General features: G+C 35.3%; 2 protein-coding genes across 3 annotated transcripts; one reads left to right on the forward strand and one right to left on the reverse strand.

Annotated features, from left to right (window-relative positions):
* Positions 1-1,416: 1,416 nt before the first annotated feature.
* LOC137925981 (pyridoxal phosphate homeostasis protein) lies at positions 1,417-8,539 on the reverse strand. Of its 2 annotated transcripts, XM_068769491.1 has the most exons (5): positions 8,400-8,539; positions 4,967-5,324; positions 4,046-4,287; positions 2,563-2,634; positions 1,417-1,710 (listed from the first exon to the last, which is right to left on the reverse strand). In XM_068769491.1, exons 1-4 carry the CDS (start codon positions 8,490-8,492, stop codon positions 2,566-2,568), a joined length of 762 nt encoding a protein of 253 aa, XP_068625592.1. In that variant the 5' UTR covers positions 8,493-8,539; the 3' UTR covers positions 1,417-1,710; positions 2,563-2,565. The 2 variants fall into 2 exon arrangements, with proteins under 2 accessions (XP_068625592.1, XP_068625591.1); XM_068769490.1 differs by having other exon boundaries at positions 1,417-2,634.
* A 714-nt stretch (positions 8,540-9,253) lies between these two features.
* htt (huntingtin) lies at positions 9,254-59,933 on the forward strand. Its single transcript, XM_068769368.1, has 43 exons — positions 9,254-9,403; positions 9,479-9,620; positions 11,154-11,275; positions 12,672-12,889; positions 13,525-13,656; positions 14,615-14,748; positions 15,532-15,724; positions 16,529-16,677; positions 17,528-17,674; positions 18,289-18,398; positions 19,167-19,291; positions 20,026-20,828; positions 22,031-22,227; positions 23,053-23,172; positions 23,791-24,046; positions 24,709-24,883; positions 25,344-25,595; positions 26,595-26,773; positions 28,117-28,644; positions 29,203-29,363; positions 29,637-29,730; positions 30,706-30,805; positions 31,392-31,486; positions 32,298-32,543; positions 32,923-33,310; positions 35,564-35,750; positions 37,151-37,283; positions 38,528-38,710; positions 39,860-39,978; positions 41,145-41,276; positions 42,588-42,740; positions 43,802-44,840; positions 45,684-45,880; positions 46,662-46,808; positions 47,471-47,662; positions 48,888-49,036; positions 50,232-50,359; positions 50,869-51,075; positions 52,387-52,571; positions 53,575-53,713; positions 54,432-54,567; positions 56,546-56,862; positions 58,151-59,933. The coding sequence occupies exons 1-43, from the start codon at positions 9,339-9,341 to the stop codon at positions 58,547-58,549; spliced, it is 9,273 nt and encodes a 3,090-aa protein (XP_068625469.1). The 5' UTR covers positions 9,254-9,338; the 3' UTR covers positions 58,550-59,933.
* Positions 59,934-63,718: the final 3,785 nt, after the last annotated feature.

Raw genomic sequence — 63,718 nt, forward strand, 5'->3', positions numbered from 1 at the left:
GTATGTTTTAGGTATTCAGTAAAAATCAAAGGTGTGGCTGAGAGGTAATAATGCATCCACCATACAGCCCTGACCTTGCTTCTTTAAATTTCCAAGTTTTTGCTTAGGTATCTTATGAATTCTTTAAGTAGTGTCAGGTTAATAAATGGATAACTGACATCCCGGGATGGGCTATCGAAAATAGCACGGCGCGAGGGAAGACCGCGTGGCGATCCCTGACCGGGAGATACCGCAGTTCCCCGTATAGCGCAGAGGGCGACCACCGGGGAGGGTAGGAATCCCACATACCCCTGTCCTCCCCCTAGAGGTGGGGCATCTTGAACATCCGGAAGATTTCCCCTCCAAAAGCAAAAGAATGTCTGTCAAAAATATTTCTCACATTTTTTTATAAAGGAGCCCCAAAATTTCTACAGCAAAAGCATCATGTCACTATCTAGAAGATGGCAAAGTCATTGATCAAAATAACACTTATATACTATAGTTAAATGTAAATAAACTTTAAGCAAATCTTGAATTTTCAAATAAATTACAAAAGAACTTTATTACATATTATTATAAACCTATCAATGATTAATAGGGAGAAATAACTTGAAATTTCTTTTTATTTCTGTATTTAGATATAAAACTATGCTTAAATCTATATAAAAACTATTAAAGAATTATGCAACTGTTTTGAATTTGGAACAATTTTAGTCTGTGCAATATTCTGTATTCAATACTTGGTAGGCGATATACCTGTAGCAAACAGATAAAAATGGATTTTAAAAATATTTTAAACCTGTTTTTTTTTATTTTTTCATGAAGTGACTTTTTGTTTTCGTTACTGTGGCAAATACTTTCACTTGTCTATTTTGGAAGTATTGGTATTTACCAATCAGATAATGCATACTCTAGCTTTGTTTTGGTTTGTTACATCCCAAAACCCTGATCTAATTTACATTTATTTTAATAAATTCTATTACAGGGATGGGAAAGAAATGTTACTTTATTATTATCAACAAACTTTTGCCATCTATTATACAAATTTTCATTTCCGCAGCAGTATATATATATATATATATATATATATGTATATATATAAAATAGTGTGCATTTTGTTATGTCATTCAATTTTACTTTCAAATAGTTCCTTAGACCCTTCATACACTCAAATTTTTTTTTCAATGTATCTCTAATTATCCTCTAGTACTTAATGCTTTGTGGGCATAGGGCATTTTTAATACCCATGATATGTTCAGTTACAGTGGGCAGAAACTCTTTTATGCTAATTATAAATAATACAAATTTCAAATCATTAACAATTTTATTGGTAATAACAAATTATAGAAACTAACATTATGAGACCTATAGTTAAGTTTTAACAACTTAATGTAATATATATATATACACAAATACATATATATATTTATATATATGTACATAACATAGCATATCATTAAAGATACCCCAATGATAAATTTTCCATTATTCTCTTTTAAAAATACTCTTCATTATGATTTTATATATTATTTATTCGAACAATTGATGTGCTTGTGGGTGATGTGATGCGATGACATCTATTCACAGGTGTGAGTTTTAAACTTAAAACATGCTTCTGTCATTAAGATTGAATCTATTCGTACTTCACACCGGAACATACATACTCTGTCAACTACCGGCGCTCCCCACTTCGACCTGCTGGCTGACCACCACCACCAGGGGAGTACCGACCTGCGGTGTAAAATCAGCCAAGGTTTTTTGTCCACTGTTAAATAAATATAACAAAATAATATTTATTTACCACTAGCGTCATCTAGTGTCTTAGTTGTGGACTAACGATGTATGTATAATCTGTAATAAAAGTACTTAGATCATAGCAAACCGTCTATAGCGTTTTAATTATTTACTCTTTTTAATTAAATATATGTCGGAGTTGAAGAGCGCCAAACGTATAGAAATCTCGGATGGTCAGCGAGGTCGTCTACGTTCGGGTGTAATCGGCGTGCGCGCAAGCGATTGCGAGGTAGTCGTGCTTGGGCAGCCATAGTGCGCGCACGTCGCGCCGGAAACATCGCATTCACTCAACTCTATTCTTTTGTCTTAATCATTCTTTGTTAAGTCGATTATTTGTAATAACAATTTATGTTATTATTTTCTTTTAATGATAATAAGTGATTCGCGACAAATTGTGCTTAATTTGAGAATCTACCCTCAAGTGGAATTTTGGATACGGAAAGGAATGACCAGGAGGATGTTCCTCACCCTCTTCCATCAGATGTTCGTCATCACCCTCCGTGATATTTATTATTGTTCCCCACAATTGTAACAATACATATTTTTTATGGCCCGATTTATTGGGACAATAAAATGGGTTATGAGAATACCCACTATTATATTGAGGGCTAATACTATTATATGTTTATATAAGTTTTTTCAGTGTATGTTTTTTTATCACTGTATGACATTGAAATTAACGGAATATTGTAACGACTTCTCTGGTCAATAATCTGTTAACCTTATTATAGCTATCATAACAATAAGTTCAAGCATTTTGGAAGACATTTTCTAATACAAATAATATACCTATTAATTTTTCTGAGGTCTAGCCCCAAAAATAACTGACCCAACCCGAACTGTTGTAGCACCCAACTCAATCTGAAATATTGGAAAAGAAAGAAACAAATAGATAAATATATAGGAACAATATTAGCTTCAATAGTAATGGAGATCATAGATGCAATGCCAGTCTAATATCTATTAGTGCAGCACTAATTCTAAACATATATTCTCCAGGAGTTTCTGGAGCTTCAGCTGAAGTTCATGCAACATGAGAGATTCGTTATCCAGGGTAGAGTAAATAGCTCCAAATCCTTAGTTTCCTATAAAAATGAAAAATACGAAATTTCATATCTTCATCTCAGCCAGAGGATATCTAATGTTGGACATAGAACTATTCCATAGCTTGCATCCAGTGTCTTCCTTAACAAGGCTATCGGTTCACATTTTATTTTAAAACACACTATGTTAATTATCAATAAATAAATTGTTGACTTCGATTTTTCATAGAAACACATTGGAAATGGGTAGAGTGATGGGTAATGACTAAGATAGGGACTAATACATAGCTACTTCTGCTATGCAGCAGTAGTCGTGCAATGAACCAGTGCTAAATACCGAGTGAGCACCTTGTGACACTGGTCGGTATAACATCTCCTGAGGATGCCCCGTGGAGGGGTGAAACACGTGTGAAGTGATTTAACGGTGGTAGTTGTGTTTCGCATTGTTTGCCGCACGCGCATGTATATATTAGTCCCAATCTTAGTTAGAATGGACTTCCGCAAGGTAACGCCTGAATCTATTAGATATGATGGGTAATGGTATGGTCTTACAACTTTCGAAAATCAGTATGTTCCAAAAAATATGTCAATGAATTCCTCTAGGTATATGTATTATATCATTTACAAGTCATTTGGACCATACTGTACCATAATTACAGAGTTTAGAGATCTTAGAGAGGCCTGTACCAAGTGGCACCTATAAGTAATAGAGTTAATGGAACTGAAAAACATTTAGTTTAAATTATAGTCAATTAGGAATATTATATACATATTATGTGTTCTTGTATTTTAATATATTAGGGGGACCAGAAAGTAATGTCGCTTTCTTGAGTTAAATTCACGCGACTACATTTTTAAGTTTTTATTACTAATCAACTATATGTTCACCATCGTTATCGACAACCTTTTGACATCTAGTATACAAATGCAGGAACGGTAAAAATCAATCGGTTTTTCACATTACTTTCTGGCCCACCTAATAGAATTCCAGAAAGTATTTATGAGATAATCACTATATTTGTAATTATTTATGCAGTTCATCAAGGTAACTCCTGTAATATATAACTGTTCAAAACAGTTTAAAATACATGCCGCCATTTTTAATGTTATTACCATTGAACACATACATTTAAAACTATATTTTACTTATATTCTGTTAGTATGTTTATAAATTAATTTTTATTTTTACGAAAATATATCATAAGTTCATGTAAAAAGACAATACTTACGGCATGTGTATAATCTGTGGACATTCCCATAGACAACTCGACATTGTTTATGTCCAAATTTAATTTCTGACAAGCCTCTTCTCGACATTTTGCCAATGTAATAAAGTCTGGATTTGGACCCTTTGACATATCATAGTCATATTGGCCAATTGTCATAAGACCAACAAATTCAAGATTTGGGCAATTCTTCAATATATGTTCTACAAGTTTGCTTGTTTCCGATGGTTCTATACCATTTTTTGCTGTAAAATATAGTTAATCAAATATAATCACAGTTTGCTTTGAAATGTTATTGCAATATATTTAATTATTATTTCAGATACACATTCTATCTATGTATAAAAAAAATATGTCTATTTCTTTTAGTCATTCCATAACTTGAGAATGACTACATTTATGTTTTTAAATATTTCTTAATAATTAAAAAAACTAGTACAACAGTTAATAAATATAGAATGATATAAAAGGTTGTAATAAAAAAATTAAAACAGCAAATAAATTGAGATCAGAAATTTTTCGCATTTAATTCCTGGCATTTGATATTTGTAGAGATAATATAATTAGTTATATATGTTCTTATCTCATATATATACAGTGAGATTGGTTGTAGATTTAAAAGCATTAATATATGGTACACCTTATGAGACAATAAATAGATTCAGAAATAATAAACAATGTAATGATAATATAGTTTTAAAAACTTAGATTATTACACATAAAAATTAATTATTGTTAACTATTTATAAATTCAAATTTTGCACTGCAACAAATTATTGGCCTGTTGCATTCTAATTATAAAAAATTAAAGAACATATTTAGTAGTGATCACTATATATGAGTGACTGGAAATAGGTGTAAATGCTGTAAAGATCTTTATTGACACCTATAACCAATCATCCTGTGTAAAAAAAAATACATTACCTTCTTCTCCACTAGTGTTAATCTGCACCATAACTTTAAGTTTCTCATCGTCTTTTCTATACTTAACCCACTGTTTGTTCAAATTATCAGCAAGTTTCTCTGAATCAACAGTCTGGACCATAAACAAACCGGGAGAGCCGAGGAGTTTGTTGATTTTGTTTGTTTGCAAGTGGCCTATAAAATGCCATTTTATTTCCTTACACTTATCTAGTATCAGTGGATCACTGGCTTTATCTGCAAGCTCATTCACATAGTTCTCCCCGAAATGCTTTTGTCCCGCTTCATATGCCTGAACCACTAAAGAGGCTGGTTTTATTTTCGATACTGCAACTAATCTTGGTATAACTTGTGGTAGATCCTGTAATTTCATAAATGGTTTATCAGGAAAGCTGTTTCAACATCACAGTTGCAGCCGTAAGACATCCACTGCTATGCATAGGCTTCCCTCATAGATTTACTACAGGAATGCATCCAGGATCTCCTCAAGACCCTAACTAGGTCATCTGTCTACCTTATTAGCGGACGTCTTACACTGCATGCTATTAATATTATTAGCCACTAAGATAATTTATAGCGACACCATTGTACGCTTTGACAATCAAGTCATAAAAGCCCCTTCAACTTTAATCAACTAATTTGCAAAGTAGCTACCTTCTTGAGGCGCCTATTCAAGTCTAAAGAAAAGGCATTGCTTGCAATATTTAGTTTCACCTGATCGGCAAAATTTCTCTGAAGTGAGTACCAGATAGTTGGACCAAATTATATTTACTGAGTTATTTCTCACTTATAGGCTTAAAAAAATATATGCATGTTATACAACACTTGTTTTTAGGAGCTCGCTCACTAACCAAAAACTCCATGGGCGAGATTGAATCAAGATTCATCCTTAGCTCGCCTGTGGTCCATGCTCATAACTCTAGTCTGGCAGACCAGTTTACTACACGAACAACATCATACAACCGAAATGCGTCCAGCTTCTGTTTTATTTTAGAACTGAGTTCACAGATCCTTCAGCTCCATGAACTTGGTTCCGATGAAGCTGTAAAAGCCCTCGGGCTAACAATATCAGCATGCATAGATGTTTTAAAAAACAGAATTCATTAAAACTGATTTATTGAGTTTTATAGTATTTATAATACGTAACATCATAAATTTTTATTTTCCGTAATTTTTCAGTGTGATATTTTGCAAAACAATGACCGATGTGAAATTTTGGCTTCCGAGTACAAGTATCACAGTATTTATGTGTTTCTTCTCTTTTCCCTGGAGTATTCCTGTCGGAACATACTGCAGTCTTTTTTGGTTCCTGAACGAATTATGTGAAGCTGATTATTTAGTCAAATGTCTACGCTTGATGTTGAAGGTTGTTCAGTAGATGGCATTTGATGCTAGAAATTTGCTACTAATATGTGTAAATAGTGTTTCGTTTCTCTGTTGCCTTGTTACTTTAAGCATTGATAATACACCTCTCCATGCCCCAAAAAAATACTCTTTTTTCTCCACCGTTTAAGGGATTTTCTTATACTATATGATGCTGAATATTGGTCAGCATGATGAACTGGTCTCATGTTTTTACTATAATGTATAGCCACAATTGGTGTCAATAAGTTTATTGTGGCACCACTGTGTGTTCTCCTTGTAACTGATATAAGTGATGCTGCATCACTGGTGCTCTGGAAAGTTATGATTCATTTTCTTTTCCAATAAAGAACTAATGTATCTTCTTTCTTATTAGCCACAGTTGAATTTGCAGAAAATTTTGGTTTCTTTATAGTAACTGGCAAGTATTTACGAGTTTGCATTACTGTACCAGTTAAATGAACCTTTACTTTTAAAAGTTAATTTGTTAGTGGGATATAAAAGTATCTATCAGTATACTGGTGACGGCCTTTGGCATTTGGAATGTTGTCTAGAAGTTTTTTAACTAAGGTAAATGGAATTCCAGAGCTAACAGGATGTTCTAGTTTCTCCAAAGCCAGTTGTTAAACTTCCTTAGTGTAGAGTATACATATCCGGTTTCTGAATCCACCAATACATAAATTCTTATGCCCCATTTGGTCGGCTTTTTGGGGTTATATTATTAAAATCCTATTTTCCCCTTGATCTTGTTGATTGATTCTCCCACACAAATATCCTTACCAGGCATAAAATGCTCTGCAATCTTTGAATCAATAAATTGCAAAAATTTGTTTGCCTTTCCAACTCGGGTTCTCAAAGATTTATTAGAGGATGCATTGCCTTGTAGATGTAACATCCAGAAAAATTGACAGAATTGGTCTCTTGTGAATACCTCTGAATAGAAAGGAATTCTGCTGTTGATCCTAGTTGTCCAATATTCCAATATGTTTACAAGTGGCATTGTTCCCATATTTAGAATTACACCAATGAAGGTATGGCCTTCATGTGTAATGTTCACCCATGAAAGCCAAACTTTTACTCACTCAACCTCATATGTGCAAAATTATTAGTGGTTTTCACTATTTGATCTATTCATATACCCATGAAATATAATTTGATATGTCCAATGGTCTTGTTATATAGATATTTGTGGTCTTGCAGTTCGCCCAGCAGCTTTGAATGTAAAACTAAAAAGGAAATTGTCTTTTTCTGTTACATCCTTCCATTTATCATTTTTATTTGCGCCTTCTATGTGTTCTAAATGATATTCGTCACCATCTTCACTATTCTTCATGTCACTGTCAGTTCTTAGTACATGCTGTCTCTTAGGAGGAACTATGTAATTGTCACTATTATCACTTTCACTGTTCATAGTTTCATTATGTGCTTCAAATTCTATCTCACCATCACTACTCTCATTATCTTCACAATCACTGCTAAATTCCATTTTTTGAAATAACACTACTTAAATTCAAAATAAATTCAAATTTTGCACACTAATTTGGTGATATATTTTGTTCTTTTTATTTTAAAATAACACTTGCGATATATAGAGTGCCTAACTTTATATTGATCTCAACTCTACTGATCCAGTAATCTTTCATGCCCTCTTAATGATATGTTTCCGCTAAAACAGCGCCGACTTGTGTATGCCGCCACTGTGGCGGCATGGACCTTTAAGGGTTAAAGAAACAATATTTCCCAATAAATGTTACGCCCGTTCACTCGCTTTTGTTCAGCATTCACATATTTTGCCATTTAGATAGCCACAGTACACTAACGGTAATAAACTATATCGTATTTTTACTACATTATTCATCCTATACGGTTTCAAATAGTGTAAGATATAAATGTATAAAAAGAGTAAAGGAGATAAGTCCCTAATGATATCACTTCTTTAGAAAAAAAAGAGATACCGGCTTGAAACACTAATGTTAAAACTGTTTTAATTTAATATGATATCTGATCTTTTTAAAGTTTAACCTTAAATTACTATAACGCTATTATAGATCGGCAAAACCATAACAAAACTTACTTTACTACGTCTAGATACAGCGGACTCAATTTGAGCTAGTACAGTTTTTAATCCAAGCATAACGTTAATGTCTTGATCGCCCTGTTCTGACATATTTATAGGCTATTTCCAAAAACTTCTCTTGACCTTTATAAACTTTGTTATCGGTATGTCACTTGTGTTATCATTTTTTGTCTATGGAAATTCATAGGACTGGGGAACAATCGCCTATGTTCGATTTAAAATATTTTAATACTAATGAAAGGGCGCTTTACATAAAAGTAAAATATCAGTTCTTTTGTGTTTTGTAAGTTTTTAAGCTGATTTATATTTAACCACCTTATGGACCTTCACTAAGCTTGCAGATCCGTAGTGGAATGAATGAACCTAAGAGAAATGCTATTATATAAATAATGTATACAGTTTTAATTACTAATGTGAAAAACCAGAAATTGAAACTAAATCTGAAAACGTTTGGATAAAGGTGTCCACGACAATCTCTTATATATATATATATATATATGGTAATTGCCGTAAATTTATTATATTTATTAAAGGATTATTATACACATTTTATTGTTTATTATATAAAATCCATTATAATTGATAAACTTTAAATTATATTATAATTATTGTTTTTTCTTTCCGCTCTAATTATAGTGTTTACATTTCGTACATATATATAACTTACCGTGTATACATCATTTGATTTTATATAATTTACATGAAATTATACTTTAAACTATACTATGTGATAATTTTGAATTCGAATGTCACTTTGTTAGTGTACAAAACTTGAAATGCATCACTAAATTTTTGAACGTATTCCCAAACGTCATATAAATTGATTTTCTTTTCGTTTGTTTGTAAGAATTTCGCGATGGATATTTGTTTTCAATTTACAAAATCATTAACATTATAGTTATGGTGCATTTCAGCTGTTTGAACAAATGAGCAGTCATGAATATATTAGAAAAGGCAGAGAAATCGTTGGAGTTTCTAAAAAGCGGCGAAGCAAATTCAAAGTCAGTTGTGTGTAATTGTGATTGATGTAATTCATGATATTTTTGAGTTTATATTTTACGATGGTATAATTTCAGGGGACATGAAATACAAGCGGCGGCTGGGACGCTCGGTCGTTGCCTAGGTGCATTGGGCAGTCGCCCTAACTGCGCTCGACATTATGCAAATCTCCTTCATTCTGCCGTGCCAACATTGTTATCTTTGGCAAGCAATGATAGTGTGAGTAATAACATGTTTCTAGATGTTTGTTGCACTATATGTACCTGACAGAATTAATATACGACACTTAAATTCAATATTGTAAACAAGAGACATAAAATTCGGAATGCGATTCGTAGAACGGATGTAAGCATCCAACATCAACCAGCAAATTGGCTAGTTAACGTGGGAATCGATAGGTGACATTGCGCCCAGATCTGCTACTAGAGCCTTAAAGTTTTGGAATGAAGACCATAGACTGTCGATCACAATTTAGAATGTCCTCATTCAAGGTGATAAATTTGTTAAGATTGTTGGAAGCCATTGGACATAAAATGCAACTAACAGTTCCTATTGGATATTTAAGGGGTTGGCCTATTACAACAGGGGACTGTTTAAGCTAAAATGATGATATAAAATAAGTGAAAAGAATAAATTGTAGTAGAAGGTGTAAATTCTAAAGAAAGAAGACACATTTTTGTGTTTTATATTATGCACTAGTAATAATGACTCACTTTGGTAAGTTAACAACTATTAAAATATCTTCTATTACAATGTGTCAAGCGATTTCACAACCTCCATTCAACCCTTTCTAAGTAAATGAAATGAAAATAATTGATTCTCTAGGTATAAATCATCATTCAATCACTTTCCTGTACATATTGCTGTTTGGTTTTATCAACTGGCAACACTTAAAGGAATCATATAAATAGTTGACTGTTTCCTGAAAAGAAGTTACATCACATGAATGTTAGTTACAGGTTGCTCCTAACTGCTCTTATTGAGAATGGAGAGGTTTTATAAAATACATGCACTTCTGCACTACTGCAAAGTGGCATTAGTAGATTCAATGGTTGTGAGGGAGATGCTTAGGGTGCCTAGCCCAAAACCTGTTAAAAGTTAGCAAAGTTTGAGCTCCCCGAGACATCCTGTAGCTAAAATGATGATTATGATAATCTGCAAAATGAGCAATCATAGCCAAGCGGACTAGAGACTAGCAATCATAGGTCTCTGGTTTGATTCACAGGATATCTTATTATATGAAATTTACATTTGTGTATTAGTTATATAGCATCCTATTCTTGTCACTGTTTAACAAACAAGATTCTAAATGATGAGCGGCAGTGTCCTCTTCATACCACAATACCACACTGCAATCGCTAACCTGTCTGCAAAGAGTGGCAATTATGGTATCAGATCAACACTTTGCAGTGGGTGTCTATGGGCTGAAACAACAACAATGATGTGCAAAGAGCCTTTATCAATACAAAAACATGTTGATTCACAGATCAAATAGAAATATGTCCCAATAGAAGGCTAGTTGTAAGCCTATTAGAACCTTCCAATGTAAGAGTAAATGTACATATTCACATCATGTCCAGGTGTAGATATATATTTAACACGTTTAAAATCTACCAATTTCAGAGCAAAAGTACATAATGACATCTTGTCCAGATGTAGCCTTATATTTAACACTTGTATAAATTCTTGGCAAGTACAGACCATTTATATTAATTACATTGTCCATTTGCTTAATTGTAATTCTCATTACAGGCTGAAGTACGTCTAGTTGGAGATGAGGCATTGAATCGAGCAGTGGCAGGTGGCTTTGCCTTCCACTCTTACAAAACCAATATAATTCTTCAAAATCAAATAGACTATAACAAAAGCGCAAGGTAAAGTGCTAATAATAATTTTAGACATATTAATAGAAACATATAAATAAATATTTATTTAACACATTCCATGCCATGTGGGGTGTATATGACCCCCGCTGAACTTCCCGTTCAGGCCATTTGCAGTTCTCATTGAAAAACAAAGGATTCTTAAATGAATTGTAGGCTTCAATACAGATAACTTCACTACTAATACATATTAAAGTTTATAACTTTTTTCTGTTAATTATAGAAGTAGATTATAGAAGTATTGAAAAGAGTAAAGCGTACATTCTAAATTTCTTTTTTAATTTTTAAAGTGTAGGTCATATACAGCCCAGGGGGTTTGAATGGAAAATCTTCAAAAACTGCCGTGACATAGATTATTTTAAACCTTTGGCTTATAATTACAAGTCAGACTTGTAGCTTTTGTCTATGGCACCAATTTTTCACCACCACTCAGACTCATAGCTTTCATATCTAAAAGATTCAGGCGTTACCTCGTGGAAGTCCTTCCTAACTAAGAAAGGGACTAATATTAGCTACTCTCGCTATGCAGCAGTAGTCGTGCAATAAGCCGAACTGACCAAATCAGTCTAACATCTCCTGAGGATGCCCTGTGGAGGGGTGAAACACGTCTAGAGTAGATTAACAGTGGAAGTTGTTCACCGCACGGGCATTTATTAGCGGGCTGGCAGGCGGTGCACTTCATTGTACAACTACTGCTGCATAGCGGAAGTAGCTATATATTAGTCCCTTACATAGCTTTCATTTATAGCAAAAATTAAACTGAAATGTATATTTTTATGAGATTAAATAATGAGATATATATTGGCAATTTCTAGTATAGTTTGCTTTAGTACTCGCAAGAACAGCAAACAATGTCCAGCCATAATAGCTGTTCTACAGGTGAAATGATGATGATTAACTGAATAGTTTATTATGATCACCATAGTTTACTGTTCCAATTTTGAAAATGCCTTTCTTACTATTTGCTATTATTATCATTGTTATTTATTATTTTTGAACCTTTTGTTTTGGTTTACCTATTAATACATTTGATAGTAAATGAGCTATGAACGGATTATCAGAAGAACCAAGAGCACCCATGTAGCTCGAAAAATTGTTTGTTCGTCAATATGGCTGTTGAGGACGAAAGGTTCTCAAACGGTGACCACAGGCTGGCAGGGATGCGGTGTGTGTACCTCTCACTAGCTGGAGCAATGACATAGTTAAGGTTGCGGGAAGCGGACCAGCGGGATATAGATAGGGCAGTATCGGTTATCGTGGAGACCTTGGGGAGAAGCCAGAAGTGTGCGTCTGCTGAAAAAAAAATTTACACATCTTTAATATTGGTTGCTTTTAATCACCTGTGCATTTAGTATGGTGATCAAAAAAAGTTTGTATTATTTTCTAGATGGATCAGGGCAGCTCTATCCAGAATATGCCTAGGAGACTGCTGGCTGCGTCCCGGCGTTGGCAAGATAAGAACTCAAGCACAAACACTGTTCCCAAAATTAAGTCAAATAGTACATCATACAAACGAAATCCAACTAATTGTGGAGGCGTTAGAGTTGAATTTGCCTCGTATATTGAATGCGCTTGCTGAATACACAACAGATGAGGAGATTTCTGGTAAGTACTTTAAATGACTTGATCATTTTCATCAAAAGGATATTAGACAGTCTCGCAATCCATTTGACAAGCATAACAAGTACGTTATATCACTATATATATATGTCTTTGGGAGAATCCTATGCCTTGTAGTCTTCTTAGGATAGAAACAATAAAGATGTTCTTAATTATTATGAGTTATTATAGATATATATATTGAGAATAACATATGTTGACACATTTATTACTTGCAAATTCGTAGTTGGATTTTTTACAACATTGTTTTATACTACTATTTACTTTAAAGACTGCGGTAATCAACAATGACCTGTCTTCCTCTGCTCTCTTCAAGCCCACAACTTAAACTATGTCGCTGGTCCACCCGGTGGAAGACCAACTGATCTCGTACTATCTCGTGATCGGTATTCGTGAACTTTTCGGCCCCAATGATTGCACTGGCCATATGCTCCGTCCACGTGAGACCAGAGCAATTCTTCGATCTACGTCAGTGACCTTGGTTTCTCTTGGACCTTCATTTTTTAGCGAAACTCCGAGAAGGGTCCGAGAGGTCTACTCTCCATTGATTTCCGGGTGACCTTGAGCCTTCATATGAACCCCATTAAATGTTAGTATTAATTAAATTGATATATTTTCAGAGCTATCAAAATCACTGCTCTCGCACGTGGATTGCCCTGAGGCTTCAGTAAGAAGAGGAATAGCGGCATGCGTTGCCCATCTGACTTCGCACAGGGAGCCCCTGCTCACTAACATACTCGGACGGGTGTTTGGTTAGTTTATTATTTAAGTATTTATTTATTTAATATTTATTTAATATTTATTTAATATTCGTTATTGTACACGATAAGACACACAATATACAGATACAATAATATGCAGAAAAGTACAAGGGGCGGTCTTATCACACAAGGCAATCTCTTACAGACAACCACAGTAAGGAAAAGATAAAAGTACTTATAAAGGGTAGTTCACGTGTACAAAAAAAACACACATTCACAAACAAATGAACATAAATATACATAAACATACATAGACATACATACTTAAACATACATACATACGTATATAACATATATACTTATAATAAAACAAATTAAAATAAGTATTATACATGTTAAGTAACTAGTTTTTTTATTGCTTATTTAATGTCGGTAAAACAGTGGCTGTTTAACCTTGACACTACATAGATGGCGCTGTTAATAATGGTTATGATCCAGGTCCATTGCGGTCTCCGGTCGGTAAAGCAGTTGGTATTTGAGACATTAAAGTGATAATATAAAATATAGCAGAATAAACTTTAAAGGAATCGACAATTCAAATAATAAACTTTGAATATTGTTTCTCTGTTTTCATAACAATGCATTATTGTTTGTTTGAAGCATGTATATACACAGTCGAGAAATATTGTCTCATATGTATATTAATATATAATATATTAAATCATCATAAATCATCATTTTAGCCATAGTACATTTTCTGCGAAACCATAGGTGTCCCGAATAGTATTTCATATACATATATATGTATATATATATAAATATATATGTATATGAAAATAGATATGTATATGTATATGAAAATAGTTTATTCATTTTTGTACTTTGTAATTTGTTTGGTACAAGAGGCGGTGTTATGGCTTGAGGTATGATCCGATCTACCAGACAACCTTTTATAATGTTATGAATTAGTTGAACACATATTATTAAAGTTATAAAATTTTGTTTCTAGAACACCTGTGGCCAATAGCAGCCAGTGACACGGCCGTAATTGGATGGTTTTGCATTATCAAAGCCATGTTCCAGATTAACGACATGGAGAGATTCACTAATAATGATTTATTCAGTGTACAGGATTATTTAGAGGTTTGTTTTGGTTTTAATTATCTATTTGATTACATGGGTCATCATAATCTGTGGTAAGATTAAATGTTTAATGAATTGGGTTATAATTAAAGCACTGTGTACTGTCAGAAGTTATTCTCCAGTAATATTCTAATAAAAAAAAATTACATAACTTATTTACCTACAACTTTATTTATTGACTAAATGTGAAATAAATAAATTGATTTCGTAATCAATAATTCATACAGCCATTAAACGACAATATATATTTGCAACGAATGAAATGTCAAACGTGCGAAGTTCAGTGCGAACTGTCAAACGCACGTAGTTCACAGCGAACTGTCAAACGCACGAAGTTCACAGCGAACTGTCAAATGCCGGAAGCTTAAAGCGAACTGTCAAACGCACGAAATTGAAAGCGAACTTTTAAAAAATGCGAAGACCATATGCGTGTATGTGAGAAGTTACAAGGGTCATTATATTTTATGAAACATAAGAAGAATCTTTCCAAATTTCTATTTCATTTCCATGAGAACTTTTGACAGAGCATGAACAAGAGAAACGGGGATTAATTTACATATAGATATATAACACATCCTTAATATATGTATTATAATATGTAAACTACAATACCACTCTAACTAGACGAATTTATGACTAAAGAGACATACCACTTTCTGTCATATCTTTATGTTGAAAACTCAAACTAGTTTTACAAAATTTAGTAATTCAAAATCTTAGATATCAAGGTTTTAATACTAATTTTACAATATCTGACCATAATGCCTTGTGTCATCTTTCCAGCTATATCAATTGTGTATTCACTATTTGGAACTGACGACAACGGAACACAACGTGCAGAACGCAGTAATGGAATGTTTGTCCGTCCTGTTATCTCAAGCTAATGGTCAGCAAAAGAAGGCTTTGTTGGAGAAACAACCTAGGCTAGTCTGTCTAGATGACAGACAGAACGAGAAAGGACATAGAAGGAATATTAGTAAGTGTTCTTACAACTAAATCATGTGTACTCAGTACAGTGAATATACAGGGAGATTGTTTGTAGATATAAAAGCCTTAAAGCCTTTACACATATTTCTCATCATATTGTTACGTACTGTAGGTTCTGACACGAAATGAAACACCACTGGTTCACAAGGAGTCCTTTATTCACAATTCACATGGTCACCCTACTTTAACACAAAGTATACTTTCGCTTAGTCCAAACTACGCTTCCAAATCGCTCAAGAAATCATTGTCCAAATAACTTACCAAATAGTTACTTTGTATCACTGATCGTAGATCTTAATCTTATAACTTGAACAACAATACTGAACTGTCGACATGGGCATGTGCACCTATTTATACTACGGATAAAGTTCTAGTAAGTTCAAGATAGTACTCGGTTAGTATTTCCGAGAAAAGTACACAAAAATTTATAAATAATTTTTAGATCACGCGTGTTCACGACACTTCTTGATCCAAGGGTTCCGTGTTTATTGTTTAGAGGGTTCTGTAACTCATGCTTTGTAACAATATTGCATAAAGTGATCACTGTGAATAAAGTTAAATAAATTTATTCTTATGTTTTTATAACTAGGTAGATATAATGTGAGTGTAAATAATAAACTACTGTACTGATTTAGAAGACTTTTGAACATAATCAAAATGTGTAGTATATATATATATATATCAGATACCTAGGCATACCCATGTTCTAATATGATAGTCAACATAGCATAACATTAATAATAGACCATTAATACAAAATTTTCATTATTATATATCATCATTTGTATTTCAGGTTCAGTAAGTGTGATATCAACTCGCACTGCCCCCAGTCCGCTAACGGAGCCCCGTGAGCCGGAACTAATGTTCAGTGGAGCCCTACAGTTGGGCAGCTTACTGCAATTAACAACTCCGAGTCTGAGTGTAGAAGATCTTACTATACAGGTACGGGTTGAGACAGGTATATAGTGCTATTGAAACCATTGTTCAGACAATAGGGTACAATACAATTATACTCCGTTTTATTTGCGGTTTATTTTTGGTGCAAGTTTTTTTTTAATTCAAATTGGAACGTAGTTGACTAATTTTTTAATAAAATAGGTTTGAATGGATTTTTTTGATTTTTGATGGTCGCTGCGAAGGTTTAAACGAACCGTCTAACACGCAAAGTTTGAAGCGGACGGTCAAACTCTAAGTTTAAAGTGAACTGTCTTAATTTAAAGTTAACTCTCAAATATGCGAAGTTCAAAGTGAACTGTCAAACACGTCAAGTTCAAAACGAACTGTCAAACATGCAAAGTTCAAAACGAATCGTCAAACGTGCGAAGTTAAAAGCAGACTTAATGTCAATGCATTTTTAGTAGTCCTTAATACATAAAAACATTTTACAAAGTTATATATTTAAATCAAATAGGAGCCTAATTTACGAAGTTAAAAATAAAAAAAGGAATAGCACGTTTGATCGGCCACATGCATATTTCATCACGTTATATACATGCATATTTATTGGCCGTTGAAAAGGTCGACCACGAGCTAGGCGCAGTGTGAGTAGGTCCTTACAGGAAGGAAGTTACCATTGGCTCGGAAGGTAGTTCTGCAGAAAGAGCTAGCGAGAAACTCAACAGTTGCTCTTTACAAATAAGTTTATATATATATACTAAATGAGCATATCATTTAATTCCACACATTGAAATTGGTGTCTATAGCACTATATATTACTGGAATAACGAGATATCATCACGTGTTTATTGGTGATAAGAGTAAGTGAGGTAAAAATAAACATTTCATTCAACAGACTCCGGACACGCCGGTGAGTGATACGGAAATAAGGATACCAGATGCGGAACAACTGTCAAAGGACTTGACGGAGAAGCTGGAGGAGATAGAGGAGACGGATCACTTTGATGATGAACATAACTTATCGCATGAGAGTGGTTTCAAGGTACGTAATCTTTACCTATTTAATAGTTGTTCGCTTGAAATTAAAAAAAAAAAAGTTTTTTTTTCTTAAATAAAGTTAGTCTGAGTTACTCCCTATTACATTAGCTACCTGCCAGTATAAGTCCCATTAAAATCTGTCTAGCCATTTTAGAGATTAGCTGTAACAAACAGATAGAGACAAAAATGTAATTTTTGTATATGTACCGTATATATACATATGCATGTAGTAAATGTAGTGGTCATTTTAATAATACAGGCTTCAATAAGCATTGGAATCTTGACATTTAATTTGAAGAATCTTAGTGATGGTTTAAGAATGGCAAATGTGGCTTCGCTATTTATGAACATTGATCCGTCTATGGAACGAATTCTTATCAGTAATAAGTTTGAATTGAAGGATCTTTTAAAAACTGCCAAGCAAGCCTTAAGATAATTAATCAAAATGTTCAAAAACTTCAATTAAATTGATTTTTTATTTTGTCACCTAGGAACATATCCTCTATAATCCCATATAAATTACCACTCCTTATTCACATTTTCCAGTATTCGGGGCATGTTTATGGAAGATATGTCCCGATATTACAGAATTATAATTCAATATATTATTTGTTCTAGATCAACATTGGATCGTCCGTAGAAGATGATGTTGTGTTGAAGTACTGCGCTCGACTCTTGGCTTCAAAGTTTCTGTTAACTGGCAACAAGGGTGGAATTATCCCTGATCGGTATGTTTTTTTTAATTACTCCATTTTCGGGGCCTCGTGTACCTTCCTTAAAATGGATGGAAGGGTACAATATCCTGTTAATCATTTATTTACATAATAATTTTTATCTTAATTTATCCGTCTCAATGTCTTTTACTAGTTCTTCTTTTATCCATCATTTTCTCTTTCGTTCCTTTCTATACCTTGCTACCATATATTGCCTCTCATCTCTTCTTGCAGTAAAAACTCAGCAGGTAGGATAGTTATAAAATCAGTAGATGGCTTATTAAAAATTATGCGCAAGAAGTTATATCTATTTCCTAGACTTAACTTTGCCAAAATAGCTCTTTGGAAGACTTTGTAAATATCCGACATCCTTTCCAAGAACTCTAGAACGTTAAGGATATCGGATGGACAAAGCGTCAGTTCGTCAGTCATATATATATATATATTTATATATATGTATATATATGTATATAAATATATATATACATATATATATATATCTGTGTATGTTTGTATATATATATATACACAAAAATTATATGCTTTAGAAATTTCCGTGTCTTTTATCTTTGTTTCGGGTAATCTCTGAAATAGTTGAACTGATTTAGATGGGACTTGTATAAGCCACGTATGTGGTTAGCAAGATGTAACTTAGGCCACTTTTATTTTTAAAAAAAATTTTAACCCAAAAAAAAAATATTTTTTTTTAATTTCACGCGGACAAAGTCGCGGGCACAGCTAGTATCTTAATATAATAATTCATCCAAATATTTAACATTACAGGTCGGTAAGGGTGTCTGTTAAGGCGTCAGCTCTGAACTGTCTTTCAGAGATCCTCCGCATTTATCCACAAGCGATCACCATGTATATAGATAAAGATGCCGATTTGAAAATGCACAATTATTCAGGCGAGTTACTTATGTTACTTCCTGTCTAGAAAGTCTTCTTACTGTTACATTATTGTATTTAAATTGACATAGCGAAGGTAAATTTAATTTATTTTAATTGTTTTGACATATGTCAAAAGTTTGACAGCTAACATCAGGTGTTACGTTTTAATCTATAATTTGTATGGAAATATAGGCGGTACATTACGTCATCGGCATCGATCAGGGGAATCCCACGCCAGAGCGCTTTACATTTACGTCGTGCGAAAGAGACAGCGCTCTACAATAATTCCCGCCTTGTGATTAGACGACGATATCTATTGGTTGACAATTGTTTTCATAGGCTAAGTTTGATCAATATACTTCTACCTTGGACTTTAAATTGTAATTACCTCCAAAACCTACCAGCCTACGGAAGAATTTCACAATGATGTGGGATTTCCGTGTTCGATGTGCCATTGACGATGAAGTAATGTGGTTCCTACGACCATTACGTTATTTATTATTTCTGAAACCATTTATTTTTAGACGTGTTGTACCGTGAATTAATTGCAAGCCATTTATTTATATATTCACCTATTTAAATCTTTTATACCTATAACAAATCACTCTGTATATTGCCATAGTTTAGATACTCATATAAATAAACTGATGTATCCTTAGGCCAAAAATCTTCCAGATATGTGGTATTCATCCAAAATACTGATCGTAACTTTGAAAAGATGTAGCATAAAAGTAATGTTTTTAATCTGCAGGCTCCACAGAAGGTGTAGATTTCTGCCCGGACAACATAAGTGATTTCATACTTGAAAGGAATGTATGTTACCAGGACTCCATAACGGAGTCCACGAGCCAAGAGTTATCGAACAAAAGCACAGACACACAAACGAACACGCAGTCACATTTACAGACGTCTAAGAAGTCAGCCGACAGAACCGACAGTCCGGAACGAAAGAGTTCAAAAGACACACAATCGAATGTTCTAGATTGCAAGATGTTAGCGAAAATAGACCTTGTTGCAAGCGGAATAAGCGCTGATAGCACAAACGCTAATATGACAAACAGTAATTTCACATCAAACTCCAACATGTCCGGCAGCAACGACCCTATATCATCAGGTTATCCTATGTCAAGCAGCGGTGATGTTTTATCATCTAGCATCGATTTAGACATGAAATTCGATCACTTTGGGGAGTCGGCAACTAATCTAGACAACCTAGATGCATTGAAAGATCTAAATAAGAACGAGAGGAAGAAACCTCTCAAACGCACCGACTTACCTCCCAATGAAAGTGAAGTCAAATGTCAAAAGATAGAGATAGAAGATAGAAGTGAAAGGGATTTTGAGTTTCAACATATGTGCGATGTATTCGGATTACTCGAAGGTCACAGTGACCCTCAGATCAGGGGTATGGTTAGGGTCTGTATAGCTAGCTATTTGAACTCTGCGTTAGACCTATCGCACGGTGACTATAATAGATGGAGAAGCTATGCTATGACAGCGAGAGATATAGCTGACTCTCTCGGCATCGATAAATTAATGGATATTATTTTAAAGGTAAGTTATAATTATATAATTATTAAATTACCATTTTTATACAGAAAGTACCACGTCATGTATGTAAGTGACAGGGGAAGACTTAATTGACAAAACGCACACGAGATACTTAAGAACAGACTGCTTGTCGTCTGCCTAAAGTTCCCGCGGAAGTGCTCGTTAACGTCTGAAGTATGTGAGCGATAAGACGGCTCTCGGTGTTATTGACAAGACCCACATGAGATATTAAGAAAGGAAAGAAGGCTTTACGTTGGTCAAGTTCCCCATATCTGTCACTCAAATACCTCTTATCATACCACCGCCAGAGGTATGTGAGCGGGGACGCACACAAAATATTTAAGATCAAATTTCTTGGCTTTAGTTTAACTCTCACGACATTGTTACTCAAATTCCTCAGCAGATGACAAGCGTTAGTGCGCACACTATTGTCTTCTGGGGTATGTGAGCGATAAGATGGAGCAGGGCGTGATTGACATGACGCACACGAGGGTATTTAAGACCAGATGGCTTGACGATAGTCTAAATACATCGTCCTTGTTACTCAAATATCTCTGCAGATATTTAACACTTGTGCGCATAGTACTGTTTGAGCTGTATAAGTGGTGAGTAGAGGAAGTTCGCGATTAATGGAACGCACACGAGATATTTAAGAACAGATTTCTTAACTTTTTCTATCTCCTCCGTCCTTATTAATTAAGTACCTCTGCATGAGACTAGCACTGGCGCGCATAGTATATTCACCTTTTGAGCTGTGTAAGCGGTAAGTTGAAGAAAGGACATGATTAACAAGACTCACACGAGATATTTAAGAACAGATTCCTTAACCTTCTCTCTCCTCCGTCCTTGTTACTCAAATACCTCAGCAGTTGACTAGCCCTTCCCGCACACCAAAGCCACTGCCTAAGGTAGTAGAGTTGAGCAGTGAGACGAAGAAGGGACGTGATTGACAAGACTCACACGAGATATTTAAGAATAGATTCCTTAACCTTCTTTCTCCTCCGTCCTTGTTACTCAAATACCTCACCAGTTAACTAGCCCTTCCCGCATACCAAAGCCACCGCCTGAGGTATTTGAGCAGTGAGACGAAGAAGGGACGTGATTGACAAGACTCACACGAAATATTTAAGAACAGATGGTTTGACGTTTATTTAATCGATGTTTTTAGTCGATATTAAATTAAAATTAACAATTTGTCACGACAGGGTCTCTCCGATGAAATACATTCGACCGTGAATCACACCCTGACTTCGCTAACCAACCTGTCTGCAGCGCTTTTCAACAGCGCCCACTGGACTCTGGTCATCAACATCCTGAACTCTTTGGTTAAAGTGGAGAACAATAACTACTGGCTCTGTCGTGTTAACCTTTGTAAGCTGTATATGAAACTACCTTACCACAAGTGAGTATTAATCATTTTATCATGTGATGATCATGACCAGATAATGTGGTGAATGTGCAAAACCCCTCTAGGTGGACTGATGACGTAGTCAAGATCGTCGAAAGACTTGGAGATGTTCGGGGGAAGTTTACGCCTTCCAAATTCTGAATTCAAATTCAAAATACCTTTATTTAAGTAGGCATTTAAAAAGTGCTTTTGAATCGTCGAATATTTTAACATTATAAGTAGTAAGCTACCACTGGCTCGTTGAAGAAACTCAACAGTTGATGATTTTAAATGATATTTAACAATTTATAATATGTACATTATTATATCAAGTAAGAAAAGGACCAATATATAGCTACTTCCGCCATGCAGCAGTAGTCGTGCAATAAAGTGCACTGCTCGCCAGCGCGTTGATAAATGCGCATGCGGCAAACAATGTGAAACACAACTACCACCGTTAAGTCACTCGACACGTGTTTCACCCCTCCACGTGGCATCCTCAGGAGTAATGTTATACCGAATAATGCCAAACACAAAGTCTGTTGAGTGAACATGACAGAGACACAGAGTCAACATGCGCATTTATCAGCGGGCTGGCGGGCGGTGTACTTTATTGCACGACTTCTGCTGTACATTGGAAGTAGCTACATATTAGTCCTTTTCTTACTATATCTTTGTTACTCGCTTGCAATTTAATCGTTTTATTTGCTATTATACTTTGATTAAATATATATGCTGTAAAAATATGTAACATTTTGGAATATAAATCAATTGAAAGTTGAATTTATCAATATTGAAAGTAAATACTCTGTTATATAATTAAAAATTGTTGTATTTTAGATTGTTTATGCTCTGTCCTGAGTATTATACAAGGAGTAAACAAATTATGGACACCCTGTATCGTCTTTTGGGGGATCAGGATCAAAAGGTCAGAGGTGCGGCGGCACAAACAATAGCAAAGTAAGTATTATTATGTTACCTATATATTCCCAATAGAGGCAGTACCTCCCCTTAGCGCTGGAGTTTGTTGAAGGCCCTGAAGTCAATGACAGTATAAAATTCTACTTCATGAAAGAACTTCTTAAAAATGTATTCAAAATCGAGGGTATTTAGGGTTGGGGTGTAGACACCTGATGGATCATCAACGCATACCCCTTACAAGAGAGGGTTTTAGTGGGTAGGAATCCAACATAAGCTTGTCCAGAAGCAGGGTATCATGCCACTCCAGAAAATTCCAAGAGATTTCATGAGATTGGTCGGGAGTTTTTCGGTATAGACCTTTTCTAATAAAGTATAGTTTATCTTAATATAATATATAAGTATAGTTTATCTTAATATATATATATATACTTAATATATATATATATATATATATATATACATGTATAAAAAGCGTTGTAATAAACACTATATTTTTGAGGTTTTTTTATTTACTCTAATTGATTAATCATACCTATGTCAAGACAACATTTGCAGGATTTATCAGAAATATAAAACTAAAATAATAACAAATATATAAACTTTGTAAAAAGAAAGAGAAAGAGAAAAAATAGTTTTATTAATTTTTGGAATTTCCAGCATTGTACCGAAAATATATCCACCAAGGCGTGAAACACCATCAACAATGATGGCAGAGATTGCCAAGCAACAAAGTGAAGCCTTCAATTTCGATCATAAAGGCTATTCCCTGGATTTGGTCAGAAAGATTTATTTCTACAGTGATTTGCCGCAGCAAGTGAAAGACGGAGACACGTTGAAGGACTGTGACGCATTGGCGATGATCATCGGTGATTTGGTGCAGAGGTTACTGTCATCTAATTGCAAGTTTTACTCTGTAAGTAATAAGGATTATTTTTGATTGAAATCATGTAACACATACAAATACACACGCACACGCACGTACCCAGAAACGCACGCACGCACACGTACACGCATACGAATACGAATATACGCACACACATACGTGTATGTGCGTGTGTGTATATATCTACATGTGTATGTTTGTATACGTTTTGCCAAAGAATGAAATTTTTCATTGTAAGTCACGACAAAATAAAAATAAAATTCTTGCAAAAAAATTAATGTTTTTAATTAACAAATAAAAAATAAGTGTTGATCGTAGAGGGGTGAAAATTTAGGGTTGTATATATTTTTATATGCTGTATCATAAAAAAATATAAACAAAATTTTTTGTCTAAAACATAAAAAAATTAGGGGTGAACCACCCTTAAGTGTTAAGGTGTTGTCCTATTCTTTCACCGTGGCCGATATGCGCGCTAGGATTCATGAAAATCGGTCGAGCCGTTTCGGAGGAGTTGAATCACGCACACCATGACACGAGTATTTTTATATATATATATATGTATACGTACGTATTATATGTATATATATATATATATATAAATTAAATAATATAAATATAATACTGTAAGTATTGCTATAAAAATTGCTGTAAAATACATATATCTAATTTATTTTAATTAAAAAATTCCACAGCACGGTCTTCTCGAAGCCCTCCAACTGGTTTGCAAGCGCTGGTCACCGTGGAATCATAAGGATGCGTTCACAGAGCAAGGCATTTTGAGTTATTGCCTAGACAGTTTAGATTACTGCAATGGAACTGTTGCAACAAGAAGTTTAATGTTGAATTTGTGCTGTATGATATATCCAGGTAAATAACACTTGTCTTTTGAGAGGAGAATATTGGAGATATGAGTGAAAGAGTGCGTGATAGAGGGAGAATGAGAGATGTATAGATTATATAGAAGATATTAATTTGATTGAATCTGAAATTAAATTGACCACCATTAAATTGAACTGTCGTTATGGTGAGTAAAGTTATTTATACTACGGAAAAGGTTCTTGTAAGTTCGAGATAGTACTCGTTTAGAATTTCCTAGAATCGTACGCAAAAAATTACAAGTAAGGTAACGCTTATTTACGGGAATACGGTACTTATGTATTTAGTGCAAGGATGAATTTCCTATACAGACCATTATACTAGAACTATCTAGCTTTGTTTAGACTTATTTTTTTGGTGCTTACTTGATCTTAGGGTTCAGTGTTTATTATTTAGAGAGTTCTGAGATTCATAACAGATGTAACTCGTGCTTTGTAACAATACATTACAGTTGAAATCCACAATGTAATGCGTCACAAAACTACAAACCGGGATATATTCGAAAGGGACTACCAGAATATTACTGAGAAATGGCAACATCTGGAAAACGAGAAGGTCGCAAGCCTGGCAGAGAAGTTCTTACAAGTGACGCTGAAGATGCTGAATGTGCTGGTGCACCTGATAGAGGAAGTTAATCCTAACGTCCATTTGAATAGGAGCGGTATTGCTTTACCGGGAAGTCCTGTCAGGAGAAAAACTCAAGGTATGTTTGCTTCAAGCTATACAGTTTTTAGTTCATCATTATCATCGTATTTCGTTACGGTGATATTCGTAAGACGATCATGATGATGTAATACTTAAAAGACATGACGAAAGGTTAACAATGTCAAGCGTCTAGTATCAAATCAATTAAAATCCGTAGTTATGGACGTTTTATGTAAAACTGTCTCTGTGTGCAAAATAACTAAAAGCAATCTGTACAATTTAGAAGCATTTTTGCACGAAAATAAATTTTTCTGAGAAATCCCATACAATGTATTTTTCTTATTTTAAACATTTTAATGCAACAGATATATTTTCCTACATCATTTAAAAATATCAATATTGTATGTGCTGTGTCTGCTTGTACATAAACAAAAATATAAACAAACGCGCGCGCGTACACCAATACTACCTACACCACCTACATCTACTACTAAATCACCTACATCTACTACTACATCACTTACATCTACTGGTATCCCGCTTACACCTATTATTACACCACCTATACCTGCTATTACAATACGTTCACGTACGTACATCTACACTAATATCTACAACAACATTGGCACCGACATCTGCACCTACACTACCAACATCTACAACTCCATCTACACCTACACTACCTATACCTACACTAACATCTACACCTCACACTAACATCCCCACTCGACACTTACATTGACATCTGCACCCTCACCGCCATCTGTACCTACACCTACACCAGCATCTGCACCTACATATATATTGCAACCTTCACTAAGTACACCTAAACCTCCATCACATACGTTTACATCTACACTTACACCAACATCGACACCTACATCTATATCTACACCTATACATAAACATGTACATATATAGAATTTTTCTTCTTTGTTTATTCTAATTTTTATAATTTTAAAAATTATTTTTCATAATGTTTTATTTTTACTTATACTCGTATTTTAAAACTAATTATGTGCCTTTTGTGTGTAATATATATGTATTCTCATTATAGACCCAATACAAAGAAAAGCCGGCAATTCACCGCAAGATACTGACGATAAAGGTTCCTTGAGGAAAAAGGTGCCCATCCCGGCAACCAGTTTGAAAGCAAACTTCGCGGGTCATTTCTTCAACGAACCCTTTTATATGAAGCTGTATGAGAATTTGAGAGCTATGTACTCCAATCATAAGGTTGGTTTTAGCTTATAAATGAAGTTATATTATATATATATTTATAAGTATACCTATATTACATACTTCTCTGAATGTTACTTTGGGTACATACAATAATTAAAATGTTATTAAATTTAATAATGTTTATTGTACATGTTGTAAAATATATGTATATGTTGTATAATAGTAAGTAGTAAAAAAAGTACAACGTGGTCTTATCACACGAGGCAATTTCTTAAAGACAATTATTGTATGAGAATATGACAAGTAATGGGTAGTTAACGCTTACATACAAACATATATACATATATGTATTAATATATATTAATAATGAATAAGTTATTGTTTCATTCATATAATGTAACACACATACACCATCCTTACGGAACAATTAAGAAATATTTATATGCGTGTCTTCATAAGCTTTTACTGTAATTATTGTGTTCAATAAAAAAAGGAAAAAATTAAATGTAAGTAAGCATGAGTAACTCCTTATTACATCTGCTACCTGACAGTGTAAGTTCCGTTACAATCAGTCCAGCCATTGCAGAGATTAGCCGGACCAAACATACAGACAGGCAATAATTTAGAAAAATTTAATTATGGTATATGTACCATATATATTCATCTTGATAAAGTAAAAACCATTTTAATAATACAAAAAAGTATCACACTTTTACCTATTTAAAGATTATATATTAAATTTGTTCATAGATTGTAAAATGCGATTAAAATAAGAATAGGACCGGCTTAGCGCCATGTTGTGACGTCACAACGGGAACTTGGTATAGTGTGCAAAAAAAGCAATGTTAAAAAATAATACCAGTGGCTAAAGTCACTCGCTCGGTTACCTTCGAAGCAGTTTCCAAATGCTTAATGAAACTTCCAAATACATCACGCGATATATGAATATTGCCATCTGGCCCTGGTACAATTCTTGCTTGTTTTAACTGGTCCAACAACATAATGGCACGTTTTTTCTCTTCCTCGAAGTACTTATCAACATTGCTGATAATCTCTCGAGCTCGCCGATGTAAAACACTACCTCTTTTGCTCATTGTAGAACAAATTAAACAATCAACAAAAACAATTATTATTATTTTTTTATTTTATATATTTAATGCTGACCGTACTTATATGAGTGAAGTTAGCCGAAAGCCCGTCCTATTCTTATTTTAATCGCATTGTATATGATCATAGATTAAATATGTTATTTTCTTATTCTTTCTTTAAAATATGAAATAGAATAATTAGAAAACAAAATTCGAGGTCCCTCTTTAGAGTGGCATTAGAAGTAGTACATAAGTTTGTGATGGGTCAAATAATAAAACATACCAATATTTATATATATACTTTTTCAGATTAATTTAGACCCTAAAAGCAGCATATTCTACGATTACCTAGCAACTGTATTGAACTGTCTCGCTGTCCAGCTAGAATTGGCAACGGAGAAGGAATTCGGATATGTCACAGAGGAAATACTTTACTATCTGAAAGTTCTTATGCCATTATGTCCTGACAAAACCGTCTACTGCATCACGCAACTGCTTAAATGTCTTTTCGGTACAAATATGATCAACCAATACAATGATTACATGAGTATCTCCAATAATCCAGACGTACCAACCAAAACAAACTTCTACCAGGACGTGATGTTAGTGAACTCGATTAATAGCACAGAAGATTCTAGAAGAAGCAGCGTTTGTTCGAACGCAAGTCAGAAGCTGTCGTTGGACAGTAAGAATCCGAGGATGGTGGTGGAGAGGCAGTTGCTCATTGCGCTGGAGAACTTTTCCAAGAACAAGACTGATAGAAAATGGAGTACGAATAAAAAAGAGTTGGAGAGATACATAAGGTTGTTCGAGCCTGTCGTTATTCAGGCTTTGAAGGTGAGATATGAATTATATATGTGTATGTCCCCCGTTTTTAAGGACGTCTCGTACTCCCCCTATCGTGGAGAGACAGAGACAATGTTTTTATTAATTATATTTTCTTTCCTATTTAGACTTCCTTACTCCTCAATGTCCACAAAAATGTTGTTTTACATTTTTTATCTTTGTTTATTTACTTTGTGTTAATTTACATTCTTTTTTTTACTTTCCTATACTTATTTTATTAAGCAAATTTAAAATAACATTTACTATATATGTATATATGTACACTCTATTTTGGGTGGACAGAAACAATATTTTTCTTAATAATTTTTTCACTCAGTTTAATTACATGCCTATCTCTTGTTATTCTCAATGTATTTCTGTTTTTCTATAATATCTGTACATATTTTATTTTTATTTCTTAAGTCGCCTTTCTTACTTCTATACTTTGGTTTTAATTTACATTCCAATTTTTTTACTTTCCTATTCTTACTTTTTTAGCAAATATATAGTGGAACAATATCAGTCGGGTGATCTGGTGATAAATAAAAAATAAATCTGATTTATTTACAGAGTTACACAATGCAAAATGACGTACCGTTGCAATGTGAAGTGTTATCATTACTGAACCAACTGCTGGCGCTGAGAGTCAACTACTGCATGCTGGACAGCGACCAGATCTTCATAGGGTTCCTAATGAAACAGCTGGACCTGGTCGAACAGCATGAAATACCGTGAGTGAAAAGTTTACTAAAATAAAAATAAACGAATACAGGCCTGCTAGTGATGATGGCAAACAATAATTGAATTTAATATGTGGTAATTGTAATCCTTTTTATTACATTCTTTATTATTGTTCCTGAAATAATTGATTTATGAGTATACCGTATATTAATTGACAACAAAGGATGTATAGCATTCACAACCTTACAGGTTTTATATCTATAGCATATCACCCTGCATATATAGGATTATATTCTAAGAGAATTTTCTTCTTTTATCAACAGAAATTGCTGCGAGCTAGTCAACAGTATTTTGTTGTTTTTGGTTCAACTGTCTTCTTCCAAGCATCACACTAAGCAGATAATAGAGATACCTAAGGTATGTTTAATTCAATTTAGTTATTTTTTAGATAGAGAATTTTTTGATGTAATTAAAAAGGTTGTATATAAAAAGAGAAAAAATCTTCTAATCTATTTTTTATTTATCTTTCTTTTAATTAAAATTAGCAAATCTTATGAAGGAATTAGATAAATTTTTAATTTTAATTAAAAAATATGCAACAATATCTAATAGATTCAGGCGTTACTTTACGGAAGTCCATCCTAAGTAAGAAAAGGACCAATATATAGCTACTTTCGCTATGCAGCAGTAGTCGTGCAATGAAGAGCACCTTCACATATTTCTTATACTTTAACCTAGACACGTTTAAAGGTCCCCGCTTTTTGGTGTTAAAAATTTTTTGAAGTTTTGAATATTTGTTGATCTTCTTCCTTTCCTAGCAATTTTATCACCTTTCTTACATTCTTCACGTTTTATTCATCGCGTTCTGATCTTTTACACATATATTTTTTTCCCTCTCATCCCATAGATGTCTCTGGGAAAGGTCGCCCTGCAGTGGGCGTTTATGGGCTGAAACGAGTGCGGTGTCAGTAGGAGTAGCACAAAGTTGGTTTAAGTGTTCTCAATCCAAAAATATAAATGCCTTGTTGTCGTCCAGTCACATAAAATATACATAACTGAGTTTGTTGTTCTTCTCGCTAGATGGCGCTTTACAAGCTCATGTAATTTTAAGCTGATGATCTTAACCCTTAATAGCCTAGAGTTTCAATTTTGATACCATTCTTTTAAACCGAATGTTCATATTACTATTAGTTTTATTTATAGGTTGGCTGTACGTATTTTACTGTTGCATAATATTCTTCCCAACGAAATTTAAAAAAATCTGTTTTTTCCTTCATCTAGACCCTCAAGCAAACGCAGTAATATTAAAAAAAATCACTTTTGTAAATCATATTAAGGGTTAAATAATAAAGGTTTGATATTGACTATTATCATATATGGTTATGTTCGCAGCTGATCCAACTGTGCGATGGTCTGATGGCATCAGGCGCTCATTTGGAGTGTACAGCCGGCTTGGAGCCCGTAGCCGTGAGGGTATTCAGTAACATGGGAGGTGGGACATAATAATAAACCACTAATTTATATTTATTTAATTACCATAATACATTGATTCCTCCAAAGATCGCCATATGTTATATAGAAGTTGAGAAAGTTATAATAATAGGTTGTCAAATATCTCCCTTCCGCTTTTTTGCTCTTTATTCAATGCTTTATAAAAAGTGTTGGCAAACAATGCGAATTACACAACTACCACCGCTAAATCACTCGACACGTGTTTCACCCCTCCACGGGGCATCTTCAGGAGTTATGTTACACCGATTAGTGCCAAACACAGAGTGAGCTCAGCCCGTCGCCGCTTGTTATTTATATGCCACCTCCCCCCCCCACTACTACTCAAAGTCACGTGACCGATCACGTGGGCTATTTTTATTATATCCTCTCTCTACATTGTCTTCTGGGTTTTCTTGAGCCTTCTCATGAGATATAGCATTAACAACAAGCAACATCAGAACGAAGAGATTGTACCATAGTAGGTGATCAGTTATATGTGATTATTTGAACACCAACCATAATTATTCCAAGGTTTCTTTGCTCTTTGGGATATCCTGTATATCTTTGTTAAGTTCTAAATGTCACAGGCAGCAGTGTGCTCGGTCGCGCCCAACAGCAAGAGGCCCAGGCGACGAGGGAAGTTCTATTCTATATGCTACAGAAGACAATGCACCAACACAAGGTAAGTTCACATCATGTGTCAGGAAAGAATTTTAAATTAAGAAGAATTAGAAAATAGAAGGGCAACAATTTGGTGATGGAAGGAAATTGACTTGGTCAAGTGGTTGCATGAAATGCTATAGCAGGGGTGTTTCTCTGTTATGAAGATGATGATAGCCATCTCTTCATATCAGAGAAACACCCCTGCAAGTCATAGGCCTCCCTCAAAGATCACATTGACGGGTCTTGCGTCTAGAGTCTTCCCGCGAGTTTAATCATGTTGTCTGTCTACCTTGTTAAGCGCCTAACAACTTCGAGAATCTTTCGGTCCTAACGACTAGCGATAGCATGAGAAGATTGAAGTACCCTGTTGGTAATTTAGATGAGCAATTCTTCGAGCTCTTGGCGTGGCCGTTCATTTCTGTTCTGATCCCACAGCAAAACTCCGAGCATAACTATCTGCTTTTTCTCTGCTGATTCATGCTACTCAAAGTTTAGTATATATAAGAAGAGTAAGGAAGAAAGAGAAAGAGGCATAAGATATAGAGACTTGAAACTTGTACGAATATTCTTTTTGTCAAATAGCAATAGGTCGTGCCGATCTTTGGGGCAGGTCTATGCCTTGCCGTCTATCAGCTGATAAGAACGGTTTTTCCGAAATTCCACCTCAAAGAGGTTGGGTGACTATGCATAAAAAAGAAACATAGTTTCAAACTACTGCTCTTATATGTAAGACAAAAAAGATACCAAGAATGGAATTTATGAAGTACACGCACAAACGTAGTGCGGGCCCCGCGGAATGAAGTGGAATTAAATATAAGTACAATTTTCAGGTTTTGGATCTAGTTTCGTGTGTCCTCGCGTTGTCGCAAGATCACCCGGAGAGCTACTACCGCTGGTCAGAGCTGGCCAGCGATACCCTTCTGAACCTCCTGACACAGAGGAGCATCGAGATAGACTCCAGTGAAGCGATTAGTTCCCTGGAGCGACTCTTGGATTCTGTATACAAGGATGTGTTATTGGAACAGAGTAGAGTGGAAATTTTATTGAAGATCCTGTTTAAGGCACCTCCTGATCAGGTAATTTTTAATGGTATCTTTAAGTAGAATAGTGCTAACCGAAATTGCTGTACCGCCCCTTAAGTATGCGCGCGGCGAGACGGGGAGGGGGAGATTATATTCCGCTCCCTTCCATCACTCCTTAATAAAGATTGACTAAGTAACACAGTGGTAGGATTTTCGGTAGAAAATGGCAAAACTACCATTACCCGCTACCAATTTGGTATCTCGCTCTCACATGTATGTATAGTTATTCGTATCACTAGTTCAAACGAGTTTTGGGATTTTTGAAAAGTAATTTTGATGGAAGGGGTAATCTTCTAGACGTTCAAGGTAACCTAGAAGATACCAATCGACCTGTAGATATTGCTCTTATGTTAATAAAGTAATTGTTTTACAGGCAACAACGCCACGCAAACAAAAGCTACGTTACCTATCCATTATAATGACGTTAATACGTAAAGTTTTGGTGCTGATACCGGAGAGTGAGATTCTGCTATCCATAAACTACCTAAAGTCCACCTGCATATCTCCTCAATCCATCTTCTTCAACGTGAAGCCGGACGTAGACCCGCTGAACGTGCAGAGTGTTAATGAGACCTGCGCGAACCTGTCGCCTGACGTCATCCTCGTCAGGTTCCTGTTCAAGACCTTGACCTTCGCGATCATAGAAATGGAGGACTGCCAGACGAATTTGGACCTTGAAACTAACGGTGATAAGGACGATTTGCTATACGCAGTTTGTGTGAACATCGTGGTCCATGTCAAGCATATGCTGCATTTGACAAGTGAGTTTATTTTCTTGTTAAATTCGTTAATTGTCATTAAGAAGTGTTTGTATTTAGAACAGAAGAGAAAGTCCTGCCTTTTAATTTTAACCTAGTGTTTAACTTTTTTTTTTATATTCCACAGACATTAGCGTCCGTGCCATTGTTTGAACAATTACATTTAATATTCCCGACCTGTTTATAGCTCTCTTTTTACATGTCACAGTCTTTACTAAGACTTAAACTATTTAATAACTTAAATCCTAGGTTCTTAAATCGTTGGTGTATTTATTGTTTTTCAAGAAGACCTAACAATGTCCAGTTATTAAAATAACAGTTCGTGCGACAACTACCCCGTGCCTATTTCCGAATTGCCATCCTCAGCTTGTACCTCAGCATCAGTTTGTACATACTCGCACGTGTGTGACGTGATATTGCTACCGCCGCACGGACACTGTTATACAGCTGTATGTCTGTTGTTCGACGAACAATAAAGACCGTCTGACTCTTTAGCTCCTGAGCCTCGTGGATAGTGAGCGTCCTTGAACCTGTCTCTGTACAGTACCCAAAGATAAATATTGCACATACCTTTGGAAAGAGACAATCGGGTAATTTCAGCTTCGTAGAGCATTATCTCTGTTCCACACTACCTATATGATGTTCTGCCAGTTATTTGTATTTCGTGCGACAGAGATAACGCTCTACGAAGCCGATTGTCTCTTTCTAAAGGTCGCTGGGTATTGTACTGTAGTCTTGGCTAATAAGAAATTGTTTATTGGCTTTGGTGTGAATCAGGTACAAGATGTTTCTCTGTTTCGAGATATTCTCCCCAGAGTAAGGGCATTTATTAAGGGTGTGCACCATCTTCTTAGATAAATATGTCCTCGTGCACCTCGTTTTTTACCTGTGTTATTCATCAAAAGTCCTTGATTTAAAAACCTAATGGTAAGAAAAGGACCAATATTTAATCACTTCCGTACATGCAGTGATAGTCGTGCAACAAAGTGCACCGCCCGCCAGCCCGCTGATAAATGCGTATGCGTCAGAGTTGACTCTGTGTCACACACAGAATACACCCACCACTCTGTATTTGGCATTAATCGGTGTAACATAACTCCTAAAGATGCCCCGTGGAGGGGTGAAACACGTGTTGAGTGATTTGGCGGTAGCAGTTGTGTGATTCGCATTGTTTGCCGCATACGCATTTATTAGCGGGCTGGCGGGCTGTGCACTCTGTTGCACGACTACCACTGCATGTGCGGAAGTGGCTAAATATTGGACCTTTTCTTACTTAGGATGGACTTCCGCAAAGTAACGCCTCATTCCATTAAGACCAAATAGTGATATTAAATTTAAAAATAATTACATGGTAGGCGCCATAGAAGGGTGATGTGATAACGTCGAAGTATAGAAAAATCCTACGAGAAGAGGAAGATTCTGAGGTCTAATAAACTAATAATAAAAAGTAAAGATGAGTTTATATATACATATTTTTAAGGAGATGTTACTCGTCGTTTCTCAAAAGGCTAAATTTCAACAGTAAGAAAAGGACCAATATATAGCCACATCCGCACATGTAGCAGTAGTCGTGCAAAGTACACCGCCCGCCAGCCCGCTTATAAATGCCATGCGCATTTATCAGAAAACAATGCGAATTACACAACTACCAACTTTAAATCACTCAACACATGTTTCACCCCTCCACGGGGCATCTTCAGGAGTAATCTTACACCGACAAGAACCAACCACCGAGTGCTCTCGGTGTTTGGCACATCGCATTGTTTGCCGCACGCGCATTTATCAGCGGGCTGGCGGGCGGTGTACTTTGCACGACTATTGCTGCATAGCGGAAGTAGCTATATATCAGTCTCTTTCTTACCCAAAATACAGTCTACATTTAACCGCTTGCATTGTTGGTTAAACCAAACGTTTTGAGCTGCCACCCGATGTAATTTGGTTATTTTGATGTACAAACGCCTGTTCAGCTACGCATGCTAATCTTAAATATTTAATGGATTCCATTGAATATAAAAGTTCAACAGTTACAATAGAAATAAATGCGAAATAATGTGGTTGCATCGTGTAAAAATAGGTGCATGTAAATGTATCATGTTTTTAGTCTTTCGTGTTAGCTATGTTCCGAAATATATATATATATATATATATATATAAAAGGTGATGTTCACTTATTTTCATCTCATATATATTTTACATTAGCGGTGTTAATACACATTAGATGCAATTAATCAATTGGTTTAAAATTATTTTTTTCAGATGGTTGCCTATTTCCATTGACAGCGAAAACCGCTCAAAATATTCTTCACAACGAACAGAGCGGTCTGAACACTGGACTCTACAGTCCCGAGGAGAACATCCCTCTTGATCGACTCAACATGATCTGTTTGAAGTCCGCCCACAGACTGCCGCTACTTATCGTCCACTGGTCGCATTTACTTATCAGGTGACTTTATTTATTTTATTTTCTTTATTGTACACGCTAGGACACATTTATAAAGTTTCATCTAATATATAAAATTCTCGTGTGTGTGGTGTTCGAACTTGAACTCCTCTGAAACGGCTTGACTGATTTTTACCAAATTTAATATGCGTATTCAGTAGGTCTGAGAATCGGCTACTGTCTATTTTCTATACCCCTAAGTGATAAAGGTTGTTCACACTTAAAAAAAAAAAAATATTTTTTTAACGAAATTTTTTGTTTTTATTTTTTTATGATACAGCATACAAGAATACATTCAACCATAAATTTTCACCCCTCTACGATCAACCCTTATTTTTTATTTGTAAATTAAAATATCAATTTTTTTTTGCAAAACAACGTTTGCGGGATCAGCTAGTAATAATATACAAGATTACAAAAGGCGGTATTATCACACAAGGCAATATCTTACAGACAACAACGGTAGTTAACATGTACAAATCATACATATATATAAACATATATATGTATAACAGGGGTGGTCAAACTGCGGTCCGCGAGCCACATGCGGCTCTTTGAACGATATTGTAAACGCCTTCTACCTCATCTTGGGGTGATGTGTATGTAATGAATGTAAAATAAGTAAGAAAAGTAAAAACAGGATCAATATTTAGCCACTTCCGCACATGTAGCAGTAGTCGTGCAATAAAATGCACCGCCCGCCAGCCCGCCGATAAATGCGTATGCGGCAAACAATGCGAATCACACAACCGCCACCGTCAAACTACTCAACACGTGTTCAACCCTCCACGGGGCATCCTCAGGAGTTATGTTACACCGATTAGTGCCTCTGTTGTTAATGACTCTGTGTTTGGCTTGCACTACTACCACTGCATGCGCGGAAGTGGCTAAATATTGGTCCTTTTCTTACTTAGGATGGACTTCTCCGGTAATTATTAGCTTCATTAGGCACCTAGCTGCAACTGCATCACGGGATGGTATACGATTTGCAGCATGTTTTCGTAGCAGTTGCCATGGGTGCCAATGAGACCGCGGGCGGCCTCACTTTTTATATAAAATTTACATTAGAATATGTATATAGAAACCTTTCTTTGTATTGAATTCACAACTTATTCATATTTCAAAGTTGGCTTTGAAAACCTATCGTGTTTTCTGTGTTACAAAAACGTGACCCGCCGGCGACCTCATGGCACACCGAGTACTCTGTTGCCTTTAAGGTCGCCGGCGGTCTCAGTACATAATGATATACATAATGTGTTATATTCATTCAAAGAATGTAAAGATCCCAAATTTTCACGTAAGGAAAGCCTACACTTGATATTTCCATTTGGCACCTGGGGAAGTCATGGCCAAAACAGCTTGGCAGTTAGAAGGTTAAGCAATAAAACTTTGATTATTTTCAGATTGAATTTCCTGTCGCAAAAGTATTGGCACAAGATGATGGTGGGCCCTGGTCGCGGCGCGGAAGGCGGCGCTAGACCTTTGGGTGCAGATGTCATACACGCTGCTTATACACTTGCCTACTGCGAGTATTTTGTGAGTTTTCTTCAACTACCCTCTTGTTATAATTATTAAACGTTTATATATATATATATACAGGATGATTTGTTATAGGGGTGTAGGTACAGTGTGCATTATTATATATACAGGTGATTGAATATAGGTGTAAACGCATTACTTTAACACTTACCAATCACCCGATATGAAGTGATCACTCTGAAATATGTAACATTAATTTATTTTTTTGTCAAACTATTAAATATTAACCAAAAAAAAACTGCCTTAAGCCTCCCAGAATTCCCAAGAGGGAGAGGGCGTCCAAAAGCTATGTGGTGGTCTAATATCAGAAAGGAACTGGAAACCCTTCAACTTGATGCAGGGACAACCCAGGATAGAGTGGCCTGGCGCAAATTGATAAGGAGACCCGACCCCAAATAAAGGGAAAAGGGAAGGAAGAAGAAGAATTTATTTTTTATTGTAATGTCATGGGCCAATGACTTCTAGCAGTAGAAAGTCTGTAGAGACAGTAAACTATAATTGATTTAAATAAGTATTAATTAGAATTATATTATTAATTTTTATTTATACATTTAAATTATTACTTTAAGGCTTTTATAACTGAAACTAATCATATATGTAACTTAATTGTTGTCAATTAATGTATTTTACTCTATTTAAAAAGCAATGATTCAAATAGTAATAAAAACGCAATGATAATGCAGTAAAAAATTGAGTTTTCAAAATTGTATATATATATTTATATATTCAAACCCATATACCAATACTTTGCTTTGCGTGCTACCTATTTTGTTAATTTTTGCATAATTATTACTAATTTTCACTGTGCGTCGTTAAATTTTCGACGTTACTTTGTTTTAGAATCAAATCTTAATTTTTTACTCAATTTTCTTTTTTTTTTTTTCTAAAAGACGACAACACTTGTTTCTAATTTCACTATTCCATCAAAACTCGAAGATTATCTTTGTAACTAAAAATCAACGCAATTTTAATGCGGTTTTATTTTCCTTTCTACTTTGATTTCATAATCTTATAGTAAAGTTTTAATTACGTACTGTGTTGTGCTTTTTTAAAAGATAATAATAAATTTGTAAATTATACGCATTGTATCTGGTAAAACAATGGTAAATATGCCAATTTATTTTTTGGCGGATTTATTTATTAGTATATATACATATATGTATATATGTCAGGAATAAATTGCCTTCAGTAATAAAACCGCCCAGTAATTTTTTTATTATGCAATAAAATCTCCCTTTCAGGTAGATAATGGTTTAACGCAAGCTGTGCATCTGACGTGGCTGTTGGTGAACCTGGTCCACGTTCTGATCAGCCAACATGATGAAGGTGTTGTTAAGAGTCTGATAGCCAAGGTTCAGCAGAATTCAGTGGCCTCCGGTCTACTCTTGCAGGCGATCGCCGCACGCTGTCAAGGCTGTTTGAAGGTATATCGGCTGATTGAATTTGACCTTCGAATTTTTTAGTTATTCTTTTATTACCACAGTTCTCAATGTGTTCCAGGTGGATCCACTGGAGTTCAAATAAAATTGACTGTTCTATACGTCCACTGCAAGGTATAGACCATGGATGCACAGACCGCGGCCCACCGGTCGAATACTGGTGGCCCGCCGACATTAAAAATAATACTCTCGTACATTCGAAAAATATTGAATTCTATTCCAGAATAAAACCAAAAAAAAAATTAATTACCTATACTTCTCGCGGCCGGCCCGCCATCAGTTCATGATTTGCCCGAGTGGCCCCTAGTCTTAATAAGTCTGTGCAACCATGGTATAGACCTTCCCAAAGATCGCCACGAGACCTCATATCCTCATATGCTGTTCGTATCCAGCGACTTCCTGGTATCTTAATTATGTCGTAGATCCACCTGGTGGGGTTCTATCCACACGGTATCTTTCAGTTCGTGGTTACCACTCTAAAACCATCGTTTATCCCCACCACCACCATTTATACCCAACGGCCATATTTGCACGAGCGATACGCCTTAGCTACTGCCAATTCAGACGAGTAATTATTTGAACTATTAGGCCTTTTTGGGGGGAATAAAGCATAATCGCCACATTTCGAAGGCGATCGCAGTGTGGTATTATGGTACGTAGAGGACGCTGCTGTCCATCATCTGAAAACTTATTGTATCCATGGAATTGAAGCCGCCACTTATGATTACAAGTCTCAGTTCTCTACCGCTAGATTATGTCAAGAAAGAAAGAGAGAGAGATAGTAGAGAACGAAAAGGAAAGGGACAGTGAAACAAAAATTAACAAGACAAAAAACGACCCTGCTCTTCCTAAAGATAGGGGAACGAAAATAAAAATACGTTACCACTGGGTTACCACTTAAAAAAAATAACTATAGAATTTGTTAATAAAGTTTTTGTTAACTATTAAAATTTAATGTGTTATATATAATAGATATTATATGGGAGCGTGTATATAGTTACCCACAAATGAGTTAGTAATTTGATCAACCTTAGCTTTTTTATTATTTAAAATATCTAAAGGTTCTTTTATTCGATATTCAAATGGAATTTTTTTTTCGTTCTACAACTGTTAAATCGATGTATTTATTCGCAGGACGAATTCGCATTAAACACTTACAAGGTGTTATCCTTGTGCCACGACAGCCAGTCCGGTGCATTGATATTTCTCATTTGTCGTATAATCGGCAAATTGGAACCAGCTATAGCTGTCAGGTAAGAATAATTATATCGTTACAAAGCACGAATTACAGAACCCTTTAAACCCAACACTGAACCCTAGAATCAAAAATACGCGTGACCTTGCAGTTATTTATAATTTTTTGTGTATGGTTCTCGGAACTTCTAACCGAGTACTATCTCGAACTTACTAGAACTTTATCCGTAGTATAAATAGGTGTACTCCCCATGTCGTAAATCAATGTTGTTGTTCGAGTTATAAGATTAAGATCTACGATCAGTGATACAAAGTGACTATTTGACTAGTTATTTGGACAGTGATGTCTTGAGCGATTTGAATGCGAAGTTTGGACTAAGCGAAAGTATGCTTTGTGTTAAAGTAGGGTGACCATGTGATTTGTGAATAAAGGACTCCCTGTGAACCAGTGGTGTTTCATTCCGAGTCAGAACCTACAGTACGTAACAATATATAAAGACATATTCTAGCATGAGAATTTTTATATCAGTTCTCTTGAACCTTTTTTCATTTACTATGTCTCAAAGCTATTAGAGGAAATTGGCAAATTTTTACTAAAAATGTGTAAGTTGTAAAACCAAAAATGAGAACTAAAATTTCAATAGGCAATAGGCACTTTCGAATCGTCAATCGGCATAAAATGTCGGCATTGTATGCCTACAGTAAGCTACCATCAGCTCCGAAGGCTGTTCTACCGAGAAGAGTCGAGAAACTCAACAGTTGCCTTTTACAAATATAGTTTTATAATTTTTTTTAACGATAATTAGCTTCCTGAGTGACTCTTAGATGTAATATACTTTTTACAACCATATTTTTTTAAATATTAGTCTTAAATCTCTACAGTGTTAGATCTAAAATAGATCGTGGAAAATGTTGTGCGGAAATATGTTTTATTTTTTCACTTTTATACAATTCTACACTTAAAATATATTACGATACAGGGGTTTTTTATGTTTCCATATGATGCAAATTAATTCATATTAATTCCAACTTTCATACATGAAATGTTTCCTTTACATCTTTTAACTTTAAAGAGATGTAAAAGAAACATTTAATGTAAACGCATCTTTACATCTTTGTAATTGTTAACGCCTTCTAATATTATATATCTGTCTCTTTCACTCACAAATGTGTGATTGACGGAAGCTTTATTAGATTTTAAAGTAGAATCTGTTCGTTTTTTTAGGTTCGCCAATTTAGCGATAGAAAGATGTAAAATTCTGGCGGAGGTGGCCGCTGATAAAGTGAACACGCAGCTATCTAAAGAAGACTTGCAAGTGGCGATAGAATCACTTCAGAGAGACAAGATTCATATAAGGTTAGTTTTACACTAACAGATTTTTTATCGTTTATAGGCAAAGCGAGACTGACAGACTTTGTACTGCTAAAAGTTATTGGCCTGACTCTTACAAATAATATATAAATAATAAATTAATGTAATATATAACAGAGTTTTCATTACATTTAATTAAAAATGTCATAGTGAGGGGCAATCGACTATCAGCGCCATCTATCGACAACCTCCGAAGTGTTTTGAGTTTCTGTATGTGATCAAAAAGTAAAGTGAAATTGTATATAAAATGTAAATAAATCATTTAATTATTATTCCAAATCGATTTCATCCCCTTCAAAGTAATCTAGTAGTAATCTTCCGATAAAATATACTTTTTCTAACACTGTCCAGTCCTGGGTACATTCTGAATAGAATTTTTCCGGTACAGCCTTCTTCGATTCAGTTTTATTTCCTCAATCGTATCCAAACGGCGTCCCCGAATTGGCGTCTTGAGTTTGCTGAATAGCGAGAAGTCGCACGGAGTTAAATCAAGCGAATACGGTTGTTGCGGAAGTATTTGACGCTTTTTTTTTCTTCAAAAAGTTGAGCTATTTTGTCACCAATTGATATTTGACGCGTTTCAGCCACGAAACATTCTTTCAAAACGGTTTGAGTTGTGCCAAATGATGTTCTAACTTTTGATAAACAGACTCTTGGAAAATGTTATAGACATTCTGATCAAATTAGAAAAAATATCACTGTCTTTTTAATGTCTGGAAGTTTTAAATGACAATTTCACTTTACTTTATAATCACAGTAGTGTACCCCTATCTCTAGGTAGAAACCTATTCACTATTAACTTGAAGACTATTAAGTTATAGTTATCTGGAAACATCCAGGCCGGAAGGTTGTATGCATGCTATAAAAGTGGTATCAGGTGTTAAGTGGTGAGTCGATTTGGTTCAACCAAATGATGGGGCTGCGATCTCTTGGTTGTTTGGTTCGACCATTCGAATTACCATCAGTCGACTGTCTATTCCGGTTTTGTGACTGAAAAACTCTAAAACTAGGGATGCATTCCTCGAAATCTGGAGAGTCATCACCACATCGTGATCTGCTTTTGTCAAGTGCCATATTCCCGACACGTAGCTGAATATGGTGAAGAATGTCATTAAAGCATTATGGTTCTGGAATGAAGATCATAGACCAAGCAAGCGCAGTGCACGACGTTGCTATGGCCTTGTAACTAACATATGGAGGAGGCTTTTATTCAGTAGTGGAAGTATTATAGATAAAATAGTGATGTTAAAAATTTAAATGTAATACAATAAATAACTTATATGGTTATATTCCTAGGTATCCAGGTTTAGTTGTGCAGTTGAATCGTCTCGCAGCGAACACCTTCGATCTATCTCCACTGGATCTGACCCTGGATAGAGTTGTCAACCCGCAGAACGTCATCACAACGACCGTGGACGGGAACTGGCTTGTGAACGAAATCAAAATAAGGTAATATATATATATATATAGATGCATTTATTCTTGAAGTCGTAAATTAGAATTACGTTAGTAAAATTTTCTTTAACAACTAAGAACTTTATGTCTAACTCTGCGATGATATTATCGCCACCCACCATCATCTATTCTTAGATAAAACCATCTACTTACACGATATCCTTACTGGAACGCCAGTTAAATTTATATATGAACAAAAAAGTGTTATCATACTGAAATACCGAAATAAAAACATACGTCTTAACCCTTTCCACTCCAAAACTGTTATGTAGCATCGATAAAATTTAATTTTAGTAACAATAATCTTTCCTGTTTTAAAATTTTCCGCAAAAAGAAGTATTACACGATGTCGAGTATCACTCGACAGTGGAGCTTGTGGAACAAAATCAGTGTCGAGTGACACTCGACATTGGAGTGGAAAGGGTTAATTATATTACAAGTAATATCCGCCTGTGATTTAAAAATCTCATCACAAATGTGTTAAATAGTTGACGCTCGTACCGAAGTGTGATATAGCCTTTGTGCGGATTCATTGAAAATTTTTGCTGGTTGATCGTACCCTAGTTACATCGAAGAAGCACGAAGAGGGACTATATCCGTGGTGTAATGAGGTTTAGTGTAAGTTATGCGAAGCTTCTCCAGATCGCCCTTATTTGAACGCGGGCTAGGCAGTCGCGCTGTGTCATGAGTAGAAGTGTGATGAAACTTCGATGCAAGCCGACAAGAGCTCAATGTGAAGACCGAAGTAGTTAACAACTTGTATTTGCTGCTTATTTCACTATATAGATGCAACACGATCACCGTGTAAGGTGATTTAATATGTGACATATCATCATCATTTTAAATTGATGTCCACAGCTGAACATAATATTCTCGTTAATAGATTTCTTATAGAGTCGACTGGAAGCAGCATACATCCAGCGTTCTTCAGTGGCTTTAACAAGGTCATCTGTTCATCTTGAAGGTGAACGTCATACTCTGACTTTGCCAATCCAAGGACCTCACTGTAGAACTTCAAAATAAAAGTAAATGAATGTCATGTTATTTTTTAACAGGTGCCGTATTAACTGTTCATTCCAAAAACACTCGAATCACAACGACCTGGCTTTACTACTGTCAAACCTGTCAAAAGAAGATTTACAGACAGTGATGTCATGCCCGGAGTTTGACAGGAAAATACTGTCGTCTTGCTTCAAAGTCTCCTGTGACAGTTTTATAAGAGAATTCCTTAACATTATCTCCGTATCAGAAACGAAGGAGTTGGAGAAAGAAAGAGCGAGAGAGCACGAGTTTGTTAAAGTGAAAGAAGAGATGACGTCATCGATTGATAGTAATAAATTGAACGTAGTTAATTCCCTTCACGTGTTTAAAAGGAATGACAGTAGGGAATCGAAATCTCAATTCTTCATTCCTATGAACGAAGTGGATAAGAAGGAGGGGTTCGGTAATTTGAAGTTATCCGAGGAAGAACTAGAGTTAACCGTCCCAGATGTACCAGACTTGTATCAGATATCACTGTCAACGTTAGACAAATCTATCAGCGACATCTTGCGGCTGTTTCCTAAACAAAATCGACCGCTGAGCCAATCAGAAAACTTCAATTTAAATATAGAACAAACAATTGACCGTTATACGAAGAGATGTCATCAAGTGTTCCAAGATAAATTATTCTATCAAGAATTTATCACAGTTCAAACGATTTTAATAGGATTTCTCGATGCATTGGATAGGATTGTAGCTCTTATCGATGAAGCAGATTGTGATCTACTAGAGAAGTGCATAGAGAATATTATACCGGTAAATCTGGGAAAAAACTTGGCAATCTTCTCCGTGGTGTCTTTACAGTATCTTTCCTTCTTGATAAAGAATAAGAAAGAAGTAGAAAGTCCGGTGCACGCTGATGTTTCATTTAGAGCTACAAATACAGAACCCGATAATATTATAGTTGATTATGTTATATCAGTGACAGTGGATAATGTTGCAAGAGCGTTAAGTTTTGAAGAAATCTGGTCAGAATTGAATGTTGACAGTAATTTCAATAGAACACAATCGGCTGTTAGTTGTTTGTTCGCTGTATTGAAGTATTTAGTTAAGGTAAGACATGAAACTAATTAAATCTTTATTCAATATCTAATAGATTCAGGCGTTACTTTGCGGAAGTCCATCCTAAGTAAGGGAGTACTAATATATAGCTACTTCCGCTATGCAGCAGTACATTACACAACTACCACTGTTAAATCACTCAACACGTGTTTCACCCCTTCACGGGGCATCCTCAGGAGAATGTTACACCGACCAGTGTCAAACACAGAGTGCTTTCAGTGTTTGGCACATCGCATTGTTTGCCGCACGCGCATTAGACACATAGACTACTGTTACAAAGCGGAAGTAGCTATATATGAGTCCTTTTCTTACTCAGTATGGACTTTCGCAAAGTAACGCCTGAATCTATTAGAAATTTATATATAAGTACAAGAAGAGGTTTTATCGCTCGAGGCGATCTCTACCAGACAGATTTTGGCTGGAGATGAGAGACATATTGCAGAGTTTAGGGTGTGATAACATATCTCTTGTGGAACTTTATTATATTTGTACACTCATCAACAGCTGTATCACATTTCTTCATCGTTTTTCTTCTCAGAAAAAACTTTATAGCTTTAATACTTATTTCCAATCCACCTTTATTAAGTTCACATTGATATAGGTTAATTTTTTTTATTTGCTACAGATCAATTATTTCTGACAGTACAAAATCTGTAGGGACAAATAAATAGTAATTAATTTTAAAATATCGTGTATATATTTCGAATTTTGAAACGCATTTTACTATATTATCATTATGCTGTTGTCTCTGGAACTATTGTAGTGTGATGATTAAGAACAAATGATCTATACTACCTTCTATAAGGCTTTTACGCTCATTATCATACTTTTCAGGATACAAAACCGCTTATCTTGAAACAATACATGCCTATACAAGATTCAGGACCAAGGTCAGATTTTACACTTATATCGGACAAGCTGATCACAATGGTGCAGTATTGGGAACAGAATTTCTACAGTAAACCTACCGATAATATCCTTGCCAAAGGATTCAGAAAACCTATTGAGAGTTTGCTTGTTAGTTTGTCCAGGTGAGTGTTTTTTTCATAATAATATCAATGATAATTGTATTTTGTATGTACCTCAAGGTTTAGTAGGTACCATGGGCAATCGAAGCATAGGAAATCCTCCCACAGGATGGACAGACGCCCTTGTTCACCTCGTCGGATGGGTGGCTTCCAAGCCTATGTCCTTCAATAGACATCCCACGCCTGATGATGATGCTGAAAATTTATGTCAAAGCTTTGACATATTATTAGCTGTCATGATATTGTACTGCCAGAAGTTATTCTCCTGACAAGTTTCTCTATAAAAAGTAAATTAATGTGACATATATTTTATATATACGATAGTGCGAGGCAATCGACTAGCAGCGCCATCTATCGGCAACCTCCGAAGTTTGGTTCTATATGTGATCGAAAAGTAAAGTGAAATTGTTTATAAAATATAAATCATTTATTGATTCTTTCAAATCAATGTCATCTCCTTCAAAGTAACCCTCGTCCGTTAAAATGCACTTTTGCCAACGCTTTTTTCAGTCTTCGAAACTATCGGAATAGTTTTTCTGGTATAGCCTTCAAGACCTTCGATTCGGTTTTTATCTCTTCAAAGCGTCGTCCCGGCATTAGCCTTTTGATTAATCGAGTTTTTTAACGGTTTTTATTTTTCAAAAATTTGAGCGATTTGTCCCCCCGCGCGCACCCCGCGCCACCCGCGGTAGTGAATAACGTACGGCGGCGCTGAGAACACGCGCAGTTTGCTTTCGGTCACACATTATTTTATCTTTAACGAAGAACAATTTTTATATTTTAGACTGGAAGTGGTCAGCAACATAGCTTTGATACCGCCCATCGCGTGGTCATACGTAGAGGCAACAGTGAAAAACGACACCATACAAAAGATAGATCTGCCACTGCAAGCTTTACAAGATATGGATGTCCTGGAATCTTTTCTGTTTCGGTGTGTATTAAATTTATTCTTTCTTTAACTTACTTCTTTCCTGTGAGGCTTCAACCCTTTTATTTTGTTCATGACAATGCCGTCTTTACCAGTCACAGATTAAAAATCAAGAACACGACAAATCTCAAGTTATGTAGACATCAGTCTAGAACACGTTAGGAAAGGTAAATAGGCACAATAAATATATCAAAAGACGGCATCTTCATTGTATAAACAAAAGATGTCGACTGAAATTTTTTCACCGTGTAAACGAATCCTTACCTTGTTATTACCAATGAAAGAGATTAGTTGCGCAGTTCTTCGTATTAAATTTTTTCGACGAATACAGTTGCTATGGGAGTAGTTAAACCTAAACACTGTAATGTTTGCATAGTATTATTTAGAGGTGATAATATATGTCGGTATTTACATATAGTATTAATATATGATGATGTAATGGTAGTTATTCAGTTCTCAGGCCTCTCTTGAAAAAATCGTACCTCCACGTAACTTGTATATTTAATTTTACTTTTAATATTGACTAATTTTGTACCGTATTTCATTTATAATCGTGTGAACTTCAATTCGAATTATTTATTAAAGTTATTTGTAACTATATAAATAAAAATAAAAAATGTCATTGTATAGAATAAAAATTAGTAAAGAGGTGAAAAATTTTTCAGAGTGAATCTTATAGGATGGTCGTCTAAGAAGCAGTTTGAGGAGATATGGGTGGGGCTGCTAGGAGCGTTGCAGGGTAATGGTACCCACTGGGCCGTGAGGGGTATAACGCAGCTCCTCATCAGCACTGCGCCGCGTGTTCGACGCCGGGGCATCTTGCACGTACCGCGGACCAGCACCTACTTGACTGAAGGGTAATTTGATTTTTTTATATCTGTCAGTCATCGGTGACTGACGGCGAACCATTCTAATAATAGGTTCAAGTCATCAGTGACTGATAAAGAAAACCTTTCTTTCAGTTGTTACAAGTCATCAAAGACTGACGCAAAAAAATATTCTTTTAGTTGTCACGAGGAATCGGTGACAGTCACTGAAAGGCTTTTCTTTAGTTGTCACGAGTCATCGGTGACTGACGTAAAAAGCCATTCCTTTAGTTGTCTCGAGTAATCGGTGACTGACGCAGAAAACAATTCTTTTAGATGTGACGAGTAATCGGTGACAGGCGCAAAAGGCCATTCTTTTAGTTGTCACTAGCAATCAGTGACTGACACTGAAAGTCATTCTTTTAGTTGTCACTAGTCATCGGTAACTAACGACGAATCATTTTTTTCGTTGTCGCAAGTAATCGGTGACTGACGCTAATAATTATTCCTTTAGTTGTCACGAGTCATCGGTGACTGACGCAGAAATTCATTCTTTTAGTTATCACGAACAATAGGTGGCTGTCACTGAAAGGATTTTCTTCAGTCGTCACGAGTAATCTGTGACTGACACTGAAAGTCATTCTTTTAGTTATCACTAGTCATCGGTAACTCACCGCGATTCATTCTTTTAGTTGTTACTAGTTATTTCTGATTTCAGCCGTAGAATACCCGCTGACATAAGCCGCCCCATAGATTTCCAATAGGACCTAGGAATATGACAAGAGTTACAGTAAAACTTATTAGTTGTCACTAGTTATTAATGACTGACAGGTATCATCGATGACTGACCGGTATTATCGATGACTGACACTGTATACCATTCTTTTAATTATCACGAGTCATCGGTGACTGACACTGAATCATTATTTTTTTTGTCACTTATCAACGGTGACTGACACCGTACCATTTTTCCGTTATTACCATCCATCGGTGAATGACACCGACGTTTCTCACAACGTTCACATGTATCATCGGTGACTGACACCACGTTTTCAATGTGAGAGAGTTTTCCTTCCTACCAAAAAATAAATCAAAGCTTGAAACATTACATAAACGTGACTAACAGACGTCTGAAACTATTTCATTGTCAGATTTTTCTCGATATAATCATCCTGAATCTGGTAGTGGTTTATATATCTATATATATATATATATATATGAATGTACGAAGGAGCAAATATTTATTTTAATTGTCTCAATGATTCAATTATCTCAGGATGCAGCGCTTAAGACAACTGCTCGTCGGCACATCCGCGTATGAAATGTTCGAGGACGTGAACTTGGAGCGTGTGCCGCTTATGAAAGGCGACTTTAATGGATACCATTACGCGCAGTTCAGTACGGATTACTTAAAGTTGGCTTCAGGTGAGTGTATTTTAGTAATATATATGTGTACATCATTTTATACACAGTTTATACACGCCCTCTCCAAGACAGGCCTTCACCTAAGCTATGGAAGTATATATAATACTATAATAGCCACTGCTGGAGGCGTGTTGGGGATCGCAGTGTGGTATTATGGTACGCAAAGCACACTGCTCACCATCCTCTCATTACTGCACAAAGATACAATTATATAAGATTGAATCCCGGGAATCGAATAAATATATGTATGTATATTTATTAATTATTTTAATAATTGGTCTACAACTGTTTACAGTTAGTCTATAATGAAAGTAGGCGATAAATAGTTAATATATACATATATATGTTAAATATGCACAACTATATCTTACTGGCTAGTTACACATTCACAAAATAGAGATGAAAACCTATAATAGAATGATATATGTGAGGAAAAGGTTTGTTGAAGTCTTAAATAAATGATTTATTTGCTCTCGATATAAAATTCGTTTATTTTTTCCTTGTTTACACTAATGTCGTCTAGTAACGTCTATAAAATGCTGGAAAGCCTTTCAAACTTAGCATGACATATGTAATATTAAAGAAAACTCATTAGGTGGCGCTAAATTACAAAACCGGTGTCGGTAAAACTGCATACTGTTTTAAGCGATGTTACTAGATGGCGTTGTTCTCAATAGTATTTTATAACTAAGTGTTAATTGAAATATTTACAAATGCTGAACCAACATATACCGTATATTGATTGTTTGTAAGAGATCGATGGCGACATACAGAAGACATTGAAGATCTGTGCCTTATGGACCTCCCCATAGATTTTCAATAAGTTCGACTGGAAACTTAGCTAGAAACTAAACTTTTTTTTTTTACAAACAATTATATTATATAAAGTATCCTTGTACTTATGTATGGGTATATAGTAATGTATATATTTATATGTATATATATTTGTATTTGTATGTTTGTATATAGGAATCTATTTGTATGTAGGTACACCCTAAACTGCTCTCTCCTTCATGTCTCTCATCTCCATCCATATGTTGTCTGGTAGAGATCGCCTCGAGCGATAACACCGCCTTTTGTACCATTTGAATTGTTTCTTTTTTCCCTTCTATTTATGTGTATGGTGTACAAAAGTGTTAATAAATAAAAAATAAACTAAATTAGCATTAACGTGTTTTTAATTGCACCACATTAGATATAACAGACGAAGGCTCCTACAAAGTGCGACAAGCGGTAAAGCGGAAGCGGAAAAGCAAGGACATCGACGTGAACAGCTGTTTGCAGCTGTTGATGGACGTCACATCGGAGATGCTGGAGCCCAAGGTAACATGTTTGTGATTACATCAGTTCTTTCAATCTTCAATCAGAATTATAAAATCAACAGTAAAGCATTAAAAAGTGCGTATTAGCGCCATCTAGTTAAATAATAAGCGAATAATAGCTACTAATAAATTTGTAATAGTTCTAATTTCGGTCACGCAATTGTAAATGGCGCGCTGTTAAATTATAAAGTAATGTAGAATTTCATATTGAACCACCCAATGCACTCTGTATTTGGCAGTAATCGGTGTACCATAACTCCTAAACATGCCCCGTGGAGGGTTGAAACACGTGTTGAGTGATATAACGCCAACCTGTTGGTAAATTAACGCATACGCATTTACCAGCAGGTTGGCGGGCGGTGCACTTTGTTGCATGACTACCACTGCATGTGCGGAAGTGGCTAAATATTGGTCTTTTTCTTACTTTCATCTCCATTGCTGAAGAAGATACAAATATATTTAGATCGATAATCTTTCTGTGATCAAACACAACGTGTCTTGCATTTCCAGGCTCCCACAGGACTGGCGGCTCGTACAGCCCTCCTGTCAAGTATCTACGGCGCCAGCGCTACGTTCTCCTCGTCTGTGCACTGGAGCTGGGCGGGTGCACAGTTGGCTGCGCATCCGGCTAGAACTCACTGGGCCAGTGTTACAAGAGCCTTGTTGCACTCATTGGCGGTCTGTTTACCAGTTCTACACCCTTGTGATGGAATCCAAGTGAGTTCAACTAAGACTGTCTTGTAGTCCTACAAGTGGTGTATATAGAGAAGTAACTCAACCATGTAACAACCAATCAGCGCTCGCGGAGATGTCCGACAGTGATAGATAGATGTGCGAAAGAGAGATGCGATGTGTATATATAGCGCGGGTTACATAACCCGCGCTATATATACACATCGCATCTCTCTTTCACTGTTGCATCTCTCTGTCACTGTTGGGGCGGGCATACATATGCCCGCCCCAACAGTCTCAACGAGACGTTTCAACGAACGGATATCTCACGTTGCCGCTTCACCCGTATTCGAGTGGTAGAAAAAGAGCAGCAGAGTTGATCGGGCCGATTAACTCTTACGCGATTAAATATAAAAGGATTTCCGAACATGTTTACGTTAATATTTGAAACGATAATATTGTGGACCTAATTGGCAAGCTCATAGTGGCTCAAATAGCCATGGAGAGAGCTATGTTCTAGATTTTTCTACAATCTTGAATCGAGAATAAGAAGATACGTAAATGAAAGTAACCGATAACTTCTAGCGGATTGGCTAGTTGAAGTGGCGGTGGCATATAGTCCATACAAGAGATGGCTAGGACCTTAAGGTCCTGGAGTGGAGACCATGAATTGGAACTGTACATCCACCAACGAGGTTGACAGATGATCTTGTTAAAGTCATCGGAAGACGTTGAATGCAACTTTGACCAGCAGTGGGCGTCCTAGGATTTAAATGATAGTGATGAGAAACTTTTTTTATGGCTTCCATTAGAGTGGACCTCTTGACTTACTATCTTGTTGTAGGACAGCGTTTGATATTCTTCAATGATTTTTTCACTCGTTCATTTATTTCTGCACTCTTCTATCATTCTTCATACGGACTATCTTTCCTCTTCTTTCATTCTACAATTTTCTTCAATTCTTTTTCATATTTTTTCCGTTCATTTATCATACCGATAATGGAGTTTAGATAAGAAAATATGGACACGTCTTCAATAGGATACAAATATGATATATTTGCAAAACGAATTATTTGCGCAAGCTCTCCTTAAGCAAGTATGGTTTGTTGTCTCACTTGCACATTTAAGGATTTATTCTTATAAAAATTCTGTGGGACATCTGAAATGACAAAGATTATGATGATAATGATATTTTGTGGAACTATTGATAGTGCTATCGGACTTACATCTACACTTTTACAGATACAAGTCTAAATTCACTGTGAACATCATCTTCTTTACTACTAGAGATATACGATGATCATTCATAAATAGAATTATAGGAAATTTCATTAGTAAATCTGTAACATTTTTCAGGAACTCTCCACTGTTCATCAAAAACTTCTGAAGTCCTTGACTTCGAGCTACGCGCCGCTTCGTCAAGCGGCACTACACGGTTGTCTGCTTCAGCTGAGTGGTAGAGGGTCACCGTCCGGTGCCTGTCATGAGCTGGTAGCTCAGCTGGTCGCTGCCGTTAGACAATACTTACAACCGAGGTCCAGGTAAGTGATCACCTAAACAGCAACACCTGGGTTACATGTGAACATGCTTTGGTCCCTCTAAGTATAACGTGGGTTAAGAGAAGATATGCTGAATGGTGAAGAGTACAAATAGACGGATACTTCCAGTAGTTTTTAAAAAGATGACAAAAAAGCACTTAGCTTGAAAGCCAAATAGAACCTTCTATATTGAGTAGAATTTGTAACACTTTATTTTATTTTTTATGAGTTCACTAAGCATGTCAATCATCATCAAAAGGTGAATAGGCAAAGATAAAATTTTTCGGTTTTAAATTAAAAAAAAATAGGCGTAAATGCTCAGAGATGGTTAATCACCACAGATAATCACGGCTTTTGAAGTAGAGATAGCACAGAAGACGAAATATAAGGACAAGGTTATGGTCAGAAGGTGATAAAGATAGAAAGAACCTGGACATGGTGACACTGTCCGAGAAGAACCCACTAAGAACATGGCAGGTCTTTTCTAATCGTAAATAGAAGTACGGCTAAAGTAACGAAGTGGAAGTTACGTTAGTCAGGCAAGCTGACCAGATTGAGGGTCGGCAGTCTTGGGCGCCATTGAGTCCGGGAAATTTATAAGCGTAATGTGTGGTAGATTGTCACCTCAAGTCCAGTTCTTCATGGCCTTTCCACAGAGGTCTAAATTGGATTTAGCGTTTTTTCTATTTAAAATCGATTTTTAATATCTTAAGAATATAGTATTAAAATGGGTTAATATACCCATTGTATATCTTCTTACATCTCTGGTCGGCAATAGGAGTGTGATATGAAGGAGATAAAAACGATAACTGAAAGTTATAACTATGTAATCGATTATTAAAAATCGATTATAAGAAAATATCGATTAAAATTAAACTCTGCCATTTTATACATTTCTGCCTAGGAAGTATCGTAGTAGTAACTAATAACAAATAATGTTTAAACTAAGGAAGACAGTGAATTTATTGAATAAGCAATAAATAGTAAAGTTGATATAAAATTCTAGGATATCGCTGTACGAGCAGAGCCTATATTGGACGGTGCTGTTCACGCTGGTGCAGCTGGGGCACCCTGACCTCATGAGCGTCGCGGTGGACTTCGTTATCAACAACCGCGGCCATTACTGCGCCGATCTGGTGGTCAGGGTAAGTTCTTGTCGAATTTACCTATGGCTGGGTTTTGTCTTGTCTAAAGTATAGTAAATGGATATAATAAGTTCAAAGGTTGGCAAGTCATTCTCTACCAGTTAATTATTTTGGCGCAGCAGAGATAAATTAATGAAGGTAATAAAAAAGAAATTTGGAGAATTGGCAATAAACATGAAAAATTATAATGACTACAGAAACTTTGCGTCTATGATAGTTCGTAATGAACTTCGCGTGTTTAACAGTTTGCTTTGACATTGCGTTTTAAACAGTTTACTTTTAAATGATGTTGAACTTCGCGCATTTGATAAATTGCTATTAACTTCGCGCGTGTATCAATTCACTTTGAACTTGGTACGTTTGACAGTTTGCTCTGAACTTCGCGCGTATGACAGTTCGCTTTGAACTTCGCGCGTTTGGCAGTTTGTTTTGACATTATGTTTTTGTACAGTTTGCTTTTAAATCATTTTGTACTTCGCGAATTTGACAGATTGATGTTGACTTCGCGCATGTATCAATTCACTTTGAACCTCGCGCGTTTGTTTTGTAGTTCGTTGGGCAGCATTCATGTTTTTTATTTTACATTTAAACAACGGATAAAGTAATTACTGTATACTCTCAAAAATGAAATATATTTTTTAAATAAATCCTCACTATATAAAATCTAGGACGCCTATTTGAATAATAAAAATTAAATCAAAATGTAATTTGTTACCAGGGAATAACTTCAGTGATCCGACAGCAGATTCTGCCCAAAGATCTAAAGAAGACGATCATTGAGAGGCTGTTAGATAACGCCGGCAAGTACTCCGAATGTCACGCCGTGCAGATACTGATGGTGCATCTATTCTCCGGTGAGTATGGTGCAAGCATAATAATATATGAACATATTATACAGGGTGATTGATTATAGATATTAAAGTATTTACATATATTTCTAATCACTGTGTTTAATGTGATTACATTGATAAACCCCGTAATTGTATACTTTCTAATTGAGCATCGCCATAATGGTATACTTTCAGATTGAACATCCTTATAATGGTATCATTTAAAGCATGGTTGCACAGACTCATTAAGACTAGGGGCCACTCGGGCAAATCATGAACTGATGGCGGGCCGGCCGCCAGAAATATAGGAAATTAAATTTTTTTGGTTTTATTCTGGAATAGAATTCAATACTTTTCGAATGTACGAGAGTATTAATTTTGCTGTCGGCGGGCCACCAGTATTCGACCGGCGGGCCGCGGTCTGTGCATCCATGATTTAAAGCATTTTCTCTTATTTATAATCACTCTGTATAAAGTGATCACTTAAAATATATTAAATTATTTTTTTTTTTGTATTGGAATACCACAGCAAAGTACTATCTGGTAGTACAAAGTCTGCAGGGATAGACAATAAACCATAATAAATTTTAATTTGCTGTAGTTGAATTTTTCAATTTATTTATTTATTTATTTACTTTATTGGAGAGAGACAGTAACAAAAGGCAGTAAGAAAGTACAAACTTAGAAGCTTAGAAATATAAAGTTACAATTGTTACCTTATAACTATCTCACTGAGAACATATAATGATTTATAGTCAAACAATGAAAAAACAAATAAAAATGTTACTAAACAGGGATCAAAGACTATGGTTTATATAATTATATTATATTTATATTACATATTTATATTATGATTTAAATTGTACTCAACAATTTCGAACGAAATTGTTTTTTAAAAGATACGAGAGAGCACGAGAATATATCAATATCACTAACATATGAATTGCGGAGGTCACACATTCTGTATAAGGGTGCACGTTTACCGATATTTGTCTTAGCCGTTGATAAAAAGAAGAGAGATCTTGAACGCATTCTTGCTGCAGGAATTCAAAAGTTTACCTCGGACAACAGTTCCGAACAGTTAACATGGCCACCACAAATATTTTTACGTGTAGTGGTGGCAACTGATAGAAAATGAGCTATATATTCACCCTTTTAAAGTTTTTACATCTGTTTCCTTTCACTCTGTATAACATGGTCTTTCTGAAATATGTTACATTTATTTATTTTTTCTATTAGAATGTGAAAACCTAATTACTTCTGTCTGTACAAAGTCTGCAAGACAGATAGTAAACAATAATAAATTTTAATATAAAATAATTCGAATTTTTCTCTGAAACCATAGGTTTTTGAGTAGAATGTACAACACATAAATTGACAGAAAATAAGCTAAAAATTCATACTTTTTAAACGTTTTTATTTAGTTCGACCCGTACGGAATTTATTTGGATCAAAATTAGAAATGGAAATTTAAACACCTTCCTGTTGTCAGATTGATCTGAAATTTGGTACACACATTTAATTAAGATGACAATACAATATAATAAAATCAATAACATTATAAATCTAAGATGGCCGCCGATACAAAATGGCGGATTACATATTTTTCCTTAACCCCCTCAATATGGGTATCAAATAAAAGGGCTACACTAGTAAAACACGATAATTATGTCAAAATTTAAAATTCAAGATGGACGCCGTTCCAATATGGCGGACTAGGTACATATTTATCCACAACCACCACAATATGGGTATCCAAAAACCGTTTAACTTAAAAGTTTTTTAAATGTATTCATATAGCTTTTATATCTATTACTATTCACCTGTATATAATTTTTATATTGTTCGTTTCAAATTCCTTTCTATATTTTTGTAAATATATTTATTCAATGGAAATAATTTATTTATTAAAGAAATTAAAATTTTGTCCTTATATAAATAAAGATTATAATGTTAGGCAATATGTTATATCAATTTTAATTCATTTGCAATATTATTTCAGCGGACAGTAGGTTATTAAGTCCAAAATTGACATCGGATGTATCGAACATGGATCCGGATATACTAATGAGCTCTATGGAGAGAATCACACTCCTATACAAAACCCTCAAGCGTTCGAAGTTAAAAGAGAGTAAAGAGATAGTGGCGAGCGCACTCAAGTATTTCCTAAGAGAGACGCTACCGCCAGCTGCGACGTTGAGTAGAGTCGTTATGGAGTTCATAGAGTGCTGTAAAGATACAGAGAAGAAGTTGGGAGTTTTGAACGACAGGCAAAAGTGGGTGCAGTGCTCTGTTTTGAACGCTGAAGTTGTATACGAGGTGAGATTCACAATTGTTCTTCAATATCAATTCATATAGAAATTATTTATCTTTAGCGATAAAAAAATGGTCACTGATATATGTCACAAGTAGAATGCCAAAAAACCTTAATTTCAGATTGATCTTCTATGATTGTATCCTTTCAGATTAAGCTCCCTTCTAATGATTTCCTTTCAGATTGAGTTTCCTTATAATGGTTTCCTTTCAAATTGGCCTCCCTTATAATGATAACCTTTCAGATCGAGCTCTCACATAATGATATCCTTTTAGGTTGAGCTCCCTTATAATGGTTTCCTTTCAAATTGGCCTCCCTTATAATGATAACCTTTCAGATCGAGCTTTCATATACTGATATCCTTTCAGATTGAGCTCCCTTATAATGGTTTCCTTTCAAATAGGCCTCCCTTATAATGATAACCTTTCAGATCGAGCTCTCATATAATTATATCCTTTCAGATTTTGCATCAAATATATAGGGTATACGACTACTTCAGTTGCAACCTTTAACTTTTTCCAATAACACATACAGAATGTTTGGTTATAGGTGTTAAATCTTTCACACTTACTTCCAATCATCCTGTATAAAGTGTTCACACTGAACTATGTAACGTTATTTTTTTTATTAGAGTCCGACAAGCCAAAAACTTCTGGCAGTAATCCGAATTTAGTGAACGATTTTTCTTACTACATTATCATTACGTTATTTATTATCTGTGAAACTATTTATTTTTGGTATAATGTGTAAAATAAATTATTGGGATATGACAAATTCACCTTTTAAAATTTTTACATTCATAACTAATCATATTGTATATGTATATTATATATTTAATTGTATCCTGGTTACAGGTACTAGACTAGGAAAGGTTATTCTTACATTTATACGTATGTAAATACTTAAAATAAAACCGCTTAGTCCCGTAAAAAGACGGTGGCACCTTCTAAACTGTCTCTAGTTGTTTTAATACCAAAACCTATGTTAGTTTAGGATAGGTTCTTCTTGGCGACGGATTTGGGATGATCAGCCGCAAATAAGGAGATGAGGCACTAGGCCACCGCCGTTGAAACTACTACAGTATGAGAAAGCGATCCTATAGTTTTAACAAAAGGCGTTAAAAAAGACAGTGTGGTTTTAGTCGGAGTCCAACATAACCCCCCCCCCCCCCCGCAGCGGAGGGGTATCCCATGCAGGATTTCCCCACGTGATAAAAAAGGATATATCGTGGAAAAAGTTTCAACAAAAAAAGAAAGTAAGGTTCTTCTTTATTAATATATAATTTTTTTTCAGGTGTTCGAAACGGCAGTATCACAGGACCAGTTACCAGTACTAAGTGGATGGATATTCGAAGCACTCTGCCACTTGCTGACCGGCAAGGTGTCGCCGGAGTTACTTCCGTTCTGCGTTCTAACATTACTGGTTTCCGCCAGTTCGAACCGGTTTATAAGAAGAATATCTCCATTATGCTACCACGTGTTCAGAAGAGGTTTTGCGAGAAGAGAAGATGGGAATTGGGGCGTGTTTAGCGATTACTTGTCGATAGATGGCGCTATGTCGTTTCCGGATAAACGGTTGCTGTGCGTAGTGGCGACACATTCGAATTTCACAGGATCTCAGCTGGTCAGATTGAAGGAGTTGTGCGAGAATAATGAATGCCTGGCGTATCTAATGCAGTGCTTATGCGTGTAGTTAAACATGTTGGTAGTTTTAAATTGCGTAGAAATTAATGTAGGGTAAGCGTAAATTTGATTCACTTATAAACGAGGAATGCAGTATTTTTGTATGGCAGATTGATATAGAAATGATTATTTATTGTTAACGGCAAACCAAGGGATATAGCTCTAAGAATTGCTCGTATGAAGTCACAGTGAGCGGAGAACGTTGCTCGTTTAATCGATGGCTAAGTTGACCCGAGAGGTTTTCAAGTTACGATCACAAGCTGAGACGCGGTGTGCTTAGTCTCCAACTCCCTACAGATAAGTTGCTATGTAACTGCTATGTTGATTATAAAAAGTGTTGTGATTACTTTAAAATCAAATATTATTAATGAAAATAATTATTCATAGCCTTGAATTTTAAGTTATTTTAAAATTATAAATATCTATTTTTTAATCATATTATTGTAAAGCTAATATATATGTTACATTATCGAAAGGTGACCATAAATAGATGGTAGTCAAGTTGTATGTTGCTTTGTTATTAAGATGGCTGTTATAACAAAGTATAAATTTCATTAGCAAATCAAGGCGATTGTAGAAATAAAAATCACATTCGAGAAAATTCCTTTTGTATTTTACTAAAGCCTTCTCTAGATTATCTTAGCCATCATGTCAGACGATAGACACCTATTCCTCAACACAGGCTTGTCTTAAAAATGGTCACAGGGACTATGTCGTCGGTCCACTAGTGGGGTACCTGCCCACGTCGCGTTCAGCTCGGGGTCGCCACTCTAGAACTTTTGGGTTACACGAGCAATGTGCCAATCTACATCAGACAAGCAATTCTTCGAACTAAGCATACCATAAAAAAATACGAAACACAAATATTAATTTCTACATATATATGTGATTTACCGAGTATAATTAAGGAGAAGCTATGGTGTGAGTCATTTGGTGGGGGCCTGAAAAGATAGTTGTAGAAGTCATACACGAAGACACATATATTATATTTTTAAAATAAAACTAACTGAAGCATAAACTTGTAATTTAGTTACGGAAATACGGATATATATCCTAAAGAAGTGTTGGCTTAGTATAGAAAGCGGTTTTGTTAAATGCGCGAGTGAGATAACAATACCTGATTGTATGAGTAAGCAATATTATATCAGCTGATAGACGCCCACTCAAGGTATACGCCTCCCTCAAAAATGTCAACGATGACCAGTCTTGCAATACCTGTTGTCACTAGAGAACCATTTGGTCCACTGCTGCCACTTAAGACGGTCAATCTACACTTTAGGTAAATATAATTCCGTATATCCAATCTTTACTTATAATATGTGTGTCTTCGTAAATGGTATTTTATATAGTCATGTAGTTTCTTTAATGTTACTTATTAGTAGAATTATTTTATATATAGCACAGATTATGTTGTAATCGAATGTATATATACATATATGTTGTTTAATTAAAGAGATTTACATATACGGTTCGAAATGTATTTTGTCACAAAATCTATATATATAAAAATAGTTTTTCTGTATGTTCTTTATATATTCGTAAACTATGCATTTGATCAGTCTACGGCTTAACCTTGACGCGGAACGCACGCTTCTATGACGGCACGATCTATTGTTATTCATACATACTAGTGATGTGCAGTCCTAATAAACTCTGTGATGTGAGGTGTTATTACCATCAACTACACCTTCACCGAGTTCACTATAGTTAATGTCTGTTTGTTCGTTAAGTAATAAGTTTGATAGTTTGATGACAAAGAATAAAGTTCACTATTAAACGTAGAAGAGAACGGAAGAGACAGATATAAATTTTAGCCAAAGAAAAACATTAAATACCAGAAATGCGATTTTATGGCAAAGCGAAAGAATATAATGCAAGGCTCACGTTGCAAATAAGTTGGCAATCGTAGCAAGAAGCGTGCGTCTAGCGTCCGAGCATAGCTAACGATGGCGAGCGGCGGCCGGAGATAGCCGAAGTTGACCGATGCGCAAGCGCAGGCAATAAACGCTCGCGTAATGTAGGTGCGATCTTTGCGTTACTAAAGGTGTAACCATTTAGTGTGGGTCCTTTTAGGTCGCCACACTACTGTACCGTTAAGAATAAGAAATTTCTTTCAATAACACCCACTCCTTGCCTTATTATTATTATCTTCATTAAGGATCTTGATCCTTTTTATAAAGTTTATCATGTACTGTCACGCCATCTATGCCGGAGGTTTATACTTGTATGAGTCGTGGGTCAAACCTGATAGACCATCACACAGGGTTGGGACCTCGTGGTCGCCTTCCAGTCACTTTCCCTGCGATAAGTTTTTACAAGTAGCTTTTCTTGGCTATGTCAATGAAAGGCTTAAGGCTTCGTACAAGAGTTGAAAGTCGAGTGGATACTCCGAATTCAATATATAAGTAATGTATTGTGGTAATGGTAAGTCTCGGAAGTAATATCAGTACGAAGTCAGAAGTAGAAGTGTGTATATTCATTAGAGCTACGTCCGTTGTTATATTGTTGTAAATGAACAATAATATTTCTGTGGAATTGCCCTTTTCGATGCACCGCTGACGATGACAACTTTGCTGTTATAAAACCTATGTAAAAGAACAATTACATTTCTGTGAAATTCCCCTTCTCGATGCGCCACTGAGGATGCCAATTTTGCTGTCATAATACTTATGTTAATGAACAATTATATTTCTGTGGAATTCCTTTTTTCGATAAATTTTGCTGCCATAATATTGATGTAATTTAACAATTATATTCCTGTGGAATTCCCCTTTTCGATGCGTCACTGATTGACGTAATTTTGCTGGCATAATACCGATGTAAATGAAATATTTCTGTAGAATTCCCCTTTTCGGCTCTGAAGATGACGTAATGTCGCCCCTACATGGGAATTGTAAATACTTGTGTGATTATGGGTGCCCGGTAAAATACAAACATAACATTATTAATTATCATATATGTAAGAAGCTACGGGAAACTAGCTCGGTTTAGATAGCGCATAATCAATTGTTATCAATTAACTGTTAATGTTTCTGAACGTAATTCACATGTAATATCGTTGATATCATATCACATTTAAAGATTCAATGATATTACCGCATTAGATATTTCATTTCTCATTTTTCTCTTTTGTTTCGACAAAATTAGGTTCAAAGTCAAAATGGGGTTATTATATAGAAATATACTTACAGCATTATAACGGTTTTTATATTAAAAGTTTATTTTATTACACAATCATGGACATATGGCACTAAAATTGTATTTTCGTTGGTTGTTCTTTATTTAATTGTAGTTTTTTTATATGCCTGCTCTTTTGGGTGGACCACTCGTCTCACCTTATCATGTGTGGAGTTCGGATAAAATATATTCTTTTTATACTTTAATATCATTTTCTCTCTTTATCCTTTACAATATCTCCCGTGCATCGTCTTTTTTCCCTATCTTCGCTCCTAGACCACAGTTTCTCAAAACTTGAGTCAACTAAAATTTTAGATTTAATTTACGTTTAAATATAAGTTGTAATTTTTATTTCTAATTTTATTTTTATACAATTATAGCTATTTTATTATCTTTTTTTTACTAAGCCTATATTGCTTTATTCATGACTAGCTTGGGATCTTATTCGACTTTTGACTTCTTTCCGAGTCTTTTTTTTTTCTATTGTATTTTACTGCTTTTTTTTTGGAGAATTCTAGGAATATAGTGCGACATATCGTCGCCGAAGAGGCAGCCGAAGCTGTTTTTGATCCTAATTAGTGGTATTGGTTTGTGCTCTTGGCAGAGCAGTCATTGATGTCTTAGAATATTCCTCTCTTTTTCTTATTGTCGCAATTAAGGTTGTAGATTCCTTATTAAAACTCAGATATTAGGAATCCACTTTATTTTTAGGAAACACAAATTATACATAAAACATAAATTAGCATTGACATGTAAAACGAATTGACTTAGCAAAAGTCATGTCAAAAACGAAGAAGTCAGGCCTACAAGGTGATTTCGTTAAGGTTTTATTAACCAACTTTAAACAGTATATATATATATATATAACCTATTTTATGTTTAGTTTATGATAAGAGGTGTTTGTAGATATTAATTCAGCTGAAGCATGTCCACAGCTGGCCATAGCTCTCCCATAGATTTACAACAGGAACGATCAGAAGTTACTTGCATCTAGCATCTTACGATAGGGTCGCCTGTCCGTGTAATAAGATATCATTCTCATTAGTTTTTAAAAGTCACATGTCGAGTGAGAGGTTCCTCCTAATGCATGCCTGCAGATCGCAGGTGATAACTTTTTATGGTTCTACCTACATACAAGGAAATATAAGGACCACGATTGCTTAACACCAACTAGTGAATTTTTACATAGTAGTCGCATGTGGGGAATCCCCGCAAGTTAAAATGTGCGTTCAATTGTTGTCACCACCTGAGGTATGTGAACGAAGGTTTGTCTTTAAGTATCTCGTGTGCGTTTTGTTAATCATATCTTCCGTCTCGCTGCTTATAGGTTAGATTTCCGCTCATGCCATACTTTTACTAGCATAAAAGATCGCCATAGCAACGCTTTCGCTTTTGAAGTGTATGTGAAGCGAACCGAAAGTGCAAATCTCTTTAATAAACGATATAGTAGATTATAAATATAATACTAAATTCACAAATTGAATATAATTAAAATTGAGATTAAAATGCGAGAATATATTTAAGAAATGCACGGTTTTAAACCGATATTTTGTCCGATTAGTCTATTGAAATTTTCGCTTTAAAATTAACTTTATAGCAATACAATAGGGTATATTTTTAAATGACAATACATTTGATTATAACGTCTAACTTCAATGCTATAAAAATGCGAAAAAATAACTCGAGAAATTTTTGATTTTGATAAAATATACGTAGATACAACTAAGTACAAAAAAAATCAATATATGATTTCAGATCAATTCTTTTTATATTTAGCCATTGAAATAAATATCTTTTTTCAATTGTATATACAAAGCTTTCGCAGCAAATAAATAGTCAATAATTATGTATTGTTTTATTATATCTATGTAACCTGATTCCCATGTATGTATTATGTTGGAAGTGAACAGAAATGAGGATATACGTAGATGAACGAAACAGATAGTCCAGCGGATTGGTAAGTGACAGTGGGCGGACATAGCGAATATATTGCCGCTGAAGC

The sequence above is a fragment of the Battus philenor genome, unplaced genomic scaffold, assembly GCF_028537555.1.
Source record: "Battus philenor isolate CCGP_79_NKW_IND1 unplaced genomic scaffold, ilBatPhil1.0.hap1 SCAF_28, whole genome shotgun sequence".
Classification (NCBI taxonomy): domain Eukaryota; kingdom Metazoa; phylum Arthropoda; class Insecta; order Lepidoptera; family Papilionidae; genus Battus; species Battus philenor.

Bases quoted from the DNA above. Each gene is read 5' to 3' on its own strand.
- LOC137925981 (XM_068769491.1), bottom strand. From the start codon at position 8,492: ATGTCAGAACAGGGCGATCAAGACATTAACGTTATGCTTGGATTAAAA. The intron at 4,288-4,966 runs GTAATGTATTTT...TATATTTTACAG, and splicing joins TAACACTAGTGGAGAAGAAG to CAAAAAATGGTATAGAACCA. The intron at 2,635-4,045 runs GTAAGTATTGTC...CCAATATTTCAG, and splicing joins CCACAGATTATACACATGCC to ATTGAGTTGGGTGCTACAAC.
- htt (XM_068769368.1), top strand. From the start codon at position 9,339: ATGAATATATTAGAAAAGGCAGAGAAATCGTTGGAGTTTCTAAAAAGC. The intron at 31,487-32,297 runs GTAAGTTCACAT...TACAATTTTCAG, and splicing joins AGACAATGCACCAACACAAG to GTTTTGGATCTAGTTTCGTG. The intron at 49,037-50,231 runs GTGAGTGTATTT...GCACCACATTAG, and splicing joins TTACTTAAAGTTGGCTTCAG to ATATAACAGACGAAGGCTCC.